Below are 70,190 nucleotides of genomic sequence, written 5' to 3' on the forward strand. Positions count from 1 at the left end.
TGCCAAAAAGAGTAGGGCGGGTAGGGGGGTATACGGCGCAAGTCCCTCCTTCGGAGGCTCGCTTCGCGAGGGGCGCTCCGCGCCAGCCAGGCTGCACCAGGCCCTCCGAAGAGGGTCTTGTGTTAAGTTAGTCTCGAGCCCAAGTAAGGAAAATGAAATTGTGAGTTCGCAATCAACCCGGCCACGAAAAAGTTCTGATTGACCAGTATTGGACGGACCGCATCCCGCGACGCGCCGCACACAGTAATTACCACATCTTGAACATGAATCTACCTGCCGCATCAACTTTATTGGGAGTTACTGGCGCGCAGCAGAAGGGGCTAAGGTCCATGTTAGGCGCCCCTCCCACTCCACAGCTAGACGGACGCTCATACAAGCCCATGAAACCGGACACCTAGCTGAACCGCAACCCACGATACGCGCACGTACGACAAAGCGGAGTTACGCGAGACAAACTCGGACCGAGTACCGCGGAGAAACCAGCAAGCGGACTGGAGGACCAACCACAGCAACGCACGAGGACGCTCCAAGGTCCTCCAGGATGGACTGGTGAGTATTTAGGCCACTGGTACACTCAGCGGCTTCCACCACACCAGTCTCACTCAGTCCTTCATTCTTGACTCAGAGCGCGTATCACTCATCGCCAGTTTCCTTTTTTCGCTTTTTCACTAGAAGTCGACCACATTCCTTCGAAATCACACAAACCCAGTTATCCCACTCTTTCAACCTCTCAGAAACTCGACCTCCTCATCCTATCCCCTTTCTTTCAAATTCTCCAATTCTTCAGACCAGACTTCACCCGATCCACCAAATCCATTCGACCACTAAAGCCATGTCAGACTCACTCACCAAGAACTTGTTCCCCAGAGCTTTGGGAGACAAGAACCCAGACCTCCCTACCCTTGCCGGAGGGACGGCGAATTCAGCGACTACTGCCACGCCCCAGCCCTTGGCCCTCAGTGAAGACTTACCTCTCACGTCCCTTGGCGAAGCCTCCCAAGTAGAGGCACAGAGCATTGAGGAGTCCCTGATTCCACAAGGTAAGCCATCTAATGACTTGAAACCGTTCCCTTACCGGTGTGGAACTACTCAAAGGGGAGAATAGAGCTTGGAAGGGAAATGGATAGCAACAATAATACTAATGTAAGCTATGCAAGGGTGCTGATGAGGCTGCCTTCCTGACTAATGCTGAGGGGATGAGAGTAACACTAAGAAAAAGAAGAAAAGGTGTGGCTGATTTCTGCTTGATCTTAGGAGCTAGTACTATGAGCTTAACTACTGACTACTGAGGGTAAGAGAGTTGGAGGAGTGATGAGAGTGGGGAATGCAATGGCAAGGTTCAATAGCAATGGGTTCAGGAGCAACTGCACTGATATCAATGGGTGATGAGTAATTTCTAACTTATAATTTCTGTATATAGAATTCTGCATAAGGTACAAGTGAGGGGGGGAAAGACAGTTCTTATATGAAGGAAGGATGAGCACAGACAAATGAAGAGTTCTGGCTATGGGAAGAAAGGTTGTACAAATAGGGAAAAGTGATGTGAACATAGTAACAACTTGTAATGATGAGCACTCCTGGAAAGGGTAAGCACAAATCCAAATGATGTAATGTATACAATAGCCATAGTACATAATGAGAAATGTATGTAAAGGGTTTAGTATGTGAAAGTAATTATGTAAAAGGAATGTACTGTAATGATTCAAGTAAGTTACTAATGAATTGAGTATTGTAACTAATGCAGACTGTAGGTTGTCTGTAAGTCTTATATCCTCTATAACTACTGAACCATTGAAGATAAGGGGGTACTATGTAGGAGTGACTATATGTGAAATTTGGCGTAGAATCTGAATATGTAATAATAATGAGGTATTTGTGAAGGTTGAAGGGGAGATGGGCTATGTAATGATGAATATATTTAAAAAGAAGCAATAAAATACTACTTATGGTTTGGAATGGAGCACCACACCGTTTGGATAGTCACTGATATAGTATTACTGGTCAGATATCCCAGCAGCTGAACCTGTCACCGGTCCTGCTAAGAATACTCGGGCCAAAGCGAATCCCGCGGCCAAGCAGAAGAAGACGACTAAGAAACAACCGGATCAGTCCAAGAAGCAGTCAGCCCCCAGAGCTCCCAGACTCTCTGCCGAAGACCAAGTGGAGGATCCAGACCAGGATATCATGGAGCTATTAGGCGACAGAGATTGTCAATTCGCCGCGGTTCCCCCTCCCACGGTAGAAGCCCCTCCAGCTGAGAGATTGAACGCACCCAGTGACAACAGGGAGGCGATATGGTTGAAGGCCGTTGAGGCTGATAACGATGGTGATACAAAACGGTCCAATTTCTTCTACAAAATGTTTGCATCCATCGTCAACAACAGCAAGACCCCAATCCAGCCAGCTGCTATTAACGGTACAAGCATCAGGCCATCACTTTTATCTAACCTGCTTGCAACAGACTCGCCCCCTGTCTTAGCCCCCCCACCAACCACTTCCAACCTCGTCTCAACAGACCAGCCCTCAGAAGTAAAGTTGAAGCAGAAGGGACTTTCATTCAAGATGGGATGTTCGAACCACCACGTCAGCGTTGGGTTCACCCCATTTTTCGACAAGAATCTCAAGGAGCTCAAGGCTCCGATCCCACTCACCATCTTTAATCAAAAGTGGCAAACGGATGCAATGTCCTACCATGCGGTCAATCGTTCTCGATCGGACAACAACAGCTCCGACAAAGGATTAAGATATTTCGGCTTTCCTTACCCTAGTGAATGGTCGCTATCACTAGGCGCTTGGACAGTCGCTCACAGGGAGTTTCACGTCTGCATCCAAGACGTCTATGGCTTCAAGGTCTTCGCCGACTGGCTTCTGGCTCACAAAGCCAACTGCGACAAGATTCATTCGAACGTTTGTTTTCTCGCAGCTCTTTGGTATGACATCCGAATGCGAGCGAACACCTTCGCTCATCACATCACCGTTGGAGAAGAAACGTTTGTTCCCGACATCTCAGTCTTCTGTCAAGATGTCGCTGATCAATGCTACAAAGACGCAAGAAAGAAGAACGAACTTGAGTTTGAGGATAATCCATATCGTGCGGGTGGCGAACGCGGCGGCTGGGACCCGGAAACGGGTGCTCCAAAGGGCCGTCCGGACTTCACCCAGGCTAGTTCGGTTCAAGGATCATCCCGCAATGGTCAATCAAGATCGAGGGGCGGCCGCTCCAGGGGCTACTTTGGAGGGGATTGCGCGTTCTACAACCCTTCTGGAGGAAGATCCAACCCCCCTGCAAATTTCAGAGGCCGACGAGGCGCTCCGCCTCAGAGCAACCCACCCCCATTGTAGGCTCAATATGTCTTTGACTCTTGTCTTCACTTCCCATCAATCGCTACTATTCATTGTTGTCGTCGTACTCCTTCTTGTCATGTAACCCCCCCCCCCCCCCTTTTTTACTTTCTTAAAATCTCCCTTTGACCAAACCTAATAATTCCTTTCAAATGTTTTCCCAAATCGCTTACAAGTGTCTCTCGTTCCTGTTTGTATGTCATCTTGTGATACAATGCATTTAATTGTCCTGAACAGGCCCGTTTCTTTGAGCGAGGAGTGCGAACCTCAGTGCAATAACACTGCCCTTGAGAGTAAGAAGGTAGACCGGAAGGTCATTGAGCATAAGAAGGTAGCAAGCCTTGGTAAGTCCAAAAAAAAAAAAAAAAAAAAAAAAAAGAGAAGGAGGCACAATCAAACTCAGGCTGTTTGATACTTAGGCTGATATAGGCCAAACACATCTTAGAACCACTATGGCCTACAGGTGTTAAATGTGAAATGAATGTCCCGGAACGGGAGTTGGCTCTGGGCAACGCAGGTCTTCTACCCGAGTTCGAAGACGTCTTAATAGGTTTTGAAAACGGTTTCAATCAAGGTATTCCCCCTCACCGCCTAGAAGATGACCTACGGTGGTATACACCACCGAACCACTCGTCCTCCCTACTGGCCCGAGAAAAGATAGAGAAGTCCTTTAAACTTGAAATTGAGTGCGGCTGAATGCACGGACCCTTTACCCATCAACAGGTTGCGGAGCGGTTCCCATTCTTCAGGACTAGCCCGTTGGGAGCGGTCGTCAACAGCGATGGATCGGTCAGGCCTATCAACGACTTGTCCTTCCCAAGGAATGACCCAAGAGTTCCCTCCGTGAACTCATTTGTCGACAAATCCGACTTCACCACGACATGGGACGATTTCAGGGTAGTATCGGCGTTCCTCCGCGCACGGGACAAGCCTTGCCAGTTAGCCCTCTTTGATTGGGAGAAGGCGTACCGACAGATCCCGACGAACCCGGCGCAATGGCCCTATCTTTTGACCCTGACGTTTGACGACAGGCTTCTCCTGGATACCAGGATTACTTTTGGAGGGGTTGCCGGTTGCGGATCCTTTGGCCGGCCAGCCGATGGTTGGAAACGCATCATGTTACACGAGTTCGACCTAACCACGATTTTTCGGTGGGTTGACGACAACCTCTTCGTGAAAGAGTTGCAGTCCTTGGTTTGCATGGACAACGTGGCGGCAAGATCAGCAACACTCGGGGTCCTCACAAACAAATCTAAGTACTCACCATTTGCTGACAAGCAGAAATTCCTCGGGTTCATCTGGAACGGAAAGGACAAAACCGTCCGCTTACCCAACGCTAAAGTTGAACTCCGCCTTTCCCAGATGAAAGCCTTCCTCAACAAATCTCGGCCGTTCACGTATGACGAGGCCGAAATCATGGCGGGGCGGCTCGGACACGCAGCTCATATCTTCCCGCAAATGTGGTGCTATATTAACGGTTTTTACCAGTGGATGAATAATTGGATTTTTTGTCACCACCCCCGATGCCCACCTCCATACGTAGTCGAAGACATAGAACGCTGGATACACACCCTAACCACCCAGCGGCTGACCAGGCTTATCGCCAGTCCCCACCCGACAGACGTAGGTTAGGTAGGCGATGCCTCTACGTCTTTCGGAATAGGTGTCATCGTGTCAGGACGGTGGGCTCAGTTTAGAGTCACTCCAGGTTGGAACCAAGACCCCGAAATGCCAAGGGACATCTCCTGGTTGGAGACGGTGGCGGTACGTCTGGGCCTGATCATCCTCCTGTCAATGAAAGCAAGACCAGGGAAGGTTTTTCTGGTAGAGACAGATAACTCGTCCACGAAATCAGTCATTCAGAAGCGCCGCGCAGGAAACGTTGCCGTCAACGAAGAATGGAAAATCATTCAAGACCTCCTGATATCCCAGGACATCGACCTGTTGGCACGGACGGTTACTTCGGCGAACAACCGTGCAGACGGGTTGTCACGTGGAGACCGCGCAGGAATGCAGGTGAAACACCAAATCAGGGTGTCGGTTCCTTCGGACTTGTCCCCATTCGTAACAGAGGTTGTGTAGGTGTGGCGCCATAATTTGTATTTAGGTCGAAGACTTGAAACCTCTGCCGCGCATCATCCTGCTACCTGTTGTACTGCTTCCCTCCCTTATTTAATTTTCTGCACAATTAATCCATCCGTACTCCTTGTAGCTGCTAGAACCATGCCTGCCCAATACCACCTCCCCGCCATTGCGGCCTTCCTCTCCGATGGAATCAGGGCAAAGACCCCCTTGGCCTTGGACTTGCACACCCTTTTTGGGTGGAAATGGAATACGCTACTTCTGTACAACGCCGGTGTGAAGAAGTATATCCGCTTCAAGAGAGAAACTTCCCCTGCCCAGACATTGTTACCCGCCTCGCCGCACGACATTTATCTCTTCTGCTGGTGGGCAGGTCGAGCCATTGGGAAGCAAGCATCAAAGGAGGTAACATCACAAACCATCTCGCGATACCTCTTCGGCCTGAAAGCCTGGCACATATACCACGACGTGTGGTACCCATACGAGTCAGCCGCTAAGGTAGTCGTGATCCTCCGATCCTCTGCCTGGCTGGATGCCGCCTCTCCCGCCCGACCACCTAAAACTGTAGAGACTGTAAAATGAAGATGTGTCTGGTGAGAGTCGAACTCACGACCTCAGCTATGCTGAGACACATACTAGAGTGCTGCCTTTACCAACTAGGCTACAGACGCTTGTGGCTGCCAGCTGGGTGGTTGGTTGGTAGTGCTCATGGGTCGATCCGACAGCCCTCCATACTGTGGTGATACATCATGGTAGCAGACTAACAGACAACTCAACAAAAACGGCGGTACAACTCCACCACCTGCTGTACCTGGCCAGTCGCTTGAGGGGAAGCTCCCCTTTCAACTCAACGCTTTTTGACTTGGGGGTGGTGGCGTTCTGGGGGATGGCCAGGCTAGCCGAGCTAACCTACACAATAGGCAAAGGACAACCCCCCGAGGCAGCCTCCCTTTTGGTACGGGACACCAGGCTCCACCCGTCGCCGACATCCGACCACCCAACCCGGGTGACCCTCATCCTGCGGACAGCAAAAACTGCCAAACCAGGGGAAGTCCAACTAATCCATCTGAAACGCATGGGCGGGCCACTGTGCCCGGTGGCAGCGGTCACAAGACGGTTGGCAGACTCGCAGTCCCCCAACGACGCGCTGTTCAGCTACTTCAACGGTGCAAGCCGCCTCAACTTGACTCGCCCCGCCACGGTACAGGCGTTCCAGGCCCTCTTGCAAGCCGGAGGTTTCCACGGCCTCTCGGGCCACTTGTTTCGGGTCGGAGGCGCATCTCTCCGCCATGCTCTAGGAGTCCCTGTACCTCAGATTTGCCAACTAGGCAGATGGACGTCGAGCTGCTACGAGTTGTATATCCGCCACTACTCTCCGGCGGAGAAGGCCTCCGCCTTGTCCATTTTAACCAACTCTGTCCTTTAAGTAATTTGTGTGTGGTCGAATTAATCCTGTCTCCTCTACCCATGAGGAATCAATTCGGTTAGTCACCTTCTTAGAGTAATGGGCCTACCTAATGTCTCAGGCTCTCAGAAGCCGAGGTTTGGGGCTTACATTAGGCCCTCCTCAAAGAAGCCTTTGGCTAAGCGCTCAAGCTGTCTCGCGGAGGACTGGCCACTCGCCGCCTGACGCGCAATGTGCGCGCAGACGCGCTGGGCAGAAAGCTATGGTAATCCCACGCCTTGCCCAGCCGTGAGGGGCCGCCTCACGCAGTCGACCCACACATTGGGCGGCCTGGAGCCGCTCACAGTAAAAGTGACGCTCGGGTTGCCCTAGGAGGTCAAGCATAGGGGAACCCCCCATGGCTTGACACTCCAAACAATGTACAGCTAAGAGCATCTCCAACGGTCCGGGGGGCAGTTGGCCTGTGTTCCCCGGCCCGCAGACACATTTCACAGCAATCGCGGCTCAGCTCCAATTATGGACTGGCAGTTCAAGCTGCAATCCGACTGAAACCTCACTACTCCAGCGCCACCCATCACCCTCTGCAAGCCTGATTCCGGTCATCGGGATGCACACATATCAATGACTGGAATGTTCTGGTCACGTTCTGGTCGTCGGGACGCATGTATCTCGATGACCGGAGCAAACCCGGTCATCAGGTGGAGGAAACACTGCTCTTGATGACCAGAACGGACCCGGTCATCGAGGGGAGTGTTTACTACTCTCGATGACCGGAACGGACCCAGTCATTGAGGGGAGTGTTTACTCCTCTCTGGAGAGAACCGGTCATCGAGGGGAGTTTACTCCTCTCGATGACCGGAACGGACCCAGTCATCGAGGGGAGTAAACACTCCCCTCGATCATCAGAGAGAACCGGTCAATGAGGGGAGTGTTTCCTTGTTTACTCCCCTCAATGATCAGAGAGAACCGGTCACCAAGGGGAGTGTTTACTTCTCTCAATGACCGGAAAAGACCTCGTTATCAAGACGAGGCTCGTTGATTCAATTGATGAATTTTTTTTTCTTGCTTGGTGAGCTGCAAGACTGTGTTGTCCATCTTTGCGAGGTATGAAGAGGAGCGGATGCAGGTGTGTGTGGTCAATTGCGGCCGGGAGGCGACCCGCAGAAGTCAGCAGGTGATCGCGGGTTGGACTGCCCCCGGCAATGTTCCCAGGGTCGTTCCGCGGGTCTGTTAGCGCGCAAAACAGGATCCCGGGCGGCCAAAGTTCGCCCCCGAACGCCCAGTCGCGGCTCCGTTAGAGATGCTCTAAGGCGCCGCTCTCAGACCATCCGCACCGGGCGCTAAGTTAGCCCGGATTAGGGCACTTAGTTTGACCCCGCAACCGCATCGGGTTGGATTAACCGGGGATCAACTTGACCCGGAGCTTGGTTTGGAGCTAGTGGGGTATAAATCTAGCCCCCACTAGTCCTCGGACTAACCTATAAAATGAATATGCATCATGCTCAATGGCATGAACTCTGTGTGTTTAGGTGCCAAACACATACCATACAGGCACCTAATCACATAATCTCCGATAGCCTCGGACCTCCCAATCTACGTCGATGCGGTCGGCCACTCGGATTAGCTTAGTCCGACCGTAATCCGAGCTAGTTAGTCCAGACTAACTTAGCAACGGATGCGGATGCTCTCATGGATTGGGAGTTACTGGCGCGCAGCAGAAGGGGCTAAGGTCCATGTTAGGCGCCCCTCCCACTCCACAGCTAGATGGACGCTCATACAAGCCCATGAAACCGGACACCTAGCTGAACCGCAACCCACGATACGCGCACGTACGACAAAGCGGAGTTACGCGAGACGAACTCGGACCGAGTACCGCGGAGAAACCAGCAAGCGGACTGGAGGACCAACCACAGCAACGCACGAGGACGCTCCAAGGTCCTCCAGGATGGACTGGTGAGTATTTAGGCCACTGGTACACTCAGCGGCTTCCACCACACCAGTCTCACTCAGTCCTTCATTCTCGACTCAGAGCGCGTATCACTCATCGCCAGTTTCCTTTTTTTGGCCTCCCACCCGCCCTTCAAGCAGGGGAAGAAGATGCTATGACCCCCTGCCCGGGGGGAGGAGCATCACACATTCTAGGGGCCTAGGGGGGCTTACATTAGGCCCTCCTCAAAGAAGCCTTCGGCTAATCGCTCAAGCTGTCTCGCGGAGGACTGGCCACTCGCCGCCTGACGCGCAACGTGCGCGCAGACGCGCTGGGCAGAAAGCTATGGTAATCCCACGCCTTGCCCAGCCGCGAGGGGCCGCCTCACGCAGTAGACCCACACATTGGGCGGCCTGGAGCCGCTCACAGTAAAAGTGACGCTCGGGTCGCCCTAGGAGGTCAAGCATAGGGGAACCCCCCATGGCTTAACACTCCGAACAATGTACAGCTAAGGCGCCGCTCTCATGGATCGAGGCACAGCGCGGTCATCCTCGAACTTAACTTAGTCTCTCCTGGGCGCGAAGCGCCCGTCTCCAAATCAGGCCCGGCTGCAAATCCCGCCGGGCAGAGTCTGACCAAAGGCTGTACCAGCTGAGCCCTCCGATTTGAGCGGCTTGCGCTAATGTCGCTAGCTGTTAATACAAATATTTATGTGATTTGCTGGAGTGGCCCAGTCGGAGTCCCAACCACCCGCGCTATGAGCGTTGGTGCCTGCGGCCTGGCTGAACTCTGGATTCTGGACATGTAATATTGCTAGTTGTATATGTTTGATACATCTGTTATGCTCAGTGGGGAAGGTGCGGCTCAAGCCGTCAAAGTGAGAATTCTGTTGATCAGATTCAAGGGTGCCATGTGGATGGAGTCACGGACTGTCACGGACAAGCCGGTTTGCAATGTACAATCTCGAAGGAAGAGGATTTGTACTGTATCGAAAAAGTCATGACTGTACATGCATCAGGGGTACAATCGAGCAATTCCTCCTCAGCAGGAGCCTAGCCCGTCTCTCTCTGGATCCCATGCGAGCCATTCAATCGGACGACTCAACAGGTGCCTTCTCTGCGATTCTATCGATTAGTTTGCCGTTATGGCGTTACATTCTGAATATTTCAATCAGATGAGCCACAGACCAGGCTTGACTCGTGTTGTCTATTTGTGTTAAGCCTCATTACCGCTTTAATTCCATCAATTGTGTGGTGGTACTATTTATCAGCATCTTGAGTCCAACCCTTCAATAAGCGAAATTCCTCCCAAGATTTGAGCACACTATGTACCTCATCTAAAACGTTGTGCTTTATTACGAAGATATTTTACAACCGTACCGCAAGTACACCAAACACATACACAAGATCTTCCTTTTCCCTCAGCAACATCCAGACCCTGCTTTCTCTTCGCTTGGCGATTTTCCTTTCAGTTCTTTCTCTCAATCTCCGCACTGCAGGTGCAAGTCCTCAACTGCGGATTCAAAATCGTTCTTTCTTTATTGAGCTCACAGATCGTCATATCTGGCTTTCCACTGCCAGTTTCCTGGTGCTGTTGTTGTACCGTACATATCCCGTCAATTGTTGACTAGCCCGTCGCAGTTTCATTGGCTTTAACCTTTCGTCGACCTAACCTATTCAGTGTCCTCAGATTACAGACAATTCGGACCTTTTAGTGCTGTAAACTCCAACTTGGTCAATTCCCTTTGTTTTGTTTCTCTATAACAACATAAACACCATGGCTGTTATGTCGGACCGCACGCAGACCTTTTTTCTCTCCAATTCCTCTACATCTCTTGCGGCACGCAAACTTTCCGCCCCGGTAGGCCCATATCAACCACCGATAACTAGTTCAACTCATGATCATTCGTATGGTCGGGGCTCACTTCTTCCTATGCCACCGAACTACAACGAAGGATCATGTTGGACCTTGGCATCAGTGAGGTGCCTCAACCCGAGCCCCCCCGAAAGTCGACCTCGAACAATTTCGGTTCAAGTGACCAAAGTTAGCCTCAGAATGGATGGTCGTTGGGCGGAGGAGAAACCCTACATTCTGGAGAAAACTTGGGAGGAATGGGTAGATCTTAGGGAGCAGTGAGTCTCATCCGTCTGAAGTGACGTTGCATACGTGATTCCTTTGGATTAATGATCCGCTTTTTGCTTTACAGGCTCATTTCCCGATATCCAGAAACTGAGTCCGTATTACCCAAGTTGTCTAAAGGCCAAGGCTTCCTGGAGTCAATTTTTAACAACTCGAAGCGCAGCCAAAACATCCAAACGTCGAACATGAAGGAATTGAACACTTTCCTCAACTGCCTAGTCGGAAAGTGTGCCAAGAAAGTCCTTAATTCGGACACTTTGCACGTTTTTCTTCAAACCGAACAAATGAGAGTAGGAGCTCATCAAGTGGAGTACACCGATGATGAAATCCCCTTGCGCAGAGGTCCTCAAGCTAAAGATCTACCGAGCCGCGAAGATTACACCTCTATTTCTTCTCACTTGCAAGCCTTCCGTTTCCCTGAGCCCAAGCAAGTTCTATCCCTTGCTCCACCCCATCTGAAAACGAAAACCTCTCAGTCAAACCTACACATGAATCTTGGCTCCGACGCTGAAAAACCTATCCCGAATGACAGTCTTCCCCCTCACGATCGACGTAGACCTACACTCGATACCATGACTATGATTGCCGAGCGTCCGCCACCACCCGGTTCAATACCGGATCTACAAACCGGGCAGGTTCTCCGTTCAGGCACTTTGAACCGCACCCCAGCTGCACCCAGCGCACGGCTTCCGAACAAATCCCGGAATACGCTGAGACCTACCACTGGCGTAGCTCGACCGCCTCCTCTGGCACCTCCTAAACGGCCCACCACATCCGATTCCAGGTTACCCCATGAAGCCATGCTAAAACTGCCGACGAACAAAGCCGTCTACAGTCCCAACGCCCCCACACCCGCGAGAAGGCCTTCCGAGCTCCTACTCGGTTTTACACGTGAGGCAGAAGCGTCGCAGCCTGCCAGGCCACGCTTGAGAGAATTCAAGTCGATGCAAGATATCAGGGCTTCAGCCGCTAACGTCAAAGCTGTAGGACGATCTGGAAAGACCGGTCTACCTGACGCTGGCCGTAACAATAGCGTTCCCGCTGTTGGGGAGTCTCCTCAAAGGGTTTTGCAAGTGCGATCTCCAACCAACCCTTGGCATAGACATCGGCAAACCCCTTCAGATTCTAGCTCCAGCTTCGGATCGTCGCAACTTTCTCCTATTTCTTCTGTCTTAAGTTCACCAACTGTTACACCATCTACTTCAAACACCTCAATCACTCAACCCACCCCTAATCAGCAAATCCAGCTCAAGTCAGCCTGCCGTCATAGTGTTGATAGTCTTGACCCCCATACGATGAACATTGATAGCTCGAGTACGCTGACAGTGGTCCCGGAGCGCGAACCGAGTAAAACTGTTGTCCGCCCTCACGTGCCGCCCGCCCCCTTTTACCCTATCCCTCCCCGCACTACCAATCATCCTGCAAATCCTCTCAAGATCAACAAAACCGTTGCGCCCTTCCCTCAATCTCAAAAACGTCCGCACACCTCCGCAGGCAATGCCAACGGTCTCAAGCCAAGCTCCATTACCCTGAAAGTGGTTCATTTGGAATCTAAAACAAACATCATGTTAGCCGTCCAGAAAGGCTTGTTCTCTCTACCACAAGTCAAGTCCAAGATTCAGAACAAGCTCAAGATGGCCGCTGATATTGAACTCCAGCCTGATTGGAGGATCAGGTTGACGATGGTTGATCAAGAAGAATTCGCGAGGGGTGGTGAAGTTGGAGAGGGCAAAGGCGTCGACCAAACCGAAGACGATGGCTCAAAGTTATTGGAATTAATCAACGGGAAACCCGCCGATTCGGAAATTAAAAAGATCACCCTTAGAATCTACTAACTCCAGATTCTCTCTTCACTTTTTCTGAATATAAATGTAGTTTAGTGTTAGAAGTCAAATATTCTTGTGGCTAAACCGAATCTTCAATTCAATGTTTTATTTTCTCTTATTGTGGGCTGTTTTCGCGTGGATTTGTTGAAATGTTTTGTATTTGTAAACTTTGTCGTTAAGTTCACAGTTTTTTTGGAAGTTCCCAAGCAGTAAAAAACAACTTCTTGCTAAAATTCTGCGCAAAGGACGTGTCCTCCCCTTTTTCCGACAAGCAAAGGGTTGACCACAACTCGTTCAAATCTTGACTGTTCTACACCATATCCCAGAAAGCTTCTGGGACGGCTCACATTTGCGAGCTTTTTTTCACTCCCATCATACTTTCTGTGTTTAGTATTGGTTTCAGTGTTGCTCCCGCTTGCCCCTTGTGGGGGGGGGGGGAGGGGGGACTTGCTCGGCACGCAAGCTCTACAAATTTACACACTCTTATCCAGAAACTCAACTCAAGCTATGGTGGGATAGAGCATGGCCCCTCCTCCAGACATAACACTTCTTCTAATGGGTAAGGGCAAAACCAATTCCCTTTTCTATGATCATGTTATCTCCCCTCTTCAGCCCCTTTTCTTTATTTCCTCATGGTCATCTTTCCTCTGTCTGGGATCCAATTGCCTTTCATTTTCTCTCATCTCTTTCTCTTCCTCATTTCTCTTCTCTATATCTTTTTCTCTACTTTTTCCTTATGCCATCCAGATTGCCGACATCCTCATGACATGTTGTACCGCCGTTAGGACAACAACACCACAAAACAAGAGACATACAGTTGTAATTACTCCGCTATTAGTTGTACAGTGTGATATGTGAAATCAAAAACACTATAAAAAAAAAGCTCCCGCTTCCAAGGAGGAATCCTCATTGTTGAATTGGTACCCTACAAGGCCTTGGCACATAACGCCAAGAAAAAAGGGCAGATGGCAAGACACCAGTCTCCCTCGCACATTCATCACCCAGCTTTTTTTTTTTAGATTGGGATCCGCTAACGCATGAAAAATTTGGCGTGTTAGTGGTCAATGAACACAGTAGTCAATTGCAGTTCTCTTGGGTAAACAAAAACTATGACGAATTTATACAAAGACATTGATGATAAGAAATCAAAAAAAAAAAAAAAACTTGCTTCCTGGTGCTATCTAACCAAGTCTAAGAAGTTTTCCCCCTCTAATCGATCATCAACTCTTTTTTAAGCTTAACGACCAGAGCCCATTCGTCTTTGGAAACCTCTGCCCGAAATACGTTTTTGAGAACGTCAATAGATTGTCGGCTAATTTGACTGATCAGCTCATCTTTATCGTCGAATTGACGACCGTAAGTCATGGCGGATTGGTAAGAGGCGTGTTCAATTTTGACCGCTACACCGGCCCCGGCTTGCTCTCGTTTAAGACTCTGGACCGATTTATGATTAATTTCTAGGGATGTACTGTAATCAAATAGTGAAGTGATCACATTTTTCAGCTTTTGCAATCTCCAATCCCACTACTGCCTTTTATCACAAGATTTAAAAATAACTTACACTTTTCCTAGTGGAATTGTCGTACGTGCCTTCGTAGTCGGATCGACTTTCACGACACACAGTGGGGTGCCAACTTTCAAAGTACCTTCCAGGATATCGCAGCCAACAATAATGGCTGGAGATGAGAATGCGAATGAGTATTGCTAAAGCAAACTCATGAAACTCATCTTCATTAAGACTCACGATCACGCTTTGTAAAAGCTTGAATAATCTTCAGTCGACATGGCCAGACCGCGATCGGCGCAGAATCGATTCTCTTGGCCTCCATAATATCAGCATTGTAAGCCGTGAAGGCGTCAAACAAATGATAAATGATATCGGCTAGAAGGTCACCAGGAATTGTGCTTGTCAGCACGCAAGTAGCAAGCACATATCAAAAAGGATATTTGTACCTTTGAAAATTTTGACACCTGTTTCCTCAGCCAATTTTTCGGCATCCTTGTCAATCGGTACATCGAACGCCAGTAACACCGCCAACTCCTTAGCCTTCTCCAACATCGTACCGGCCCGCATCACATCACGTTTATATACCGGGCCAATGTTGATCCCAGAAACCTAGCCAGTTTTTCCAATTAGTGCGCATAAAGAAACGTTATGTATCAGCCCATCATGTGTTAAAAATCAAATTCAAGGTTTGAAGCGGCAGACTGACCGGAATTTTACTTGTCCTCAAGAACTCTAGCAGTGCTTCCAAGGAGCCCAAAGTCGAAGCCTGTACGCAAACACCTCGACCAGATTTATCGACATTGCTCATCAAATTTGTCAAATCGCCCATCACCTCCTCCTTCAAATCTTCCTCGTCATCGTCTTCGGTTAGCAACAGTAGACGAGAGCCTGCAATAGCCTTTTCAAGATCAGGGGCAACGATTTTGATTCCGAGTGAAGCCTTGACTTCCTTGTGATGGACGTATTGGCCCTAGATGAATGTGAGCGTTGTAAATTTACCAGAAAAAAAGTTGTCGTGTCAGAAAAGCTGGCGACAGGCGGAGGAAGAAAAAAAGTGGTGAACCGACTTTGATTCTTAGTTCCTTCATAGGCTGTGGTGTAAGAAGCGCCCGGACTTGTGTCACGATTGGGCCATTAAGTCCACAAACAACGATTTTATCACCCTCTCGGAGGACACCATTTGACAGCACAACATCGATCGTTGTCCCTAGTCCCTCGATTACTTTAACCTCCAGAACAGTACACTCGAGTTCAGAGAGGTACATCAATCTTTCCGACATCCTCTCCTGAGTTAATTTGATTAGCAACATCAGCAGGTCAGGTACACCTTCCCCGGTGACGGCTGAAGTGGGAACCAGTGAGACGTTTTTTGAGTAATTCGTATTTTCGTAGTAAGGTACTGCATTAAGTCCTTGTTCCGCGAACGCGAGGACGATAGATTCGAGACGAGTCTCAAACTCCCGTTGAACAGGTCGGACTTGTTTAGAAAGCGAATCTCGGAATGCATTGTCTCTGATGGCCGTCCAACCATATAGACGATCGATCTTGTTGAGGGCGACAATGAACGGGGTTTTCTTATCACGAAGAAGCTTCAAAGATTCGAGAGTCTGCTGTTCTAGACCGTGCATGATATCGACAACCAAGATTGAAATATTACAAAGTGAACTTCCTCGACTACGCAGGTTCGTGAATGACTCGTGTCCGGGTGTGTCAATCATCAGCAGCCCGGGAAGCTTGTATTGCTTGAGGTCGTTTTCAGCCAAGACGGCAGTTTTCCGCTTGATCGCTTCCATAGGGAAAAATGTGGCACCGATTTGTTGAGTAATTCCTCCTGCTTCACCTTCTTGAACGTTAGTTTGCCGAACCTAATCATCAAACATAACATAAGCCGTCAATCAAGATGTATCAAGGGGGAGGATGGATCTCAGATGATGACTTGAAAAACTTGCCTTGTCTAGAAGTTTTGTTTTCCCAGTATCGACATGTCCTAAAATACAACATATAGGACTGCGCATATCTTCAGGTTTCCGAGCAGCCATCGCCTCTTCATGACGCTTGATTCTTCTTGCAGCAGCGTCAGCCTTTTTCTGTGCAGCCATCTGGCGAGCAGTCGACATTTTTCGGCCTTCCTCGTCCGAATCATCATCTGAATCCGAATCCGAATCGGAATCTGAACCAGAACCGGAGTCTGAATCTGAATCATCCGAATCTGAATCCGACTCCTCGTCAGATTCTTCCGATTTGCTGGCTTCTTTCGTAACCTCTACTTTGGCAGTGGTGCCTGTAGTTTTAGAGCCACTTGGCTTAGCTTTTGACTCGCTTACGAGTTTATCCTTTGGTCGTGCGTCAGGTTTATTTGACTTGGAAGGTGCCTGAGATTGCTTTCCAGAAGCTTTAGCGCTAGCTGAGGATTTGTTTTCGCTGGCGGTGTTGGGTTTCGATGAACTCGAAGCTTCTTGAGGTTTTCCCAATTTCTTGCTAGTTTGCTTTGCCAGGGTAGGTTTCGCCTTTTCGTCATCTTCACTTCCTGCATCCCAATCATCCTTAATATCATCACTTTCGGCCTCCCAATCATCCTTTACGTCTGGTGCTTCGGGAACGGGAGGCTCAGGGGGAGGTGGTGGGGGGGATTGAATGGCTGAAGGCGAGGAAGTGTCGGCAATTTCAAGCTTGCTGACATCAGGAACAGATTCCGGTTTAGATTCGGGCTTCATAACGTCATTCGTGGCCTCCTTCTTCGGATTTTTTTTTCGGTTTCCATATGTAACCTTTTTCGCACCAGATGACGGGGCGGTTTCATTGCGTTCTTGTATTCCCACTACCACGGCGCCCGACTCGACGAGGGCCTTTAGTCGAAGCTCAGCGGCAGCTTTCTCTGCTTTCTGCTTGGGAGTTAACAGTTTGCCTGCTTTCCGTAATTCCTCTTTTTTAGCCTGTTTGGTAGATGGAGGATGAAATCATCAGTTCTTATTCTCGGGAAGCAGGGAATCAGGGAATCGTCAACTGGATAAGATGGGAGTATCGGACCTTTTCCCTTTCTTTTTTCCGTGCCTTTTCTTCTTCTTTGCGCTTTTCTTCAGCTTCGATTTTCTCCTCTTCCTCTCGCCTCAAGCGCTCCTCCTCCTCGGCTTGTGCCCTCGCTGCAGCTTCCAATCTTTGACGCTCTTCCATCGCTGCCTACAACGAAGAAAAAAAAAAAAAACATGGAACTTCAGTGCATAGTGAGGGGATTGAGGCGGATACCCCTTCTATGCTGCAGGACCGAGACTACTCACTCGAAGTGCCGACAGTTTACCCCCGACTTTCTTTTTGGGCTCTTCCTTTGCAGGTTCGGCCTTTTCGCCAGCCTTTTTCTCTAGAATTTGTGAGCCAAGTTTTGTTAGCTCACACGCTGGCAGTCTGATACCGAAGAAAAAATCAGACTTACTCTTCTTTTTATTTTTAGATGTTGTGCCTGCAGGCTGGCCTTCATCATCCATGCCACCATCCTCGTTGTCAGCAGTTGGAGCAGCCGGGACATTTTTGGGTGCTGGAAGGCTTGGATCACTCTCAGGAGGACCCGACGTGGTTTTGGGATCAGGATCGGCAGTTACAGCTTTTTTTGATGCGGCTTGAGCTTTCTTTTTGGCCTTCTCCTTCTCTTTCTTCAGCTTTTCCTTCTCTTTCTTAGACAAAACACCTTTGGTTTCCGGGGTTGTACCGTTTTCAGTGTCCAAAGGCGGCGATGGAGGTTGTTCACTTATAATTTTCGCTTCAGCCTGTTGACGAGCTTCTCGGGCCTTCTCCAACAGTTCGTCGTCATCCAGATCCTCCGCAAGCGCCTTGGTCGCCTTCTTTTTGTTCTTTTTAGCTTTCTTCCCTTTGTCAGGCTCCGGATAAAGCTCGTCCATGTCAGGTTCGTCTAGCATCGGGTCTGCCATGATTTATCTGGTTCAAGTGCGTTCAAGTTGGTGGGGTTGTGTGTATCTCGCGTTCCGCTTTTGTTGAATCAAGTGAAATGAAACGTTTGGTCTCTGGTGGCTCGGATTCCCTCTGAGACAAAAGGAACCCCCCCCCCCCCCCCCGTGCGCAAACGTAAGCCCCCTCGTACCTCATTGAGCCGCTGTCACCCTTGTGACACCCAGGTGACTCGAAGCCGAGGCACACTTTGAGTTTCATGTTTCCCCAGCTTTCCCCACACTATGTACATACGGTGCCGGGTATGCATGTAACCGGCAGCCGGTCGGCTTGGAAGCCCAGCGGATGCGAGTGGTTACGTCATGGGTGCTGGTCCCACGACCTGCCCGGCTCGGTTCGGTTCACCTCCATCCGGCGTAAACCAAGAGAATCCATTGCACCACTCTGTCTGACTTGGAAAGTTACATCCTAAAGCGAACCATCTGCTCGTAAGTTTCCACAACATCCGTAAATACTTCAAGTCTTCACCTTTTGGCTTGATAAGTACTTACATAGAGAACCATCAGCGGTTTATAAGAGGAACTATCTGATCGACATTGCATTCTTTAGGTCCAAATGGCAGCCAATCAAAAGTCTAATGATTATTATATTGGCGTGGACGTAGGGACCGGCTCTGCTCGAGCAGCCCTCGTAGCGTGTGATGGTGAAATCGTAGCTGAATCAACTTACCCCACGACAACCTATAGGGACGATCAAAATCATGATATATTTGAGCAATCAACAGCTGAGAGTGAGTCCCACGTCAGTTTGACGTAATCACCGAAAATTCCATACAATCCGATCGTTGACTTGAATCCTATTGCGGTGTGCATCCGTGACTGCTTGGGTATATAGTCTGGAACTCAATCGCCAAGGCCTGTAAAGATTGCCTAAGGGACGCTCAAGTCGGCCCAGAACAAGTCAAAGGGATCGGGTTCGATGCGACCTGCTCATTGGCAGTTTCCACCTTCGAAGGTGAACCGATGTCGATCACTCAAGATGAGTGGGGGCCCGGAGAATCGAAGAGGAACATCATCCTCTGGGCAGACCATCGTGCACGCGATGAAGCTAATCTAATCAATTCAAGCGGCAGTCCAGTCTTGCAATATGTCGGAGGAACGATGAGCCTAGAGATGGAAATACCTAAGGTGCTTTGGTTGAAAAGACATATGCCTGAACATCTCTTCAAGCAATCTATGTTTTTCGACTTGCCCGATTTCTTAACTTATCGGGCAACTGGTAATCTAGCCCGATCCAACTGCTCATTAGCTTGTAAGTCCATTTCCATGACTCTAATGGATTCCTTCAATCTTCTGATCAACCTAATTGAAGACCGTGATTTCTCATTTAATTACAATCCAGGCAAGTGCTCTTACGTTCCTCCCGAGGTCGAGGGCCATAAAGGTTGGAACGACGATTTTTTTAGGAAGATCGGACTACCCGAATTTGTGTGTTCATATCAAGCTCTCTTACAAAAATGAATTCCTGCTTCAGACAGATTTCTCATTCTTTTACCTATTTCTATGTGACTTTGCCAGGTCGAATCCGATTTCAAACAAGTTGGCGGTTCCCCGGGCAAGCTGGGATTAATTCTGACTGCCGGACAACCAGTTGGTTCAGGACTTACGGCGAAAGCAGCCAACGAGCTCGGTTTGTTACCAAATACGCCAGTTGGATCGGGTGTGATCGATGCCTATGCTGGATGGATTGGTGTTGTCGCTGCCAAGATGGAAGGTGAAAAAGATAGCGATCTTGGGACCAGTCAGCATCGACTATGCGTGAGCGCTGGTACTAGCAGCTGTCATATTGTCCAGAGCCCAAATCCGGTTTTCGTCCCCGGTGTTTGGGGACCTTACTTGCACGCCGTCTTCCCTGGATGTGAGTGAATAACTCCCCAAATCGGTAACGTGATCCGGTGTTTACCGTCACATTTGTTACACATCAGATTGGATGAATGAGGGCGGGCAATCTTCGACTGGACAATTGTTGGATTTCATTATTGATGTGCGTTTACCTTAAGTTTTTTGGTATCACGGCTCTTGAAATGGCTAATCTTTCTTCCCCTGTGGTAAATGTCAATCATTTAGACCCATCCCGCGGTCAACAAGGTCAAGGAGTTGGCGCATGCAAAGGGCGTGAATCATTTTGTATTTCTCAATGACACTTTGAAGCAAGCCCAACAAGACAAAAAAGCGCCTTTCTTGACTTACCTAACCAAAGATTATTACTTGTAAGCCGAAATCCCTTTTCCTCGACCCAACGGAATTTCAACATTTACACCTCCGCTTGCAGATATCCGGATCTACATGGCAATCGATCTCCCTTGGCTGACAACGCTATGAAGGGCATGCTCATCGGCATGTCCCTCGATAAGGGAGTGATGGATCTAGCATTGCGGTACTTTATCACATGCGAAGCAATCGCATTACAGACTCGCCAAATAGTTGACAAAATGAACGACAAAGGTCACAAGATCACCGCAATCTTCATGTCGGGCGGATTGGTCAAAAATGCGGTCTTGATGCAATTGATAGGTAAGACGTGTTGATTGCTCTGTTTTTAATTGCGTATGCCCGAGTCTCAGTCTGACCCTTTATTTCGTGCCAAAACCAATGACCTATCAGCGAACATATGTAATGTACCGATTCAACTCCCAGCATCACATTCAGCTTCAGTTGTTTTGGGCTCAGCCATGCTTGGAAAGGCCGCTTATGTGTCCACTCAACTACACCAATCCCAAGCAATTTCCAAACAGGAGATCGCTGAGGAAAGAGCTCATCAAATGAAAGATAAATTGTGGGAGATCATGGTAAGCTATTCAATCTCTTCCTTTGCACTGGAAGATCTGGGTCGACCTGCATGCTTTGCTTGATCCAAGGGTCCTGACTGACTTCGAAAACCACCCTGGCAACGAACTCGTAGGTTGGAATGTCCAGGCCAGGTACAACGATCAAACCGGATTTGACCGAAAAAGAAAAGAAATTGCTAGACGTCAAATTCAAGATATTCAATGAATGCATCGATCTCCAACGAAAATGGAGAAAGGACGTTCAAGATGCTTTAAGTTAAACCAATGACTTCTATTGCCTTGTAATAGTTTTTTTCTCGATATGACCCAACAAGATCTCAATTTAGACCTAGCGGCTATCGACCTATAGAGTTCCCCCTCTCACACCTCCCAAAGTTGGTGCGCAAACCGACTCAAGTTGGAGCTGTCGCTTTCATCAAGCATACAACCTGCGCTATCAAACTTATTGCTTGAATTATCATCAGGCTAATCTTTTCCTACCTTGCCGCGTTCAATTTTCACGATGGTTGTTCCATATAACCGGTGCGCTATTCAGCAGAAAGGAATATACGTACAACATTAACGCAATGAGAATTCAACGACACCCAAGCGTTTTTGGAAGTGCCACCGCTGCCCAGTCAACTGGTGTTGTCATTCGGACAGTGGTTAAACCCTTCCTAGGCGGAATTGGATGGCGATCCGGGTCTTCATGTTTGTAGTCCGGGTCCTCATATTGTAGTCCGGGTTCTCATGTCTGTAGTCCGGGTCCTCATGTTTGTAATAGGGGGTTTCAAAATTGATCCAGGAAGCGTTCCAGGTCGGAGTTTCCAGGAAAAATGAGCGACTTGGAACGCTTCCTGCGGACCTGATCTCCTTCTTCCTATGCCCTTCCAGGACATCCAGGAAATCAGGAAATCAGGAAATTAAAAGAGGACAAAAGAGGATAAATCCCACCTTTCTTCTCAAACCCCGGACCCCCGCCTTTTTTTTCGACACCCCTACATCATCTTTCCCACCACCTCACACTAACTTCGAGCGAATTTTTGTACACCGCCCGCCATGCTAGAAAATACCTCCCGCTCAACAGTAATATCAAGCAGTCAAGACTCAACCCAGAGGAGTCCCTCCCGGTCGACAGCCATATAAGGCAGTTGGCCGGGAGCAGTACCTCCCGGTCGACAACCACATACATACAAGAGCCGACCGGGAGGAGTCCCTCCCAGTCAACAGCCATATAAGGCAGTTGACCGGGAGCAGTACCTCCCGGTCGACAACAACATACATACAAGAGTTGACCGGGAGGAACCGGGAGGAGTCCCTCCCGGTTGACAGCCATATCGAGCAGTCATCCGGGAGGGACTGGAGCAGTAGTACAGTACCTCCCGGTCGACAGCCATATAAGGCAGTCGACCGGGAGCAGTACCTCAAGGTTGACAGCCATATAAGGCAGTCGACCAGGAGCAGTACCTCCCGGTCGACAACCACATACATACAAGAGTTGACCAGGAGGAGTCCCTCCCGGCCGACAGCCATATCAAGCAGTCATCCGGGAGGGACTTCTCCCGGTCGACTGCCTTATATGGCTGTCGACAGGGAAAGTCCCTCCCGGTCGACAGCAATTAGAGTAGTCGGAATTGTTGCAGTTTGAGCTAATTTGAAACTGCTGATGAAAAAAAAAAATGTACAAGAAAGTCCGATGAGGTCAGATCAACTTGTGGTTGCGTGGGGGGGAAGGAGCTGGTCCTTCGGGGACCCCAAAGGCATGGGACAAAACATGTTAAAACTGATAATCATTTCCAGGTCTTGTTCTCCTGGGTTCAAATGCAGGAAGTTCCTCTTTCTGGGGGTCTCAATGTAGAACCTCCAGGAATTATTTTTTGGCTGTGTTTTGGTTTTCCTGGAGTTTGGACCTGGAACGCTTCCTGGATCAATTTTGAAGCCCCCTAATGTAGTCACGCTGCCCTTTACCGTCAGGGTACAGCCTGCACGGCTGGTAAGGCGCGCCAACTTTTTTTCTTCGACTGCTTGCATTCAACCATCTCTCTACAAAATCCCACTGGTTATCTGCCAAGTTTAACTGCCTATTCCCATCCTCCCAACCTTTCATCATTCCCAACACTACTGAGATCGCTTTTCTATCCAGATTTACTTAACGGTGTCTACTGCTTCACCAAAAACCATTTGGTCCCTTGCTCCGTTGTATATCTTACACATCAGTCCTCGCCCGTCACATCCTCGCTACACATCATGATGTGGGTTTACTGTCCAATGGCACTCATGTTTCTCACATACGTCTGGGGTTGCAACTCAGACGCGGCACTTGTCTGCTTTTCGCCGAATGCCTACAACGACGCTTCTCAAAAACCGATTTTAGGTATGCATTTCCTCCTCACTGGTGTAAAAATTTATACTCCACGCGAGTGACCTAACCTGGAACTTGTATGAACTGTTTGTTCAACCTTTGTTCTAAAATTAAAGTGCAGTTTCCACCGAAAAATGCGGACTGCTACGTTAATTACCCCACTGTGGAGGCGAACATAGGGTTTGGAGACATGGGTAAAAATGCTCCATGGCGCGCACGATGCTGTTTGACAGCTCAGTTGGCTAAACTGAAGGTGAGCATGTGTGGTGGCCGGTAGCAGCACCAAAATCTATTTTCAATTAATCGTGGGACTAACCAAAGCTTTCAATCATGCCATCACCTCCAATTTAGCATCTCCCTTCATACGATTCAACCAAACCCTTCTATATCCCTAAGCACTGGCTCACTTATGGCCGGACGCTTTTAGATCCGCCAAGCCAGGGTGTGGGCTCCCCACCACCAGTCTGTTTTTAAACTTCTTCGTTTGGAAATCACTGTACACGTGGTTGATTCCTTATTCCAACGGTAAAATTTGAAAAACTGTTCGTTCAATTGGGGGGCTTCAAAAACTTGCCGGCTCCTTCACCTTTTGTGCATAGTGTAAACCCCTTCTGTTCAAATCAAGTTCGACTTGCCATGTATCCTCATGTACTCATGCCTCTCAGTTTTCCTCATGTGAATCATTCTTGCAGCATTTTTGATGTCTCACATTGGATACCTGTAGAATTTTAGAGCCCGCACATTTGGATAATGAGCCAAAACCGGCATGTTGGCGGTCATCAGCATGGAGAGATCTGGATCTCTCCTCCAGCTCTGGTTGTGAAACAGATGGGGCTGGACTCTTGGCTTGTCAAGAAATATCGATCTGGCATGGTTATGATGAGACGTAGCCCACGTAGCTGACTGGCCAGGGAGGAACTGGAGCTTTATGTTCGTCGTAACATCCAACAATTTGGTTGCCCGTGGGCGGTGAGATAGCCCTTCCATTGGAAGTTCCAACCATTTGCGACTTGCACATTCGACTCGGTTCGACTTCGAGGCTGAGCCGTATCATGCATGCCACTTCAACAATTTGTCGAGGGTGGATGGGCGGTTTGTACTGGCAAGACTTCTGATCTGCCGGAGATGTGGTAAAAAGTATTAGGGGGCTTCAAAATTGATCCAGTTGAAGTGTGGATTAGGAATCAGCATAGACGCGGTTATTCGAGAAACACTCAGCTCCCTAAGTGCCGACGGCGGCTGGGCTTTGGCCGGTCTAGCGGAAGTGGGCGGCTCGGGTGTTCGTTGCGCTCACCATGAATTGATCCGTATTAAGCCCGCTTGCCTTGAACCCATCCCCTGTTGGTCTATGGTATCTGGACACTCCTACTTCCAACCCCCTGCCGGAACTATCTGTGTGTGGTTTAGACAGACCAGGCTCGCAGTAGAAGTTCTGTCCGGGGAATGAACCTTGGAGAACCTCGAACTCCTGCCGGTGTCCTTCATGATCGCGCCCATCGTTGGACTGGGGAACTCGAAGTCATTTCCTGCTTCTGCGTTCGAATCGATCGAGGACGATTGAGCTGATCGGACGCCCGTCCTCCGACGTACTCTTCAATCTGATTTCCTCTCCGGAGGCCAAAGTGTGACGGCCAACACAGTCTGAGACCTCCGACGAGATGAACATATCGGAGCTCTGGAGGGCGCGTTGATTGGCGGGATGGAGGGAGTTGCAACAGCAAGGCTAAAAAATTATGTACACAAAATACTGATCGTCGCCAGGTAGTTCTTGTTCCTCTGGACGTTTCTTTGCGTGTCACTGTCAGCCTGCTGTCTCTGTGAGGCTTCAGCTGCAATTTCCGGATAAAAGTAGGTTTCAGTTCGTTTGTTAGTAGTTGTTTGTGCTTTTGTTGTGGATGTGTTTGTATGCACTGGTCGTTTGGAGTATGCGCAGTTGGGGATCCCTTTTCCGATGGAGCATCGGATATGACGGGCTGGAGCTTTCCAGCTGCAACCACCTGCAAACTGAAAATTGCCAGAACCGGTCAACAGCATCCTCCGCCGAGCTTCCCATGTTCTCGACCGAGACGCCCCCTCAGGCAAGAAGGAAATCGTTCAAGGCATTCACCACCCAGCTCGTCAATCCCCTCCACAGGGTCCAGCAGCAGCACCACCCCCTCCAGCCACCACTACCACCCTCCATGCCAGACCGCACCGACCATCGCCAACCAGACAGCAGCACCGCCCCGCAACAGCCTCAGCCCCAGCAGCATCTGCCCCCATCCGCCTCCCTCATCTTGGGCCAAACCTCAAAGGTCAACCCCCGCCTGCCCCGGCCCAGCTCGTCCGCCATCACCCTCAGCTCGGTGCCCTACAGCTACGCCTACGGTGCAGCCGGCTCCCCTCCCCAGCTTGCTTCCAAGAAAACCTCCAACTCGGCCCAAACCGTCGACACAACCGACTCAATCAGCCCCCGCAGTCGTAGCTCGCGTGGCCGCCAACCGGCCCTTCATCCAGACGACATGTCCATCGCTAGCGTGTCCTCCGATAAGAACGGTCCCGAACCCGCACAGATACGCTACGCCCGGCTCAACCAACGCCTCCAGAATACCGGCTCGGCCCACGCGCCCTCCCAACCGCCACCCCCCAAGGTCATCGTACCCAAACCCAAATCAACCCATCTCAACGATACCTCCGTCAACATCGCATCCGCCTTTGAACGCGCCCAGATGGCCTCGCGCTCAAACGCCCCCCAGAGCTCTAATACTCAAGATCGAAACCCCCTCCAACAGAACAGTCATCATTTTACCCGCCCCGAAAACCTCCAGCCCTCCTACAACCGCCCAATCCCGAGCACCTCAAACCAGCAAGATGATCAATATACCACTAGTGAACTCAACCAAAGCCAGCAAGCAAACAAGAAGCGCAAGAAGCCCAGGCGGTCCATCGATCCCAGCTACAAGTATCGACCGGGCGACTCGGCCTCAAGCGACAGCGAGGCTGGCGAAGGAATAGCCGACAAGCGTCTCCGACGTGAGAAGAAGGCTCGTCTCGAACAAGAGAAACAGGAACATCAGTCTGGTACTGCCAAGAAGCGGACAGTCTCCAAACGAAGAAGAACAAACTCCCGTCGATCGAATGGCTCGGATGATCTGACGGATAGTGACGAAGATACCGGCCCAGGTATTGCTGCAACACGTGGCCGGAGAATACCCAAAGAGAATCAACCAGGCAGTAAGCCCGTTTTTTTTTTTTTTTTTTTTTTTTTTGCTTGATATGTTGCATTAGTAACAATTTTTCTTTCCACTTCTGGTACATTCAGATGCTTCAGCAGGAGAAAATGTCAACCGCAGGCACAAAGACGGGTCCCGCAAGAAGGACACCAACCAGAGGACCGACAGTCGATCGGACATGAACGACGACGATGGCTCTGAAGTAGAACCTACCCGCCCCAAAAGACAAGCTGTCCAGAGTCTAGACAACGATGCCACCCCTCATGCCAGAAAGCAACAACCATCAGCTACCTACTTTCTCTCCGATCCCGAAGCCTCTATGCCCCCCGAGGAGTCTGCGCGCAATCAGTCGTACGACCAAGAGCATACGGTAGGTACCACCGAGAGTAGTCGCTCGGCATTGAGGCTCAGTGGCGATAGCTACGACTTTGCTGAGGAGGAACGGATTGTCAAAGCGCTTGGGAAGCAACAAACCCGACAACAGCATCCCCTAGCCACCGAAACTTCGATTGGCGACGGCTCAACTTCTGACCATCATCGACAGGAATCATCTCCCAATTTCGGCTGGGCTGGCTCGAGTCGTGAACGGATCCGATCCGATGATCATGCTTGTCGGAGCGATTCCGGGATGAGAGAGATCGAAGAAATCATCGCCTCAAGTCGCCAGACTGCCCATTCAAAGCCCGAAAAACCTCGGGTCCTTCCACTGCCGATCCCTCATCAAAAGACCTCCATCCCGACAATCATCGAAGAGAGCGAACATGAATTGCGCAAACAGCCAGATACCTTGTTATTCAACTCGATCCCAGAAAGTCTGGGTACGAAGTGGGGTAAACAGTTAATATCACTCCTATCCCACCTCTTCAGAGCTGAGTTTTGGAACCGTTTTACCTGGCTCGTCTTAATGGGTTCTGTTGCATTGGCTCTTCTAATCAGTTAAGCTTCACCCACCTTTCAATTCTACGCCGTGACTGCACGTCTTTCTCAGATTACTGACTGATCCTCACTTCCTCATCATTTGTAGACTCTCTTAAGACAGGCGATATCAGTTTTCCGTTACTCTCCCTATTTTCATCAAAGCGAGCCTCATCGACCTTTTCTGCGCCCACAGCAGAAATTCAGAACCTAGCTGAACTGATAGAAAGATTAAAGAGTCTCGAATCTGCCGTCACTACGATCTCTGTAGAACAACGACAAGATTCGAAAAATCTCCAACAGAGTCTAGTTCGAGACAAGATAGAGTTGGATTACAAAGTCGGAAAATTGGAGTTGAAGCTGGAAGAGGAAGAGAAAGTACGAGGCAGTTTGGAAGATAAGGTGCAGAGGAAGGTTGACCAAGGCGTCAAGGGTTTGAGGACCGATTTGGAGAGCGTGATAATCGGGCATCGACATGATCATGGGCAACTCGAGAAGATCAAACAGACCGTTGAAGGACTCGGCGGACGACTTGAGTCGTTGGATAATTCGAACGCCAACTCAGTCACCAGAGACGAGGCCCGCGTGATGATCGAACAGGTGTGGTCAGTCAAGGGACGGGACGGCTCATCGGTCGATCTAGAGAAATTGAAACAGTCAGTTTTGAAGTCCATCGACCAGGAGGGATACGTGACCAAGGCACAGATTGGTAAGCTCTTGGAGAGCGAACTTCAAGTGATGGGGACGGGCTTCGAGCACCAACTGGACTCGAAACTAGAGAAGATCCGCCAAGAACTTCAAGCCCCCCGTTCACGGACGCGGAACCTGGACGGCTCCGTTAGTGGGGAAGTGATGGAGAGCGTGCAGGGAATGATCGAGGAAGCGATCGAGCGATACTCGCAGGACGAGATCGGCAAGCGAGACTTTGCGCTGTACAGCGGCGGGGCGCGAGTGATCCCGCAACTGACCTCGAACACATACGAGATCTCGGTCAAGAGCTGGAGTCAAAAATTCATCGGGCTGGTCACGGGTGCCGACTCGGTGATCCGAGGCCGGGGACCGATCACTGCCCTGAGTCCGGAGGTCGAGCTGGGCAAGTGCTGGCCGATCGCCGGGCCCCAGGGCCATCTCGCCGTCTACCTCTCCCGCAAGATCCTCGTGACGGAGGTGTCGATCGAGCACGTCTCGAAATCGTTGGCTTACGAGCTCGACTCGGCCCCTAGAGAGATCGAGGTCTGGTCGATCGAGGACTCGACTAAGCTACTCGATGTCGTCTACGATCCCAACCTCCCCGCCAGGATCCAGACCTTCAAGGTCCCCGCTCACCTCAACTACGTCTCCGCTCCTTCGGAGAACCAGCTCGATACTGGTGCTTCGGAAAACGGGGCCCCAACCGATGCGGCCAGCACCGCCCAAACTCCCGTCCTCAGACAAGGCATCCTATTCAAAATCAAATCCAACCATGGCAATCCTTACTATACTTGCGTTTACAGGTTCAGAGTCCACGGCTTGATGGAATCCGAATTGAATCTCAAATAACCTCAAGCCACCCTTCTCCTTTCCTTCCCCAATCCCCCCCCCCCCCCCCCCCCCCTCCCCTCCCCAGTTCCTCTGATCCCTCTATCGTTGCTTCAAATTCTTTTTGGCGGAACGGAGTCTCAACTCGACTAGAAACATATATTGATAGTCGCGACTTTTCTGCACCATCTATCTATCTCATCCCTTCTTGCATACGAGTGTGTGGGTGTGTGTATGTAAGTGCACGTCCATCCACTCCGGCCTACTCCGGCCTTGATCATCGATATCCTCTCATCTTCATCATTCCTCACCTTCCTCTTAGTTTTTTCCTTTGGTTTGAAGTCAGTCAGTCACACTCCCTCAGTTTGAGCCTTTTTTTAGTTGTTTGCTTGTTTCCGGTTTTACCTGGTATCTTTTGTTTCGACATATATACATACACTCTCTTTCTTTGTTTCCTGTTGCTTGTCAATACAAACATGTGTTTCTCTTGTCGCTCTCTGCCTATATACTCAAGAGTCCTTGGCTCTCCAGATCCTGGTATTTTGTTTTGTTGCCTTTGCTTGTGTTCTCATTTCTTCTCAAACACACCATCATTGCCCCACCTCCGGATCCTCTCTTGTCTGTTTTTTTGTGTCTTTTGGTCCTCTTGTACCGCTACATGGTTACTTATCTCGGGATCCTTCACCTTGGGCTACTGATCTCGCGGTCCTCCACCTATTGGTTACTCTTTCATTACCAATGTGGGAAAAAATTAAAACAAGAAGCATAAACAGGGGGAAAACCAACATCTCCGCGCTCAAAGTTTCCTCTTCTTGTTTCTCTCACATTACGTATCTGCTTTTCCTCCACACTGGTCTGTCAATCTTTGGATTCCCAATCCCATGACATACATTACCCTATAAAAACATACTAAAAAAACCCGTCTTGTTAATTAGGATGTGTTGAAACTATTACTAAAAAAAATACAATTTTTGTCTATGGTGTTCAAAGTTGGTTTGCATAATTTTATGCATGCATAAATCATAAAATCATAAAAATATTTTGGTGAGGAAATTTTGTATTACATAATCAGACAGTCATATCCCCTGCAAAAAAGATTTTATGATTTTATGATTTATGCATGCATAAAATTATGCAAACCAACTTTGAACACCATAATCTTGTGTACTTGTATGTGTGTGTTCAGAGTAAAACATCCGTATGTTTAAATATTCAGAGGGCTGCAAGTTTCTTTGTGCCTCCACCAGGGGAGATATGTTCCCACTCCCCAGGGAGTGCCAGAGCTGAATTTGATGTGAGTTTTGGTCGGATGTGAGCCTGATGTGCATCAGTAACTCATCCCTAGATGAATTGAAGTGGATGCAGAAGTGAGTCAAAAGGCGGTCAGAATTGATTTGGGAGTCAACACAATGTTGTGTAGAATTCTTTTGTTTTCTAGGTACAACTAGAGGAAAAAATATGATGAAATGATATTTCACCCAAGTCCAACTCATCAATTGCTCCTGTTTGATGATGTCAAAGGATAGGAAAGCAAAATTGCCATTCTTGAATGTAATTCCTGTAAAAAAAAATGAGTTTCTTGTAATTCACATTATATGCCCTCATGTACAAAATTAAAGTAAAAGTCAACTTGGTATTATTGGGTTTAGAATTCCAGAATGTGGTAATGTTGCAGTAAAATTAGTGAAACCCATTTTCTTGGAAATGCTGTAATTAATTTGAATTTGGCTAAAAAAATGGTGATAAACTATTGTATTGGGGTGAAAGTCTGAGGTAAGTCAAGGTTGGATTGCAGTGCCGTCCCAGTTTGGCCACATATCCTGGCCTCTTCACAAAAATGATTGTGTGATTTTTTGTTTTTTTTTTGCTTTTCAAAATCCACATGTGCACATGCAAGTGAACTTTTTTGAACTTTGCTAATAGTCACCCTAATGTACGCGCGTACATTGAGGTGGAAATATCACAGGATGTGCCTTTAACAGCCACATGAAAAGTAAAAACTTTGTGTTGAGACACCAATTGTCCCCCTGATGTACGCGAGTGCATGATGATGAGGGGGACAATATGACATACTGCGCCTTTCACATCCCCATGAAAAGGACACACTGGTCATGGAGCCAAGAAAGGCCTATATTTTGGATGAGTTCTGGATGAATTCCAGATGAGTTCTGGATTATTCCTTGGCAAGTTATGGTTTATTTCAGGATGATTTCCAACTGATTTCAAGCTGACTTCCAGTCTTGTTCATACCTATTCAATATTTCTTTACCAAAGGCCTCCAGCACAGTTATGGAAAAAAGTTACGGTAAGGCACTCCTTGGGGAGTGGGAACATATCTCCCCTGGTGCTTGTGCCAATCTTCCATGCACTGGGGTCCGATGATCTTTGAAGCAGTGATTTTACAGTTGTTGCCAACTGGAATGAGACTGCCCTGCCTCCTCCCAACATGCTTCAGCTGAGCACGACTGACACATAACTTTGTGGAATATCTTCAAAAGTATTTCTGAAGCTTAACCAAACATAACACTGTTTTACAATGGTGATTTTTTTCCTGGCAGTCCTATTCAATTTTGGAACAATTGTATGTAATATACACCTGGCCAGGTATGTCTATGTATCACACATGAATATCATTACTTCCCTTGCATCTATCTTATCTTGTCAGAAGTCTCTCTGGGTTCAAAACACCCCCTCCTGGGGGGATATGCTTGGGTGTAAACACAAGGTTCAAGGGGTGGCAGAAAGTACTTCTTTTCAGGAAGCTTTCTTATTGTTTTTTTTTTTTTTTTTCTTTTGGAAGCTTATCCTTCATCTTCTGAAACTCCCAAGACCTACCTCATAGATATAGCATAATTTTTTGTTGGATCTTCAAAATTGGATGTATGCTACATTTTACATGGCCAATCATAATTTTCATAAATAGGGTTTTTTTAGAAAAGTAAAATTTCATTTTGAAAACATTGAATGTAGATTCATGTTTAAGCCAGTTTGACAAGCTTTAGCATTTCAGTTTATTCAATTTAAGCCTAACTATAAACCCTGATAAAACAATACACAATCCTCTCCAAGGGTGGCAAACATTGCATTTTTTGTGGGTCAAGTCATCCCAAACTTCCTGTCCTCATTGAAATTGATGTAGCCTGGCCCTCATAAAAAACTTTATAGTATAGTATAAAGGACTGTGTTGAGTGGCACTGAGAAAGATGAAATAAACCACACCATTCATAAGCAACTGAGTTCTTGCAAGCAAATATTGGGCAGAGGGGCAATGGTGATTAGAGAAGTTGGGGAAGTTATTTCTTCTACAAGCCTAGAGGCTGAGCAGCATGGAATAAATTGATGAGAAGAGGTGGCAAGTGATTTGAAGCTACCTTAAGCCATTATCCCAGCCACTTTACAAAAAGTGGTGGAACTTCCTGATGACTGTAAAGGGGCCATTGTTATTCAAGGGGAGCATTTCAAGATTCCTACTTGGGTTTAAGATGTTACTTAAGGTCACCTCATTTCTTTCATGATGGAATGGGCTTCCCTACCAATCTACTTACTGGAAAACCTGCCACAAATCCTCTTTTGCTAGAGCTGGCACTTCACACCCAGGAACCCGTGGCGGGTGCAGGTAGTGGTACCAGCCTGAATTTCCACCCATACTGGACACCTGCACCTGCACCTGCACCCACCTGTAGGTACCTATTACCTGCCAATATGTCCTAGGGGCCAGCTACATTCATTAAAGTTGGTATTCACACACGGGTATCTGTGGCGGGTCCGGGTACCTTCCTGAATTTGTGCCCAGAGTGGACACCCACACCCGCCACCAGCGGGTACCTGCGCACTCCCACGGGTACCTGCGCACTCCCAAGGGTACCTGTGCACTCCCACGGGTACCCGGTATCTGAACACGAGTACTAGGGGCCTGCTCTATATTTTTATTTAGAGACCCACATTTGAACCTTGGAAGCCACACAACACAAGAGCTGAGGGGAAAGTGAAAAATTCAATTTATAAATAGTGGGCCGGCTAATGAATTGCTAGCAACCAACAAATCTTAGGCCCAGGACCATCTACTGTGCCATATCTATTTTTTTTTGTGTAATCTGATGATTCTTACTTCAATAATTGAGTTCTCACCAATATATGCACCACTCCAATTTACAAAATTTATCACACTCATTTATTATGACAAGCAAACCCTGTTCCTGAAAACATGAAACTCTGAAGATTTTTCACACAGCTTTTTTGGTTGTTACAGCTTCACTTGCACAGATAGAAAAAATTTAACTCATACAGAAAGAAAATATGCTGCAGCTCAGCTTCAGAAAAATATTTTTTCTACCAAAGCAAATTTTTGAATTGTAAGAGCACTATAAATTAAGTGGGCTATGTGGCAAGGTGTTTGTTCCATAGTGCCAGATCCAATTTCCTCAAATATATACTTCCTTGACCAAATATGCTTTTCTGTCAACTATTCAATTCAGCTCTAGCATGGCATATTCTATATTTCATCAACTCTTTGGTTCTTCTCAGTGTGACCAATGTCACATCAATAGAATTTCCTGTTACATCAAGAAAGGCTGTAAATTTTCCTGAAAAGTCTATTCCACCAAACACAGTTGGAAGATTCTCAAAATCCACTACAGCAGAAAGCAATGACTCTGTTGAACCTAAGTTGAAAGAAATCAACAACCCCAACAAGATACAAATTCACACCAATCCTGTGGACAAAGGAGAAAAACCCTCTGGAAATATACAAATACAAAGCCTCTCTGGAAAATCTCGTGAGGATAAAATGATTGGACTGGAAGATATCTTTGGTAAAAAGTTACCAAAGAAACTTCGCAACCCTGGCAACTATAAAATGATGGAAAAGAAATACATGTTAAAGCCATTTGAAATTGAACAACTTTCCAGTTGGAACACTTCAGGTCTGAATATTTGGTGGATTGCTGCTGTTTCTAACAGTATATGTATAGAAGACAAAAGGCCACATAAAGATATTTTATATGAGCCTGATGAATATACTTACAATTCTTTGGAAGAGATTTGGAGAAATTCTGTGTCAACAATGATTCAAGAAGAAAATGTAATCCGGGGAATGATAGGGGAGTTTGAAGGTACCAGGAGGATAAATACATTCCGCAATCAGCTTTATTTATCATACAATTGCTAAAAGATTCACAGAGCTCAAGCCAAAATTCTGCAATGAAGGTCCACTGGAAGAATACAAAAAAAAGCTTGATTTCAAATTATTTAAAAAACAATTTTCCCTTTCAGATGATCCCAGAAAGATTGGTGGCCAAGTTATGTCAAAGAGAAGAATGGACACCCAAGGATGGACTGATAAGGATCAGAGCCCATACAATAAGTTTGCATTGGAAAAGATTTACACTAACTCCGAGAGGAAGAAACACTTGGAATTATATACTTACTTGGCACATGCCAAATATTTTGCACATTGGTGGCCCTCAAATTTTGATGAAGATGCCAGAGTCTTTGGGCTAGATCGGTTAACAATTGTAAAAGTTGGAGATGCACTGCAAGTGGGTGCATATGATCTGGTACCAAATGCTCCATGGGGTTTGTCAGTTGATCAATCATTTTCTCAACTCCTCACTGTCATGACAACAGAAAGGCTTTTACCTTGGCATGAATCAGCAGAGCGTGCTTGGTTTTGTCAGCAGTACAAGGATGGTGCTTACCTTAGAAGGTTGAGGAAGCTTTCAAAATCAGCACTGCTTTCAGATGAAGATAAACTCCCTATCTCAATAAATTTGGTGAAAGAAATCAGGAGGAAAAAGAAATTGTCCTGCACCTACCAACCCTACCGACTGGGCTATGAATTGCTTTGGTGTGACATGGGGTGGGATCTGAAGGTATACATGCAACTCATGGATCTCAGGAACTCATCAAAAGCCACAAAATATGAAGACCTGGCCAAGGCTATGTCCAGGTTTACCAAAGACCAATTACGTGTGCTGAAGCTCTGGCACAAAGAATCAATCTTTATGTTGCCCAAAAAAACATGATTCCTTCCAAAAGGTTGGGATACTGGGAACATGTTAAAATAAACTATATAGATTGTTTTCCAAAAAAGCCTCCTCAATAGTGTGACTTCAAAGGGCACCTCTCACATGGGATAAGAGCCAAACAAGATAAACATACCCAAAATAGTCAAATAGAACAAGTTTCATCTTCTAATCTAATCAGATTTGTTTTATCAGCTGATTTATGCCTTGATATTTGAACCATCCATCTCATGCTTATACAATTTCCCTTATATTCAATACTGAATCTTTATTTATTTATTTTCCAAACCTTCTATCTTTTCTACATAGTTGTTCAATAGAAAATTTTGGCAGAAATTAGACGCCCAAATTGATTCCACAAGGAATGAAGTGTCTTCAATTTTATCATGATGTTTGCTCATTTCAAATGATTATTAGATCACTCTTTTCTCTTTTAATTCATAATCAAAATAGGTCAGTCTTCACACACTTCTAAAAATTACCACATGCACTCCAAAAAAAGTAGTGCACTTAATTTCTGGAGTGCACAGTGCTCCACTCCAAAGAAATTGGAGTGGCTTGTTGGCCACTGCAAACTCTTTTTTTCTTGGATTGGCCAATCAGACACTCCAATTTATGTTTAGTGGAGCCCTGTGCACTGAAATGTTTTTGGAGTGCACAGAAATACACCACTTTTTGAAGTGCATGTGGTAACTTTTGGTAGTGCGTAAAGACTGCCCCAATCAAAATATGCTTCTCCTAAATGGATGTTTTGCCCTCTTTGGGCTGTTGACACAGGCCTGCTTGTACATGGAAAGGGTAGGTAAGCCACTGGGAACATCAACTGACTTAACACAATTCCCTCCAGTGTGTCCCAGGGAGGGGCTGGTGTCTATTGCTGCATTTTGCTTGATATCTGAATGAGCACCTCAGTTCTTTCTTTTCTAAAACTTGATTTTGTTCTTTGCTTGTACCATACTGATGTGTATGATTCCTCTCCAGAAAGCAGCATGTCTTGCTCTGGGTTGAAAATTGTTATCTCACTTATGGTATTCAAAGTTGACTTGCATCAAATCATAAACTTCCAAGCTGAAAAAATATGTACCACCCAAATACTCAAGTCAGAGCAAGATTTCTGGAATGCTACATGAGAAATTGGAAGACTGGAAGACTTCCTGTAGCCCAGAAAGAATAAAACTTCACAGATTTGTTGCCAACAGATCTACCAGGCCCTGCTAAATTGGCAACAGATCTGTGGAATTTTAGTCTGTCTGGGGGGCGTAGATCCTGGGGGAAGTCATCCACTTCCTGCCCTCACAGACTAAAGGTTTACAGATCTGTCTTTCATGATTTCAACTTTGAAGACCATAACCAAGAGACACTGAATCCTTATGATGAAATTTTTATATTAGCTTGCCACTGGTCCTCATTCTTGTCATTAATTTTCAATCTTGGTGGCTTTTGGGAACTATGATTCCTATCTACTCTTTCATGTGGTTCATCTTGAATAGAAGGGATTAATTTATAACCCCATTGGTTTTGATCCATCTCCCCTATCTGAACAAGAGCAAACACCTGAGGGCCTCTCTAGAGTTGGGCATAAACATAGCCAGACAATCTGGGGGTTTCCGAAGCCATTTTTGGTGCGCACCCTCGTGTGCGTAACCCTTGCGCTGCGCTCGCGGCTCGCCTACCACAGGGCGGCCAATTCATACAGCTCTATGCTCACAATTCTTCTTGAAACTTCTTTTTTCAGAAACTTACAGAAGCATGGCCAGCGCACGTTGACGGGACGGCTTGTTCCCCCGAATTCCACCGCCGGCCCGGACTTTGCCTCTCGAGCGAAAGTTATACGTCGACTTGGTCCAATCAACACTACACATTTCGGATCCAAGATGTCAGACCAAGTGATCGGTGTTTTAGGTCAGATTTCAACCTTCGATTTCAAAAACACTCGAGCCAGGAGGGTATCCAGACGACTGATCTCATTTTTAAATGAATACGTGGTCGGATTCCAGGCGGTGGACAGTTGGGTAGGATGATGGTCCAGGCAGCCGTCCGACTCGGGGTTCCGATCATAACCCTGGACAATGAGCATTCGCCGGCCTCACAAGTCTCGAACCCAAGGTCCATCGACAGCCAACATTCAGCCGATCTGAACCACCAGGTCGGAAGCTTCAATTCGATGGAGGATATCGAGAGACTGAGCAAGCTGGTCGACATCCTGACGATCGAGATCGAGCATGTCAACGTATCCATCCTCAAACGTCTCTTGAAGAATCAACAGCTGGGTCGCTCCAAGACGAATCCGATCAAGATTTATCCTCATCCAGAAGTGATCGAGATCATTCAAGATAAATTCAAACAAAAGCAGTTCTTGGGTCAAGCTGGGATCCCGGTCTCCGACTATGAAGAGATACCACAATGTTCCTCGGCCTCCGAAATCGAGGAGCAAGTCCAGCAAGTCGCCGCAAGATTGTCCTTTCCCTTCATGTTGAAGAGTCGATTGTTAGCCTACGATGGACGGGGCAATTTTCTCGTCGAGAGTCCCGACGATATACCCCGGGCGATCCGAGCATTAACTCCAGCCTCCTTCGACTCGAAGGCCGATCTATCTGAGTTAAAGCTCTATGCCGAATGCTACGTCCCCTTCACCTGCGAGATTGCCGTCATGGTCGTCAAAGGAATCCCTTCACCTGGTTCCTCGGACTCCAACATTCGCGTCTACCCGCCCGTCCAAACAATTCATCAGGACAACATCTGTCACATCGTGCACAGTCCCTTGCGTATTGGCGGTCCCTCGACCTCAAAAACTGCTCTAGCCGTCGCCCAACGATCTATCACCGCCTTAGGTTCTGGTGCAGTTGGTGTCTTTGCAGTTGAAATGTTTCTTTTGCGCGATAGTAAGAGCACCTTAGTTCTCTCTTTATGGACCAAATAGAATGTCTGACGCCCTATCACATTACTTTTAATCACCAGACACCGTCCTGGTTAATGAGATAGCACCTCGACCTCATAATTCTTACCACCATACGCTCTCTTCAACGGCTGTCTCACAATTTACTGCGCATATCTTAGCCATCACGTCCAGGCCCTTGCCACCGATGGAATCATTCGAACTGGCGGTACCTTCGGCGGCGATGGTCAATGTGTTGGGTGATCAGAGCGGCGAGAAGGGCCAGAAACAAGTCAAGAGATGTCTCGAGCTGGTGAGCGGTCTTAAAGGGGTCAGCGTTGAATGTTACGGGAAATTCGGCTGCCAGCGGGGGAGAAAGATGGGGCACATCAATGTGATTGGCGAAGGTGATGCAGATGTCCGAGAGATCGTGTCTAAGGTGGTCCGATGTCTACCCAACAACCAAACAGATGAGCTAGATCTGGAAAGCCTAATCAGGAGTCCGCCGACGACGGGACGACCGGTTGGATTCTCGGACCCGAACCCGCTAGTCTCGATCATCATGGGATCTGATTCCGACCTTCCAACGATGATCGAAGCATCCCGAATTCTCTCGCATCCGCTCTTCCAAATACCTCACGAGCTGACCATAGTTTCGGCGCACCGGACGCCGGAGAGGATGGTAGACTTTTCCCGGTCCGCAGTCAGTCGCGGGGTCAAGGTGATCATTGCGGGGGCTGGCGGGGCGGCGCATCTGCCCGGGATGGTGAGCGCCTTGACGCCCTTGCCGGTGATCGGTGTGCCCGTCAAGGGGAAGACTCTCGACGGGGTCGACTCCTTGCATTCGATCGTCCAGATGCCCCGAGGCATCCCCGTCGCCACCGTCGCCATCGGCAACTCCACCAACGCTGCCCTCCTCGCCATCCGGATCCTATCCACCGGAACACCCAGACTGGTCGATGCGATGAGCGCCTACATGGCTCAGATGGAATCGGAAGTCTTGGCCAAAGTCGACAAACTCGACCAAGTAGGCTGGGAGTTGTACTGACCCGCCCAACGGACTCCCTGATCCCCATTTTTGTCTACATTCGATTCTCCAGTCGGCCTCAACATCATTATACCTCCTTTTTTTTTCTCTTGTTCGATGCGATCTTTTTCGTTTATTCATCTGAATTACTTACTGGAAATTGCAATTTTTGGGGGAACTTCTTGCAGGCAATGGCTCCTAACAATACCAAGCTCATTCCTCCATTTCGCTTTGTCTTCCTGGAATATTCTTGTGTTCGGCCTTGACAACTACATACACAGTCCACTTTTTCCCTCTTATGGCCCAGTGTTTTTTTTTTTTTTTTTGGAAACAAAAAAAACTTATTTGTGTGGACTGCCGGAAGATCAGCAACCCAGGGGATGCCCTGCTGCCACAAAAAATGAAATGCCCAGGGCTTTTGATCCTTTTGCTCTTGCATCACAAGCTTCTCATGAACTCTTTGTTAATACCAGTAATGCGCAGAAAATCTCTAATTTGAATCAAACATAATATGCATTGACCCGTGGTGAGTACGGCCCTTTTTCTGGAAATAGGAAGCGAGAAAACAAGCTTTATCAAGACTCTTACGACACATGTAGACTCTAGAGGAAGGAGAGGTGTTTTCCCCATGTCGAAAACAAAGTCGATGACTGTCTCGAGCCTTACATAGCTGTTTCAGCAAAGACTCACCTCTGACACCACGCTCTCATGTTTAACAGGTCTTTCGCGCTATGAGCAACTGTGGACGACTGGCACGACTGCGTGTGGCAACATAACACTCATTTCATGCCACAGGGGCGTGGCAGAACAATCCGACCCGCACGGTGGAGCTGATGTTGTCGCATCATTCGTGTCTCGATCGGTGTCCGCGGCTCTTGACTCCACCGCTGGCACGCTTCCGCCGCTTGTCCTCTCCGGGCTCCCATGTGGGCTCGAAGCCTGTGGTGATGAAGAGTGGGAGCCCCGCTCAACACTCCCAAGGACACACCCTGACCTTGGGTGCGCAACATCGTCCAACAACGAGGGCCCCCTGTACCGACTCAGACATGTGGTTCTGGCCTCAAACTGGAAGGAACTTCTTACGGATATGGACCACACACAAATAGAAGGCATATCATTTTGACCATACTTGCAGAGAGCAGAAAAAAAATGCGCATTCACAGTCCGTTAAAACTTTTTAAGAGTTGAGAGCAAAATATTGAGAGAGAGAGAAAGAACATATTGACGGTGTTATAGAGCGGGGATGTCAAAAGCGTTGCCTAGACTACTTTGTGGGGATCTTTTAATTTTTCTGGTGCGGGAAACTATGGACGTGATTAGAGCCAATGGTGTTTTTTTGTTTGTGTGAGACGACGGAAGAAGAAGGCCGCTCAGGAGTATAAGTTGGGAGTCGTTAATGCAGGTGACTATGTATTATGATTATGTGGAAGATTTTTCGGGCGCTAGCGTTCGGAGAATAGTGTAGTACACGCCCAGCGATGCTTCTGCACGAGCTTCCAGTGTTTGTTTTTTTTTTGTGTTCGTTATATCTGGACAAGTGATCGATCGGCCTCCGTCGAGGTAGGATCGGGAGACGGGGAGAAGAAACAGCAGGGGGGGCCGACCTAGGACGAGGGGTGTCAAGCGAGGATGCCGTTTGGTTGGACGGCCATCTTGTTGACTGGGTGGTTGGGTTCGGGGGACCTGGCCTCGCTTCCCTCGTCGTCCTCGCCCTCGTCCATATCGGAGTCGGAGTGAGGCTCCATCTGTGGAGAGACTTGGGGGGCGGCGTTCATCTGTGCCTGTGCCATGGAAGAAGGCTGGCCAGCTGCTTGTGGGGCACGGTAGGGGTGGGAAGGCTCCTCCTCCTCCTCTTCCTCCTCGACTTCTTCCTCCTCCTCCTCCTCGCCTTCCTCGGAGTATTCTTCCTCGTGATGCTGCAGAGACAAGGCCAGGGTTGTTGGGTGAGTGCTTGGCGCCGATCGGTCAAGTTAGAGGAGGGCGTGCTTACCTGGGGTTGAGGGACGTGTGGGGCAAGGGCCATCTGGGGCTTGGGAGCGGGGGGCATGTGGTGTGCGTTGATGGTTTGGAGGGACATGGCACCGGCAGGCGGCTTCGACTGTTGGGGGACATGATGAGGAGGATGCATGGGATGGTCGACGGGGCCATCCTTCTCAGCCTTGCTCGGCCTGCCTCGCTTCTTGGGCAAGGGGTTCCCTTGCGCGTCGACTTCGGCCGCCCGAGACCTCCTCTTGCGTGGCGCGGGGGCTGAGTGCACAGCAGTTTGGTTGTGCGGGGAGGTGATCTCGGGGTGGGAGGTCTTGTACTCCTTATTCTGGATGTTCCAGGAAGTCATCGCCAGTTTTCCTGCTTCCGACCAGGGCTAAGGGGTGGGGAGACAAGCGATGAGTGGGCTAGGTACTTTCGAGCTTGAGGGTGATCAGGAGACTGACCCGCTTGGCCTCTTCGCTCAGGTTTTTCCATCGGTCGCCGATTTGCCTGGCCAGTTCCTTGTAGTCCGCAGTAGGGTTTGCGGCACGCATCTCCTGTCTGACGGCGTTCTGAAACAGAATACTACGAGGGCGCCCAGGTGACGGTCAGCAGGGTGGGTGGTCATCAGCGGGTGTGGGGCGGGACTCAACTAGGCAGACGCTGGTCGCTTGGGGGCATTTGGGTCACGCTCGCGCTTGACTCTCTTCTTCTTCCCGCCAGGGATTGAGCCCGGCGGAGTGGGGATGGTGGTTGGCTGGCGGGGAGGGTTGTTGTTGTAGAAGGGAGCCGCGCCATTGTGGTGTTCCTCCTCACTGACGGGCTCCTCGGGCTCCTCCTCCTCCTCCTCCTCGTCGTCCGTCTCGAGTGGCTGGGCGGCGTAGGACTGGTTGGCTGGCGGAAGGTGGGGCTTGCGCTGGCGGGTCTTGGAGGCCTGCACGGCCTGCTGGCGGGGGGCGCCGGGGGTGACGGTCATGAAGCACGGGCCGGGCGGGGCGGAGGTGCGGGGGTTGGAGGCGGATTGTGGCTGGGGAGGGGCGGCATAGTGCGGGTGGGAGTGGGCACTGTAGCCCTGGGATTCGGCGTATTGTGCAGGGCGCGAGCCGTAGGCGGCAGAGCCCCGAGGATAGAGCTCCTGCGGGGGGGACTGGGCATGATGCTGGTCGTACTCGGAGCCGAGGGCATCAGCCACCGCGCGTGGCTCGGAGCTGTGGATGAGATTGATCAATCTCCCGAGCGAACTGTGGACGGTGCTGTAGGCTGCCAACAGCTGTCGGGGGAGAGAAGGAAGCGTCGGGAGGGGTGAGCAGGATGGCCGGAGAGGACGGCAGAGAGGGAGAGGAAGACTGACGTCTTGTTTGGCAGCAATGAGGGCTTCCTTAGGGGAATGAGCCATTGGTGATGGTCGGGGGAGGGTTTTGGAGGGCAGTATGTACTGGGCAGCAACAGTCAAGCAGACAAATGGGGCGAGGGAGGTGTGTGGGGAGGGACGAGACGAGGGCAGGGTGGTTTTTAAGAGCCCGATAAGGGGGGATGTATGCTTGGCTGGGGTGTTGCTAGACGAGGCGAGCAAGGCAGGCGACGCGGAGGGAGGGGGAGAAGGACTCGGAGGAGGGAGACAATGGATGACAATAGAGCCAGTCGCGAGACGGAAATAGACAACAAGAGACGGGGGCAGAGTACCGAGAAGGAAGACCAGCCGAAGGGCGGGGGCTGGAGAGGCTGAGACGAGGCAGACGAGGATGGGGGGGCGGAGAGGAGAGCAAGGCACGCCAAAAGAAAATAAATATCTGTTTGTCGTGTTGAGCTGTTTGACGGGGCGGGCGAGGGGGGAGGGATGGGGTAGAGTCTATGTAGCGCTTTCCGCCAGAAGGGGCACCATGCAAATAAATAAGTAAAGGCTGTTACACCTTACGCTCGAGTCAGCTCGAAGTGGGGGTGGGTTTCTCGTGTAAGGATTTGAATTTGAAGCGTTGTTACGCTGAAAAAAGGAAAAAAAAAAAAAGAAAAAAGAAAAAAAAGGGAGCGATAGACTGGTACAACATACACATATATTTAATATTTATTTATTTACATATTACAACAAATAAAGTGTTACTAATACACGGCTGTATATATACCGCTACTGCAAAAAACATGTATTCATTTGAGGGTTTTTATTGATGGGTGTGTATTAAAGTATTTAAAATACTTTAACAGGATGGTCATAATGAGGTACATGAACTGTAAAGGGACAGTTCTCGGTGGTCGATTGGGATGGGAAAAAACCCGACAGTGAAAAAAATAAATAAATATGTAGAATGAAAATCGACAGAGTGTAACCTTACACACCATTAATTATACATACTGTTATAGCGCTGCAGGACGAGATCGAAATCTAAAGTCCGGAGATGATAGAAGAACTAGAGAATCATTGATTAACGAACATTCGAATGTTCATCTCTTTTCATCATCCTTTCGCCCTTCCTCGACACACAAACAATCCGAAGCGCACACATCAACATATCCCTGCCTCTCCCCTGTTGAGATGCTTAAGGAAAAAAGAAAGAGAGAGAGAAACTGCAGCAGCTGGTTACCAAGGAGGTTTATGTGGTACAGTACATAAAAAAGTATTATCCTTCTGTAAAAAGCACTCTCGGGCATCGCCCAGTTTATAAGTCCATAGAGATTTGTTTGTATAAAGGAACACAGTTTATCTGACGCCCACACGCTCACCGTCCTCTTTTCAGAGTGACCCTACCACCAAAATGCTTTGTACATAGCGACTGCAACAGCCCAAAACATGTCAAATGTATTTACAACATGCCGAGTAGCAACTTACAGCAACCGAACCATCCTGCAAATCGTCGCGAATTCCGGACAAAAGGGGGAGGGAGGGAATGCCCCTATCTTGTCTTGATCAGGAATCGACGAATTCAGAAGTCTCTTTTCAAAGGGTCTTGTCTTCCTCTTGTACGCCTTTTCACAACCCACAACTTGCTGACACCCTAAAATATAAAGTCTGCAATCATCAACAATCGTCACACCCCAACTCGGATCGCGTAAGAGCCTTTCCCCTTTCTGAATTCGTACATATTTATGTATACAGACAAGCATAGATACCCATAAGGGTAGATTGTGACGAGGGAACGCTTGAGTTCGGTCCAAAGGAGAAATGATAATGCAAGCCTATACCCTACACATATTACACCGTTGAATGTGTACAATCTACACTGTCCCATCCACACACGCACACACACAACACATGATGATGTCTGGTACAGCAATCGTCATCGTTATAAAGAAAGGGTTCTCAATGTTCAAAGACTCAATTTTATTGCAAACGATCAGACTGCGCAGAAGACGTTTTGGATGGCTGACAGTGGACTTCCCATGGGAGAAGGACACACAGGAGGGCACTCGTGCTGATTCTATGTATACATTTTGTAACATAACATAATGATACATATATCCATCGTCGCCTACTGAACCACTATAGAACAAGCAAGGCTCGAGCCAGCGGGTCTGGGAGTCGGCATTTGCCACAAGAGGCTTTCAACCACAGCACAGCATCATCTGCCCCGCGGGTCGGCGCGGCCGGAGTGAGCGCCCAAGACAGCCATGAGTCACTTCAATCAAACTAAATAAATAATGGATGACTACACAGTTTCTCACCAGGACAATATTTTTCATGGCGATGACGACGAGGACCGTCGCTAAGAATGCTGGGCAATTGTTGGCTGGAATATGCCTTACCTTTTCTAAACATAAATATGTATTGTATCGCGCCAAGCTCTCCAGTTGGGACATCACAGCTGCCCATGATCTGTTTTTCGCTCTTGGCGACGGCCGGGGCACGCGCCGAAAGCCATGAATGCCAGGAGAACAAGCAACTACACAAGTTCGAATTCACTTGACCTTCAATCTCTGTGCTTCCTAGAATGGCCAGTTGGGATAATTGGGGGCCGTCTATTTATGGACACCAAGCCACACCAGATAGTTGGATGGTTCATGGGGAGGAGTAAGATGGCTCTATTAGCCCAGAAAAAGTGAAAGCAATGATCTGACTGTCAGAATAGCTTGGGAAACCCGCACATCCAGTTGGAAAACCAGGATTGGATCTCAGCATGGCATTATCTGGGATCTGATTAGGAGCCAGGCTCAATCAGAACTGGCGATATCAATTATCTGGTCCAATGAATGGTTTCCTTGAAACATTTATGCTTCACCAAGAGTGAACTATGTGAGGAAGATAGTGCATGAACAATGAGAAATGTATAAAGGGAGGAGCAAAACACATGGGGACACATTCAGGCAGTACTTGCCAGAATATTCTGTTCAAGCTGAGGGAAAAGATAAGTATAGCACACAGACATAGCCTAGGAAGGGCCTTCAAGGGTGAGTTACATGTGATTTGGAATCAGATGGCAACTGCACTAGTTTCAAATTAAAATAGATGTATAGTCTTCATGTTTTATTGCTGATTAATTCATCTTTGTGATGGCAAGTGGGCAAACTCCACATTCAGAGCATGGAGAGCTCAAGAGGCAGGCAGGGAGGAGCATGACAATACCACTCATTTTCAACTCTCAGCTACAACCCGAATGCACCACTGGAATTTCAAGCAAAAATTCTGGATTGTATATCTTGATCCTGCAGAAAATCTCATCACTGTAAGAGCATCTCAGCATGGAACCAGTTGATATGAAAGAAACTAGGCACAATCTGCTTTTGTCTAGGTTTCAACTTCAATGCCCATTCAATGTTCAATTGATATCCCCCTCCTCACCCCAAGTCCAGGGTGGTATTAACCTTTTTCAGTTGAAGTTTCAGTTTAGACTTATGCATGTACAATGGTGCCAGTTTGCAAACTTTTTCTATCTATGGCAAAATGGTTTTCTTGAATCACTTGATAGGGTTTGAAAAACCTATACAATTCAAAAAACAGGGTCAACTGCTCACTGTTGGCATGAAGGATGCTCCACCCAATCTGCCATTGAAACTCCAACCGTCCCAATAATGTTTTTTGGAGCTTGTTTGGGCGAACCTTTGAGAAAGTTTGGAGTAACACCATGAAAGCTTCTTTGTAGATTTTCTGCATATCAGCTGATTACAGAACTTATCAAATGTTAAGGTAATTGTTCATAAACACCTTTCCTGAAGTTTTTCAAACTTTGAATTGTGAACACCACTCATGCACCTTGATAATCAAGATGGGATTAACCATATAACCTCATGCTGCAGCTGGCTTCATCAATGAAGTAGATGCCAGAATGGAGAAAAATTAGATTACACATTTCCAATGAAACATTTTCAGTGATACATGGCAAGCATAATAATGGAAATTTTGAAATATTAATTGCCTTTTAGGCACATTCACCATGCAATGTGCGCAGTAACTGGGCATTGAAGCTTGATTGAACAACACCTTTGAGAAAGCTTAATGGAGTGACACCAAAAACCCCCCTCAAGTACCTGTATTTCAACTGCTCACAGTTGACTCAATTACATTTTGCAGTGATAGATTCTTGTGACACTTGATGAAGCTTTGGTGGAATTGATCAGGTGTCACACAGCATTTCATGCAAAAAATTAAATTAATACACTTACAACAATGTTGTAAGGTTGTAACAACGTATCACTCACAAACAGGACCTACCAATGGTGACTGGAAAACTATTTTGTTTGTTTTATGTTTTGGATAATACATTTATCTTCACATTTCCAGTCGCCAAACTTTTCAGGACTGAAAGAAATCATAAAATGGAGTATAATAGGGGGATTCAAAGTTGACCGTGCATGACTTGCATGTACTTTTTCAAGTTGGTGTTCAAGGCTTTTCTTGAACACCAAAATTCAAAAAAACATTCAAGCAGGGTTGGGGGGTGTAGTAAAATGTGACTTGCATGCACTTTTGCAACTCAGTGTTCAAGAATTAACTTGAACACCAGCTTGCAAAAGTGCATGCAATTCACATCTGGCCAACTTTGAAACCCCCTATTAACTTAGAGCATGCACAATAGGGAATGAAAATTTAAATTTTCCAAATTTAATCCACTTCCAAATATCATAGGATTAAGCCCCAAGCCCATTCATGAGCCCAAATGTGAGGAATTTTTAAAGCTGAACCCTCCTCTACTAGAGAAGGGTTCATTTTAGAAATCCAAAAGAACTGAAAACTAGAGGCTTGAGTTTTCACTTCTTTTGTAGAGGAAAGAAATAGTTGCCAATTATTTTCATAATTGAAACCAATGGTACATCCCCTTGATTTGTTATCCCAAAATTATTGCTTCAAACCCAAACAAGCTTCATGATTGCAATTGAATTGAATTATATATGTGTTGAGATTCATTTGATTACAGGCTTACATTGCACATGCAATGTTCAGACCCAATGATGTCAAATTTTATTTTGGCCAATGGACTGGTTTCTAAGGGCCTGTACCATAGAGCATGAAAATTGAAATTTTCCAAATTTATTTGTCTCAAAATTTCTTGGGACAAAAACTGAGCCTGGCCAAAATGTAGACTTGAGCCCAAATGTGAAAAATTTCAACATTTTAACCCTCCACTAGTTTTCAATTTTTTGTGTACAGGGCAAAAAAAGTTGAAATTTTTCAAAATTGAGGCCCGTGGTACAGGCCCTCACTGCAAAAAAACTGTGTCAACTGTGAGCAGTTGACATGCGGTAACTCTGAGGAAGCTTGTGGTGTTACACCAGCCTTACTCAAGGTTTGACTCAACCCAAGCTTCAATGCACAGTCACTGTGCACCTTGCACAGTGACTGTGCCAACAAAGACACTTGTGCATTCAGGTGGAGTTACAATGGCAGCTTGGCTTGAGTATCCTGCATGTCAACTGCAAGCAGTTGACCAAGTTTTTTTTGCAGTGCTAATTGTGGATTTCTTATATTTGATACCCCCTATTGATATGTGTAATTGTGGGGGGAGCATCTAAAAGCTCTCCTGAACTCTGAAAAATATTTTTCTTCCTCTCACATTTTGGTTTTGTTCACCATCAAGGTTCTGGTTGTTTGTCAATTCAACCACTCAATACTCAAGAAGGACATTGTAAAGCAGAAAAATTGTTTCAGATAATTAAATAGTTTCAAATAGTTCAAGAAGTAGAGTACCACATTGTTTCAGGAGGAGTTGAATTATCAGTTTACAATAGGATTCTCATTTTTATTGTTGTTCTAGTTTGTTTGATTGTTCTCAAAATTTTGTCAATATTGTGTTCAGTTAACCAGTATAGATAGTGTCTTTATCCCCTTGGTTGAATTTTTCTGATTGTTGATATGGCTTATCATTTGTTGATCTTAATTTTATCTATTCTATCAACTACTACGACTGGCTCAAATAAATACAGATTTACATCAAGGAGTGTTTGATTCATCACCACTCTGTATTGAATTTTCTTTAGAAGACACTAAACCCTGTTCTTCAGTGATAATAATACATGGTCAGTGTAATAATGCCAATTCTTGTGACATGGCCTGATCAAGTTTTGGTGGAATTGATTTGGTGTATGATTTCATGTAAAATTTAAGTTAAAACAGCCGGGATATATTGCTGAAAGATGGTGCATCACTCATCCAAATTAACACGGATTGTTTAAGGAACACTTATTTTCCAGTATTTTAAATCTTGAACAAGATTTGATGAGGGGTAGCTGAATTTAAGTTTGGTAGATTCTCCAGATCTGTTGAGCTCAAGTAGGCATAATCAACAAAGGCTCTGAAAAGATGATGTAGGCCCTGTTTGTTGGTGGCATAAGCAAGCGTGATACATATCCCAATGGCAGGTGAAATACTAATGAAACCCTCTTTTTTGCAGTACAGATTTCCACATTTCACAAAGACAAATTGACAAAACAATCAGGACTGTCTTCATACACAAAAACCATGTTTGTGGAGTGGAATACTACAAAAAATTTAGATATGTGGTTGAGCAAAACAAAAGTATAACCATATGCTACTATGAACATACATAGCACATCAAAGCGCCATTGAGAAGGCCCATAAATAGAATGAGAAGAAAATTACAGATTAAAAATGGTTTGAAAAGGCATCATTCAGCTGTAGTGGAAAATGGAAACATGCGGCATCTCAGATTGTGATAGAGGGAGAAAAGATTATCATAGATTAGAAATGATAGATAAACTGAAAATGTAAATTGGTTCAGTAAGAGTAAAGGATGATAAGATGAACTAGGCCTGAGAGCAACAGGCACGAGGTGAAGTGAGTGAGCGTGGAGTGTGGAAGGATGATTCATTACACACAAGCAGAAGAGAAAAGAGAAACAAAGGAAAAAATGATAAGTGAGAGAAAGAAACTACTGTACCTGAGAGCAACGGGCACGGAGCGTGGAGTATTGAAGGATGAGGAAAGGAGCCTTCCACGCCTGCAGTCTCAGGTACACTACATACATCAGGTGAAATGTGTGTGAAATGAAAGAAACATGTGTGTAGCACAGAAAAGAAAAAAAGAGAGACTAAGCCTAGACTATCTTAACAAAGGATGAGAGCAATATGAAAAATGTGAGTGGAAATAATAGGGGTGTTCACCATTGACTTGAAAAATTGGAGGTAAATCCAAGGCCTTGATGAACACAATTTGTAAATGCTGGTAAGATGAATAGGAGCATTCTGACAAACCAGTGTAACTTATTGATTTTTTTAGAATCATCATAAACACCTTAAAATGTATCCTGAGATTTCACAAATTTATGTTGTGAAAACCTCTAATGGAATATATAATGAAATCATTGAACATATGTATCAGGTTGTATTTGGGCAATCAGGATATTTTCAAAATAGGGGAAATACACATCCAATATACGAATATATTGGATTGCTTAAACTAGTGTTGGTGCGGCTACATTAATAGATGTTTTGAGATAAAAAATGAACACCTGAGTGTCATACTGACTCTCTCTCACCCAATTTTGACAAGATTTTCTGAACTGTGACCAAGCCAAAAAAGGTCAAGATACTTATAGCACTTGGATCAAATTTCTTCAAAATGTGATTTCTTGACTGAAACCAATCTTCCTAATCATTGTAAAATAAGAATTTCCCAACAAGCTGGTTTGATAAAAACTCAACTTCATGACAATCTGTACTAACATCGGAATTCATCTATTGGGGAGTTTCCAGACTGAAAAAAATCATGGGGGTTCTTCCAAAGCTTTTCCAATCTAAAATCCAGATCATGTGTCTTGTAATGCAGCATTTTTTGGCATGTGATGAGTCTGATTGCATCTGAATGTCTCATTTGTATGGCTTTGGGGCAGTGTCCCATCCGTCTCGTTTGGCGTTGCCCCCTTTCTTTGGTTGCTGCGCGCTCGCGGCAGCTGGGCGCGCTGCGCGCAAGGAAGCCCGAGTGTCCGTGCGCAGGACGATTGCCTTGCAGCCAGGGCCGCTTGCGTCGACCCACCTGCACTTCGCCCTCGACTTGGGACTCGACCTTTTCCCTTGCTCGCTGAAGTCCAAGTCCGTCTTGATATACACACTTCCATACACATCCCAAACCAAGAGCGACGACATTGTTGGGACTCTTTGGACATCCTTTTGCATATTACTTGTTCGTCAAACAGCTCCGCTTAGGTCGCTCGCTCAGACGAACCGACGAGATCACATTCATCTCTCCTCGGCTCTTCTACCTAGCAAATCTAATCCCGCACTGGAAGGATCAGCTTGTTGACACTCCCACTCGCGGATTGCTCTCATCCTCCGCATCTCGACTTGGATCTCATCGAAGAAGTAGGCCTCTCATCTCATTGTCTTTTAAAAGAACTGTTTATCGGGTCCCCACCTCCGTACATCGGGGAACACACCACCGCACACGTCTATTGTATCTGGTATGGGGGAAGGTCATTGGTGATCACCAGCTGTTGAGGTTATCATTGACGAGGACGTACAATCGTCAAGCTTTTAAACCGTCGAGCGTCGTAAAATTTCTCCCCCAGACACATCTACTGTTGACAACAGGGGACGGCTCACCTCGAACCCTTTTACATTCTGTAAGTCTCCTTCTGGAGTACATATCACCAATTCCGACCTACCATGAGATGCTTTTGCCCACAATTCCCCATGGGATAACTCGTGGTCTTTATTTTGCTATTCAATGTGATTTTAACCGGTCGGTACGAGTTGGCTGACCGCAATCTATTTTATCTGCGTCATTTCGGCTCAATATCTATCTGGCTGGCAACTTTCAGGAAATTCCGAATCGGTTCACTCCAGAGCTCCTCTCACACTGCGAATCGCTGAGTTAGACTCACACTCGAACCTTCAAGATCCACCCAATAACATTTTCTGAAGCCTCCAACAGCTCCTCAGAGGCTCAGATCAATCACTTAACTAATAACCGCTCGGCCGTTACGACATGCTAGTGTCATCGAATCCACCAGTTCAAACGGTTCAACTACCACCGCCTGCTGAGTTAGATCCAGCTGATCCGTCAGTATTGCCATATCCTCCTTATGATCTTGTTCTTTTCCCCATTTCTATTTTCCCCTGATGCGTCGCACAAGATCCAACCACCCGGCCAGACCCGGGGTAGGTGAGCGGTGACCCACCGGTTGCCTGTCTCGCCGGATTAGGGATAATATGACACTCGCGACCCAAATGCATACAATAGTTGTGCTAAGTCCATAGCCTATTCACTTCATATACTTAAACTATGTACATATGCACATGCTCGCATGTGGTCATGGCGACCGGTTGCACGTTCCCGTCACGAATTCGTCCGCCCTGCTGCGCAGCGCACAGCAAACTCGGAAACTGACTTGTGTTACTGCTGTGACACCCCCTACACCCTAAACAGCATTTGGCGACATGTCAAAACCGAATGGGTGAGCACGCCATCCCTCTCTGCATCTCCATCAGTGACCGTACGATGCGGTCAGCTTTGAAAGGCGACGCATGCTGAGCGTCCTTCCTTTCGTTCATCTCCCCCGAACAGGACCAACAATTTATCAAACGAGGCAATTTCCTTCCATGGCTGCGTGCTCAACTCCAGATTGATCCGATAGATGAAACTGGCCCAGCCCCCGAACCGCTTCTCTGCTACGTTAAACGGCGCCTGGCTCTCGCGCAACATGAACAAAGACTTCGGGAAGCGGCGAATCATGGGCAGCCCGCCCCGGCTCAAGGCAACCAAGCTGCCCATCCTAATAGCGCATCCAACATGAACGGTACTTTCCTCGAGCCTACTCAAGCATCATCACTCGCTGCGCAAGACGTTTACCCCGGTAATTCGTCGAGGTCTGGTCCCTTTGTGAGCCCGCAATCTGATGGAGCCGCTGCGGCAAGTCCGGCCGGTCAACAGTTTGACCATAGCGCGTCTGATGCTTCCCGTACTTCAAGCAATCAATTTTTAAATCACGCTCATGGCGAGTACCTTTTTCTGGTCAATTGTGGATTCTCTACCTGCCAGCCTCATACTCATTTGCTTGATTTGACCCTACTACAGTCCCGCCACCTGCCATGTCCTTCTCCAGTCAACCACCCTCATCGACTGGCAATGCTTTCAGTAGCCAGCTTGGCGCCATAGCCGATGCCCACATGGGCAATTCCTCTCACATCACACCAACTTCATTATCTTCTAACTCCAACTCTCACACCAATGATTTAAATTACAATCCAAACGACTTAGGCACACCCCTCCCCTACCTTCAAGCTGGTACCCAAGCTCCCAAATTCCCACAGTCTCAAGTTCTACTCATGAGTCAAGAGAACGTCGAAACTGCCCCGCAGCAGTCATCTCAGCTCGGTTCATTTCCGACCACCATTGCTTCGTCCACATACGTCAATCACCCCGCTCAGTCTAATCCAGCTCTTACATTTGTCGCCACGCATTCCCATCCGTTACAACCTCAAAATGTGAATCAATACTCGCATCCACTACAGCCGACGAAGGCTACGCAGTATCAGCAATCTCTAGATACGCAGAAAAAAAATTTCGAGCCCCAGGCGGATTCATTTGTTCATCACAATCAGTCCTTAGATTTCAGTGGTCCTGCTCCCAACTCCGATTCTGGTAATTGGAATGCAAGACCACTTGTACAGATAGACCCCTCTCTTATGGCAGGCTATGAGATGAGCTGTAACTTGACCTCACAAGTCTACGCTCAGTCGATTCCTCCTATCTCACCCGCAATCGACGTGGCGCCCCAGCCAACTACATCACAGCCCGTTGATACTCCGAGCCCCCGCAGAACTAGAAGCGCCGCTGCCTTGACGAAAAAAAATGGCACTGCTGCTACTCTATCTCGCACACCTGTCATTGAGAAAGCGCCACATACGAAAGGGGCGCCTCGCACTGCGAGCTCATCGACCGAAGATACCTCGGTCGGAACCATCCCTAGCCTCTCGGCAAATATCTCCCCTGCAAATAAGGAAGCCAATCCCAAAGCAACTTCAACCGCGTCACCCAATCCCACCTCCAGCACCCCAGCCGACCAATACGACCGAAAGGTTTGGAAGAGTCGCCTTTCGACTATCCGAACCGAATTGGATCACATCCCCAAAGCGCCCGCTCGATCGGCAATCAAATTAGTCAAAATCTTGAGTATGTACAGCATCTCTCCCACTCCCAGCACTGGTGATTGGTCTACTGTGCCCCCCGAGGGCCGGATAGAAGTCCTATCAGCTATGAAAGCATCCGTGCCTCAAGATTTCTTCAATTCTTGGGCCTCCGAAAGCAAAGGCTTGTCCATGCTTGAGGCGTGGCTTAAGGGCTCTGTCCATGCACAGGAGAGAGCCAAACCCAGGAAAACGTCTGGCGGGAATGGCGCAGATGAAGAAACTTTACAACGCGAGACGCTTTTGACCCATCTCCTGCAGGTTTGTAAAAAGTTTCTTCACGTATTCAGTTGTTTCCCCTCGTCATCATCCTCTTGCATGGGTGGATTGAATGATCCATCAATCCCTCCCGTTGCATGGATCAACGAGGTTTGGATATTGGTCGTGCGGACTTGAAGTCCGCGGTGGCCAGTGACGAAGTGATTAAATGCTTATGACTGGTCAGGGCGTTCAACTCTGTGAACAAGATGATGGAGTTGACATTGAAGCCCCGCAAAATGGCCATAAAACATGCATTCCTGTCAACATAAACTACGTACCGCTTGGCCACAGCGTTCATCCTTTTTCCCAGGCGATCATGGAGTCAAGACAATTGTTGATGACGATCTGATTCTGTTTTATAGACATTAGGCAAACTTCCATTAACGGTGGAAAATCTCAAGAGTCACACATTTCCGAAGCAGGTCATGAGAATCAATAAAGAACAGAACGCGAACAAATTTTCAGATGGTTGAGTTTCTCCTTCACAGCACCGGCATCAGGCAATTACTTTGGAAGCTGATTTGCAACTCTTTCATCGTTTTACTGGGCGTGCTCATAGCTATCAAACGTTTGTCAGTCGGATTAGAACAAAAATGGCGCGCGATTTGCCGGGGTGCACCAGCTCCGTTGCAAAGAAACGGGAGCATTGATAGCGTTTCTAACTCTGCCGCTTCAGCCTCTGATACCAAAAAGCGGCCCGAAGCGGCTTCTGATTCAAGTTGGTCCATGATCATTTAATCACTACTGATAAACACATCCGATATTGATTACCGATTTGTATGTCTTTTCAACTAGATCAAAGCAAGAAGCGCAAAGTTGAAACAACCAGGATCCCGATCACTGCAACGTCTTCCACCAGTAAAAGTACCAACGACCTTTTTGGAAGACCAGACAAAGCCAAGCTCCCAGCATTTACGAAGAAAGCCCTTGAGCCGAGTGCTCCCCCGCCAGTTGTGGTGCCCGATAGCTTCGCCGAAGCCATGGGGCTGCTGAAAGGTAGAAATGCTACCGGCACGTCTGCGGAACTAGCGCCCTCCACTTCTACCACATCAAGCAACGCAGGCGGCAAGCTGGCTAAGCGAGTCCGATTTGTGGCCGACAGCGAATTATGTCAAATCAAAATCGTCGAACGCTTGGTTTATGAGGGTGAGGAATATGAGGTAAGCGGGATTCGATAAATAACAATTCAAACAAGATGGCTGATCAAAGACGCGTCGACTTTTTTCAGACGCATCCCGTTGGCGATGCCAGGAAAATGGATGCTGTGGAGGGTAGATATTTGCATCAGTCGGATAGCTTCCTGGAAGAAGAAGTTGAATGGGAGGCTCCATCTGAGGTTGTATTGACTAGTGAGACAGTCACCAACTTGGAAACCTCACCTTTGGTGTCTGCTGAGCTCGCAGCCCAAGAAGAGAGAGAGAAAGCTGTGCCTGCAGTAACATATGAGGATGAATCTCAGATCCCGCATACACCGCATGAACCAGGCGAATCAGAGTTATCGACTGTTGGTGACGCCGGATCTGCAGGTCTTCCTAAGGTTATGAAGCTAGGCGGCAATCTTCTGCTGGACCCAGAAGTGTCGCACTTGATTGCTAAAGCCCAGGCCGATAACTCAGTGGACGCGCCGGTTGCCCCGGATCACACCGTGTCAAATCTGCTAGCCCGTCTTGGTGGAGGTGCTGGCGCGCTAGCCGAACTGTCTAATCAATCCTCTCAGGCGCCTATGCCTTTTCCTTCGGGGTTCGACACGGGTTTGCCTCCAGGACTCGACTTGAATCTGTTAAATTCGATCTCCCAAAGTGGCTCGCTGCAGGCAATCTTGGCTGGTACAAGCGGCATCAACATGGTGAGGAGCAGATTCTTTAAGGGGTAGCATACAGACAATCTGACATAAACTCAATTTGCTTTAACGAACCCCTGTAGCCCACGCAGCTCGTCTCAACCACCCACGTCGCTGATACATTTCTTCCCGCGGTCAGGGACAATGGATGGGGTGCTGCAGCCGGCTCGGCCTCCCGTGGACGTGACAAGATGGACGCACCTGCACCACCTGCACCATATATTCCGACCGGACCGAGCGCAGGCGTTTCTCGCAACAAACGCCGGAAGAAGGGCAAAGATGGTGGCCAGCCCCGCAGTGAGTCCAGCATAAGATAAGAATTTCGACCGTGTTTTCTTGTTCGTTACTGATCTAGGGTTAACATTTTGTACAGTGTCAGCTCATGATGCTTTGGGCCGACATATCAAATGTAAATGGTGGCCCGATTGTCCTCATGGCAATAAATGTTTCTACGTACGTCTTAATTTTCGTGGCTTCAAAAAAACAATCGACTTCGTGCGCCCGGTCTGTGCTTCGTATGCTCTGACACGTTTTTCCTACTTGTTTTTCTCCAGAAACACGGTTAAAACGACCCCTGTGAAAAACCATCAAATCATTTTTTTGGGGTTTTTAATATTTGATTGCGGACTCGTTTCCTAATAGTGTGATCTCCACACTGCTATAAATTCAAGAGATCTTGGATATCCCGAACGTTGACTACCTCCGAACCTCAATTCCAAGAACACTCCAATCCGTCGCTAACGAACGGGCATTCTCAGCAGGGACGTTTTACATCATTGTCTGCTTCCCCCATACTTTCGAATTTATTATATTTATCATATTATGACACTCGCCCACATATCTGACCCATGTTTAGATATACATAGCTTTCCTCCTTTTTCTCTTCTCCTTGATTCCTCATTTCCTCATCCCCATTTCCTATTGCTTCCCCACTCATCCTTTTGCCTTTTCTCTTTTTCACCTTTCGGTTTTTAATTATCACTCTGTATTTCGCCTGACTGATCCGTGAGGTTGTTAGAAAAGCACTGTGATTATTATCGGCGAATTATACAAGTGATGTCCAGAAAAAACTAAATGAACTTTTCCGCTTGCCGACACTACTCAGTGAGATGTCCATATGTTGATACATATGTCTTTCCTGCTGAGTGCGCTTGGTCTCAACTCGCGTTTGTCTCCAGAAGATCACAGCCCCAGTGGCAGAAAGATAAGCTTGGGGAGCAGCGGCTTGTGTATGATTTGGCAGAATGGACAGAAAATATGACATTAAACTAGTATTAAACTAGTCTATAGAAGATGCTAGGCTGTCCCTAAGATTAAGAGTCCTTCGAGACATGGCACATCTTGCAAGCCAAAGAAATCGGATAGGGCTCTGGAGTGTTGTTTTGACAGCTCCGAGAGAAGAGTTGAGGTTCATGTTTGGGTTAGTTTATAAATGAATTTAGACGTCCGATTTCAGAGAACAAAAATGACGAAAGTAAAGAGGGATCAGTATCAGTCTGTATTGGTGTATGTATACAATGGTAGCAGTACTCAAACACATGTCAGTGTCAGGATTGGTTATAAATCCTGTAATAGTACAAGTACCTCACCAGGCAGGAGAGCAGCCTGGTTCCTATATATACTGCTTCTGTTTTCACCGGCTCCAACCCCCCCATCATTCTCGGCAACTTCTTTATCACTCAACAGGGGGTTGGTTAGGTGCCCTGAAGAGTTGGTCAAGCTGTTTACATGCTGCCTTTTGTGCTCTCTCTATCATGCTCCTCTCTGACTTGATTGGGGGTCAGTTAGGTGCCCAGGAGAGTCAGAACAGCATTTCAGAGCATATAAGCTGAGGAATTGAGACCACGTCTTCCTTTTATTCCAGCAAAAAAATCATTATTGACTGGATCAGAAGAAAAATGGTTGTCAAGTGATTTGCCAACTTACACCAGACTCTCTTTGGAGGGCCTGGTGCAGCCTGGCTGACGCGAAGTACCCCTTGCGAAGGGAGCCTCTGCAAATCACTCTAAATTAACTGAGTTGACAGGCCTTGTCCCGCTGTGGTGCTCCATTCCAAACCATAAGTAGTATTTTATTGCTTCCTTTTACATATATTCATCATTACATTGCCCATCTCCCCTTCACCCTTCACAAATACCTCATTATTATTACATATTCAGGTTCTACATCAAATTTCACATATAGTCACTCATACATAGTACCCCCTTATCTTCAATGGTTCAGTAGTTATAGAGGATATAAGACATACAGAAAACCTACAGTCTTCATTAGTTACAATACTCATTTCATTAGTAACTTACTTGAATCATTACATTACATTCCTTTTACATATATATTCTCACATACTAAACCCTTTACATACATTACTCATTATGTACTATACCTATTGTAGATATTACATCATTGGATCTGTGCTTACCCCTTTCAGTAGTGCTCATCATTACAAGTTGTTACTATGTTCACATCACTTTCCCCATTTGTACAATCTTTTATTCCCATAGCCAGCACCTTTCCCCATTTGTACAACCCTCATTCCCATAGCCAGAATTCCTCATTGTCTGTGCTCATCCTTCCTTCTTATAAGAACTGTCCTTCCCCCCCTCACTTGTACCCCAGCAAATGGAAGATTTATGCAGAGATTATATACAGCAATTGTAGTAGAAATCACTCATCAACTATTGCTCATTGATACCATTGCAGTTGCTCCTGAACCCATTGCTATTGAACCATTGCCATTGCTTTCCTCTCTTCCATCACTGCTCCAACCCTCTCACCCTCAGTAGTCAGTAGTCAGCTCATAGTACTAGCTCCTAAGATCAAGTAGAAATCAGCCACACCTTTTCTTTCTTTTTCTTAGTGTTACTCTCATCCCCTCAGCATTAGTCAGGAAGGCAGCCTCATCAGCACCCTTGCATAGCTTACATTAGTACTAGTGTTGCTATCCATTTCCCTTCCAAGCTCTATTCTCCCCTTTGAGTAGTTCCACACCGCAGGGACCCAAGTCCACTCAACAAGCCGTTAACCTCTGCAAGGACATCCAGCAAGCTTTACAACTCGTAGGACATCCTCAGATGGCCTTAAAGGCATTGCTTTTGTACCCATGCGGTGCAGAAAGTAGGTAGAGTTGCCACAATAGCCCTTATGTACATATTTATATACATATTGGTCTGTATATGTGGTTGTGGCACAGTGGAAACCAATAATCCAATAGCTTCTGGCCATCTTGGAGAATGAATTTGTATACAAAAAAATGCCAATGCAAAAAAATTCAAGACACTGCAAAAACAAAAAGCTGTCCAACATGTTGGTCCAGCGCCTCCATAAATTAGGGTGTTCAAAGTTGACTTGCATAAAATCATAAAATTCCAAGCTGAAAAAAATATGTTGCACCCAAGCACTCAAATTAGAGCAACATTTCTAGAATGATACATATGAAATCATCACTTGAAAGTTTTACGGACCTACTTCGCGCAGCAGCAAAAAACTCTTCGCGCACAGAATGGACCGTCCCCCGACGTCAAGCCCGCTGTGCGCGCAAGCCAAAAAATACTTTGCGCACAGCGACTTCCCCCAAAAGAAGGAGGGAGTTTTTCTGGATTTCTTTTTGATGGATCAAAAGAGGGGGTCTTGCTTGCCCCCCCCCCCCAAAAAATCTTGGATTTTTTGGAGGTGTCCTCCATCATGTAATTTTTTTATAATATTAATCCAAAAAATAAGCTCTCCCTGCCCCGATAACCTACCCTGGGGAATTTTGACCTGCCAAAACTCAAGCGGTTGGGTATGCAGCCCCTCAAAAAGAAAGTTTGAGGGGCAGCAGCTCCGGCTAACTCCCAGCCGCCGTGCCGTGCCGATGGCCGGCACAGGCCATTGAGCGGAGTTACACGCTCCCCGATGACCGGCCAGCACAGACTACCGGTCATTGAGGGGATCATGTACTCCTCTCAATGGCCACTCTGTTTTGGTCATTGACAGGAGTACAAACTTCCCTCGATGACGTTCCAGTCACAAGGGGAGTGTTCACTCCTCTCAACAACCGGAGCAACTGGGCCGTCAAGGGGAGTACGTACACACATACTCCTCTCTTGATGACCGGAACATTCCGGTCATCGAGAGGAATAAATCCTTCCCTCAATGACCAAGTCCGTTCCGGTCATTGAGAGGCACACTTCCCTCAATGACCGGGTACGTTCCTGTCATCAAGGGAAGTGTTCACTTCTCTTGATGACCAGAGAAATTGGGTCATTGAGGGGAGTATGTAATCCTCTCAATGACCGGGCCCGTTCCGGTCATCAAGGGGAATGTTCACTCCTCTCGACGACTGGAGCAATCGGGTCATCAAGGGTGTACTCCTCTCAATGACCGGAACGTCCGGGGCATTCTAGGAGGAGTATGTACTCCTCTTGGTGACCTGGTTGCTCCGGTTGTTGAGAGGAGTGAACACTCCCCTCAATGACCGGAACGGGCCCGGTCATTGAGGGGGTGTTCACTCCTCTCAATCAAGGTGAACCAGAACGGACCCGGTCACCAAGGGAAGTATGTACTCCTCTCAATGACCGGGTCCGTTCCGGTCATCGAGGGGGTGTTCACTCCTCTCAATGACTGGGTCCGTGCCGGTCATCAAGAGGAGCACATACTTCCCTCAATGACCGGGTCCAAGTGAACACCCCCTCAATGACCGGCAATTTGTGCCACATGCACACAGGTGCTGGCCGGTCATCGGGGGAGTGTGTAACTCCGCTTGATGGCCTGTGCCGGCCATTGGCACGGCACGGCGGCTGGGAGTTAGCCGGAGCTGCTGCCCCTTGAACTTTCTTTTTGAGGGGCTGTGTACCCAACCGCTGAAGTCCCCGGGGTGGGCTATCGGGGTAGCAGGTGCCTTTTTTGGATTAATATTATGTTTTTTTTTTTACATGACAAGGACACCTCCAAAAAATCTAATATTTTTTGGAGAGGGCAGTTAAGACCCCCTCTTTTGATCCATCAAATTTTTTTTGGGAAAAATACCCTCCTTCTTTCGGGGGAAGTCGCTGTGCGCAAAGTATTTCTCCGCTTGCGCGCACAGCGGGATTGACGTCGGGGGACGGTCGATTCTGTGCGCAAAGAGCTTTTTGCTGCTGCGCGAAGTAGGTCCAAAGTTTTATGATTTTATGCATTGAAAATTTTATGATTTCAACTTTGAACACCTTAGGCCCTGTTTGGCAGCAGTGATGTTATGTAATAACCACTGCTTTTCTATAACTGGGCCTCACCGAGACCCATATCGTATCACTCGCATGTTTGGCAGATTTGAGGAGTTATGAGGGTCATCACGAGTTTCCTCATCATCCCCGCCATTTCCGATATAGTACCCCTGGGGGTGTATTTGGGGTGATATTGGCACCCTTACACGACACACCCCCAACTCCACCTCTGTTACTCACCTCAATGGCCGGTACAGACTTTGTACCAGTCACCGAGCGGAGTACACACTCCAATTGATGGAAACGGTCATCAAGATTGATGACCGATCCAACACAATCAGCCACCAATGACCATTGGTCATCGAAGGGACTATGTATTCTCCTCAATGACCATTGGTCATTGAAGGGACTGTGTACATATTCTCCTCAATGACCATTGGTCATCCAAGGGACCATGTATTCCCATCAATGACCAATGGTCATCAATGGGACTATGTGTTCCCCAAAAGGGACTCTGTATTCCCTTTGATGACCGTGTACCGGCCATTGTCAAGAGGAGTTAAACAATCGATTGGCCTTGCCGGTATGTATGCTTGATGGCCGGTATTTACCGGCCATGGAGCTTGTTATGTAGGCAAGCTGTATGACGCGAGTGGCAGCCAAACACTCGTGTTATGTTGAAAGATATTGGGTTTTGATGAAAACTTGGACAAATGAGGCACTCAATGGCATAGAGTTATGTGCTTACGCTGCACAGCAGTCTATTTTTGCCTTTGGTTTTCGCCATGCACAGCGGCAATTGATACAATCACATGCCCCGCTGGCAAGCGTCCCACCCCATCCGATCACCACCACAACGACCGACACTGCAGCCTACGGTCGGCCTCTCTCAACCACGGTAGCCTGCAATCCGAATATTGCAATGGTTTTCTTGTCATACGCCCCGGACACCAAAGTTCACGCTGTTTGAATGGCCCTCGAGGGCCTGTCGTTTCCAGACATCCGACGCCTTCTCGGATGTTCGATTTTGCGGCAGTCATTTGCTCGGTGGCTCGGCCTTTACCAAGAAACTCGTTGTGTGATCCGGGACCCGGATACTTACAAAAACTGTGGTCAACCGGCAGAGCTCTCAAGAGACGATTGCACCTTTATGATTGAGCTCGTGCAACTCAAACCCGGCTTGTTTCTGCACAAGATTTGTGAGAAGCTGTACGACTCGACCAAAGTCCTGCTCAGCACCGCAGGCGTTCACTGGAACCTCGTCGAACGGTTGTCGATCACGCTCAAAAAACCCAAAACCAAGAACATTCGGAAATGTCTGGTCGCCAAATACTCCTTCATGGAGCGGATGGAGTTCTATCCAGCCAAGTTCTTGGTCTTCACAGGTGTGTATCTCTGATTTTTTTTTTTTTTTGGTCCCAAAGCTAACCCTTTTTGATTTTTTCTAGATGAAAGTTCATTCTGCGACAAGGATCTACTCCGATCACTTGCCAGGTCGCCACAAGGCACCCCCTCGGAGCAATTCCTCGTCAATCAGAACGCAGCCCGGCTCAGCCTTCTGCCAGCGATCTCGATTGAAGGACTAGTGACCCTCACCACAACATTTGAGACATTCACCGGTCGCCGATTCGAGCACTTTTTGGAATTTGACTTGGTGAGTCATGCTGCTGTCAGTGTCAACAGGGTGTCCACTGATATTCTACACATTTCAAGCTCCCTCGAATGAATTGCTACCCAGACGTGAACTCGGTCCTCATATGCGATAATGCTTCTTACCATTGAGGTGACCGAGTTCAAGCCTTGTGCGATACCGCCGGAGTTTGACTGATGTATCTGCCAACGTATTGCCCGGAACTGAACCCCATCAAGCTTGGATTCGGAGCAATCAAGCAAGAGTTGCAAGCCTCGCAAGTATTGACTCGCTCGGACGACCCTGAGTGGGACATCGTTCAAGTTGTTACTCAAGAACTGACTGCACCACATTGCTATAAGTGGTACAAACATTGTGGATATTGTGTCCCATCCCTCTAATGTCATCAATTACTTGTATCAAGGTTGTTGACCCACAAAAAAATTTCATGTTATTTTTCTAACATCACTCAATCCAAAGTTAGTCTGCAGCCTCTAACCCTACCAGACCTGTACCTCATCCTTAAATGTATTGAAATGAAAAGCTCTTTGGACCCTTTGCTCCTATCAAGTCTCACACCAGGCCAAAATAATCAACAACTTGATCTGAGAAATTGAATTCAAGCTTGTCTTGGCGTAGATTCGACGCGCCCGAGGTTTCCGCTTGAGGGCGAGACAGTGCACCAACACAGTTGACAGAAAGTGGTCCGACAATACAAAGAACCAGACAAGCTTGAAGGTGAGAATGCCGCCAAAGAAAACAAAGGAGCTCCAACGAGCCAAGACGGCACGAGTTTTGCAGAAGAAGGAGTATTTGGTCACACAAGCTGGCCGCAAGAAACCAACACAGCCAAGCAAAGCACCGAGGGAGGACGTGCAAGCATTGACAACCGCACCAGTGCCGCCGGTTATTGATCCATGGGACCAGGCGCGAAAGATACTCCACGTGAGCTTGACACCCTTGTGGCTCCCATGCAGGGAGGAGGAGTTTGCGGAACTGGAGGGGGCCTTGGCAGAGTCAATCTCGGAATCAAGCGGATGCTGCTTATACATCTCTGCCATACCCGGAACCGGGAAAACGGCAACGGTCCACAGTGTTGTCAGCTCTTTGCAAGAGAAAGTACGCAATGGCCAGCTCAATCCGTTCAAGTTCTTTGAAATCAACGGGATGAAAGTCACCAAACCAAGCCAGACTTTCATCTTATTCTGGGAATTCATCTCGCAACATCTCCTCGCAGATGATTCCAATTCGCCTAGTGTTGTGTTAAGATGTGCATAAGAAATGGGCACTACAACTGCTGCAAACCAGCATTGAATAATTCAGCCAAGTGGCGGAGTCTAAAAGGAAAGATTTTACAAGCACTGGGTATGGTAATGATAAACTATTATAAGTGATAAATTTGGATAATAACATGAGAGGAGGATGATAAGATTATACAACAGTCACAAGTTGGGCTAAAGCTTTGGATATTATGCACAAAGGAATAATTGAGTGAAAAAAGGGGCTAGATTGACTATCGAGGACTTAAGTGGTGTCTAGATTTACTATTGAGAATTTAAGTGGTGTCTAGATTTACTATCAAGAATTTAAGTGGTGTTGAAATTTTGATACATTGTCGCGAAGCTGAGCAACAATGCCATCACTCAAGCCCCACTGAGTCATCTTGTCCGCGCTGATGCTCTTTGAAAGGAACATTTTCGGATGAGTGATATCTTTCTCATCAAGCACGGAAAGGACCTGATCTTGCTTATTTGGATGAATCTTGACAAAATCGACGTATTCACAAATCAGTTGTTTGTTGGGTTCAATGACCAAAGCAGTAGAATCTGCTGATGGGCTGCGGTGGCGACGACCATTATTGACATCGGATTTGTTTAGCTTTCTTTTTTTACTGGAAGATAGTTTCTCGAATTTGATGTCGCCCGGGGGTGCACAAACATTCACCCCCTCGGTTTTTGCGATCTAAAAACAATGGAACCAATATTAGTTTGAGAATTTGAGAATGGGATCATTCAAAGCCACTCACTATGGCTTGAGCCCACTTTGTGACCACCCCGCCGGTCAATGGAATGTAACAAGTAGGATCCTTTGGATCGATGTAGACCGGCATTCAATCCTTGTACTTTTTATTGGGCGGGTGGTTGGCATAGATTTGGTTCATGACCACATTTAGGGCTTGAAAATCGCCAGGGAAGAGATCTTGGACCGGAGGGACGTCATTCGATCCTTGTGAGCTGGATCCACTTGCCTCAATCACAGCTCGCTGAGTCAACATGTGATTTTGGAACACAGCAGCGACCTTACGTTGCTTGGCTTTCGTGGCTGGGTTCTGCATTGCGATCTCCAAAGCTGCGGAGGTGTGGTCCATGCCAAGGTCCACGACGTACCTCATCCATCTGATGAATTTTTTGTTGTTGTTCAGATTCTGTTTTGCAGATTTTTTGTATTTGGGGGTGGTCTTCAGACCCATCAATATGTTCCAGTCAATGTCCAATTCAGAAAATCCCGAGGCGCCAGGGTTAAGAATCAGCTCTCCAGCCCCATTGTAGATCTTGTTGCATTCAGCTGCAACAATCGTCCGGAACTCTTGACGGTTCATCGAGCCCGCTGAAATCGAGACATCAAAACACTTCTCGGGTTGGATCATGTTGTATGCCTCTTTATTACCTGGCTTACAAAAGAAAAGCTTGAACATCGTCTTGCAGTGGATGACCTGCGCCTACATGCAGCAAAAAAAGAGAAAAAAAATCAGCACCCGTTGGAAAGGATAAAATGCTCAACTCACATTGAGTCGAGCTGGTTCTGGGCCAATCTGACGAATGCGCCAGAGCTCGCTAGCGGAGAAGTATCCCGGCGGAGGGGTTTCCCTACCCAAAAGATCAATCCCAAATCTCAACATTTGACGGTGGTGGGGGGAGAAATGCTGCTGTGGTGGGGCCCGGGTGCACTGGACTACTTGCTGCTGTGGCCAACATGATCATTGATGACGACATCATGGCCTTTGAGGAGTAAAAATATGAGTCAAAAGATACCTGAACAGCCTTGAACCTTGGGCGAAAATCCAGGAAAATCCTGCAGATCCGTCCAAGGATTGTTCAAAACACAATATGAAATTCAAGAGTGATGTGCATCACATTAGGTAAGTGCACAACATCACATGTAACATGATTGCTGCCAAACGGGGCCTTAAATTTTGGCTGGGAGATGTCACTTTAAGTATTATGCAAGCTGACATCTCCCAGCCAAAATTGGTTTTATGATTTTATGTATTGTGTTTTGAAATAAGCTTGGTCTCAAAAACACAAGAAAGTGAATTTCTAAATGAAATTTCATCTTAGATTATGGCTTTGAAAAAACCATGATGTAATCACCAATCATATGATAATGATGACATCACATCATCAGTGATCATAACTCGCTCCAAACTCCGCCAGACCAAGCTCCGCTCCAAACCCCGCCAGCCCAAGCTTCATCAAGGATCACCTTTATTATAAACCCTACAGCATGTCACAATTGCGGATTGACCTCTTCGCATGGGACCATCCTCCACGGTCTATGGGATACCTTTCAAATTCTGAGTACGCTTGCATCCATGGCAATGGCTTAGACGGGGAACCAGCAGCTCACGTCAACGTGAGTATTTTCCTTTCAAGGTTGGTTTGGTTCAAAGTTAAGTTGAACTTAAACCTTTTTGCTTCTGACAGCCGCAGACAGTGCATTGCAGCACATCCTTTAAGCTCTACTGCCCGAAGCAGGGCAGCAAAACAGGGTCAAACCTTGTTAAATCCAAGAAGGTTTTTGCTATTGCCTTCAAGATAGGATCATTAAGCCTTGGAGCCTTTCAAAACCTTATTGCTGTCGAGGCCAGGAAGGTTGTGGACGGTGCCGATGGACTCATGAATAACGCAATAGCCTCAGGATCTCCGCCTCTTTCCTGGCAGGTCTCCTTGGCTTTCAAGTCAACCCCCGAATTCCACAAAAAGCTGAACTACACCGTTAACAATGAAGCAACCTATGCTCATTGGATCCAAACCATGAAGGATCTCAATGCGGATCACATTCAGGCCAGCCTCCATGTTGATATGGTGGATCCGGTGGCCATAGCAAAACAAGCTAGGATCACCGTTGATATCAAAACCCATGTTTTGACTCAGATGGCGGCTCAGAACGCGGCTGTTGGCTCATCTTCATCAGCGGCTTCCAATCCGGTTTCAGCCAGTGATTTCAAAGGAATCAACGTGATCATGAACCAGATTTACGCCAAGCGTCCCCCCAACGTCAAGTATCTGGCAAAATGGCCAGTGTTCATTGATCTGACTGACCCCACCCGATACATCCCTTTGACCACGCAGAATGCCCAACTTTGGGCGCATGACATAGTGAGTTTTTTTTTTGTCATCTTGCCTGAGTCTGATGACTGACTTGCCTGACTGTAGTTAAAAGAGGTCAAAGGGGTCAACTACCATTCTCCCCCGTCAGCGCTTCATTTTGAAAAGCTCTCGGCCTACAAGAAGAGGAAGCTCTCTCACGTCATCAAGGAAGCCCGCCCGCAACCAAATCTACCTTCTTCCCCAGCTGAAGCCTTGGACGCCTCCTTGGCAGTTGCGCCTGATGAGGCCCTTATGTCCCAGTACATTGACTTTATCAAAATCAAGCCTAGTAAGAAAGCCGACGTCCTCAGCATTCTCGAGGAGAAAGACATTACCCATCCAAAGATGTTCCGATCCGCAAACATTACCCGAGAGGATATGGTTGGTTGGGGCTTGTCTCCTGGAATTATTGCCCAATTGCAAGACAACACCAAGAAATTTGACAGGCGCGCTCAATAGCTGTATTCATCTCGTTATCATCCTTCTTTTTTCACGGTCTCTTTTCGCTGTTGGATCTCGTTCTTTTTGGTCTCTTTTCCCTGTTGGATATTGTTCTTTTTTCTCAGTCTTTATCTTCTCCCACCCGTAGATCTGGACATGTATCCTTGTATTGTGAATTAAATGAACATGTATTTCTTTTTTCTTGCTTCTCTTTATCTTTTCCCTCTTAGAACACCTTATCTTCTCCCACCCGTAGATCTGGACATGAATCCTTGTATTGTGAATCAAATGAACATGTGCGCTTGTATTGCCAATTTACAAAGTGACAGGAGAAGACACATAGAGACTCAGACAGGTTAAGTAGACTCGGAGAAGACATGTAGAGACTTGGACAGGTTTTTTATTGCCAACTTACAGGATAAGACGGGTAGAGACTTGGACAGTAGACAGTAGAATCGGACAGGTTAAAGACACATAGAGACTCGGACAGGTTAAGTAGACATGGATAAGACATGTAGAGACTCGGACAGTGGACTCGGACAGGTGGTCAAGTGACAGGATAAGACGTGTAGAGACTTGGACAGGTTAAGCAGACTCGGACAGAGAGGACAATGAAGTTCATTTGAGAATCGGACAGGTTAAGACGTATAGAGAAGACTCGGATCGGCTATTGGCTAAGAGAGGACGTTGAAGTTCATTCGAGACTCGGACAGGTTAAGACATATAGAGAAGACTCAGATCGGCTATTGGCTAAGAGAGGACGTTGAAGTTCATTGGTTTGGAACGAAGTAGCCACAATGGTGGTAGACTTTAAGGCACAGCTCCTCCGTCATGATTTTGGCGGCTGCTTGTTGGATTTCCCATTCTGGGTCATTTTTTCTGTTCAGAATTTGGCTAGCCCTTAAGTCTTGCTTGATTGAAGCAAAACAGAGTTCGATGGGGTTCAACTCTGGGCAGTAGGGTGGCAGGAAAAGTACTTGGATCCCAGCCGCGTTGCAAAGTTCTCTGACATGTTTGCCTCGGTGGATCACAGCATTGTCACACACCAGGACCGAGTTCACATCGGGGTACCTGTTCATTTGGGGGAGCTAGAAAAGAAGAGGTTGTCAGCTTGATTGAAAAGGAGACGGATGAGTGATTTGGACTCACCAAGTTGAATTCTAAGAAGTGCTTGAACTTTTGACCAGTAAAAGTGTCAAACGTGGTGGTGAGGGCCAACAATCCATCAATCGAGATGGCTGGGAGTAAACTGAGTCGATCTGGGTTCTGGTTGACAAGATACTTTGCCAAGGGGGTTCCTTTTTCCAACCTTGCATAAGTTCGGAGGAGGTCCTTGTCAGCAAAGGAGCATTCATCTGAACACAAACAAATACAACAACAACATTAAAGTAATCAGCTGATAGTGTTGACCAAGGGAATATAGGGATAGAGGACTGACCGGTGAATACTAAGAAATCAGCAGGGAAGAACTCCATGCGCTCAACGTACGCATACTTCGAAACAAGGGACTTGCGGATGTTCTTTGTGTCCGGCTTCTTTAAGGTAATCGACAGCTTTTTGACAAGAGCCCTGTGAACGCCTGAGGTGCTGAGGAGGACACCAGAATTTTCGTACAACTTCTCTCGTATTTTGTCCAGGAAGAGGCCAGGTTCAGAACGGACGAGCTTGATCATGAAGGCGCACTCGTCTCGGGTGAGTCTCGCAGGGCGACCACGTCTCTTGTAGTCAATTGGATCCTTGATGACGCATCGAGTTTCTTCAAAGAGGCACTTCCATCGGCGGAATGACTGGGGTGAGAACTGAATACTGAGTAATTGCTGGATTGACTGGATAGAGAGGCCTTGCTGGGACATTCGGATTATGGCGATTTTTGTTTCGGGGGGGGTGGGTGCGGTAGGCCATCGAGGGTAGTGTTGGTAGAACCGAGAGGGTTGGCGAGGTTAGTGTTGATGGGAAAGGGGCCTGTTGGTGAGGGTTGGCTGGAGGATATTCCAACTGCCCGGATCGGATGTGATGATATCACTGCTGTGTTGGGCAGAAACACTGGGATTAAACCTGTGATATGCTTACTAAGCGCATACCTCAGAAATCCGAAAATATGAAAAAGACCAAGCATAGTGACATATGCAATTTTGAATACCACAATTGGTCTGTTTCGGCATGTGCTCTGTGACATCTCTCCGGCCGGCCTGCTCCACCTCCGGGCCGTTGTCAATCACCCCGGCCTACCCCGGCACTAATAATTCCAGACGCGCGCCTTGCCCTCGAGCACCTCCAATAGATGCATCCAACCCCTGATCTTTCTCACCTGACGCAAGAGGACTTCAAACATGTGTATGACCCAGCAGGTTTGTCCGATTCCACTTACTGTCAGTCCAATAGTAGACCTCAACTGATTACCATTATTGATGTTTGATAGAAGACACGTTCATCCTGCTCGACGCGTTAGAAGCTGATGCTCCGCGTCTGGTCAATTTCCGACCGTTCATCTGCCTTGAGATTGGGAGAGTACGTCTGAGGTCATTCCGTCCCATGGCCCGTCCTTACCAGATTACTGCTTCGTGTGATGGCATCAAACAGATCCGGTAGCGGCTGCGTTTCGGTGTTCATTCAACAACTCCTTCGCTCGATCACAACCCGTCAGTGTTCTCCCTTCTTCCAAGACTGGAGGATCTGTGCGCTTCGCTGATTATTGCACATACCATGGGTTAGCTCTGGTATAACAGTTCATTTTTGCACGGACATTAATCCACTCGCGTTGAAGGCGACAGCTTCGACGTTTACTCAGAACACACTACCGCAGCCAAATTTGATTCAAACTTCACTTGTAGAATGCCTGCGACTGGATCGAACGATCGAGCTTTTAATATTCAATCCACCTTATGTTGAGACTGAAGATGAGGAATACGATGACGCTCGAGTGAATCATGCGATCTCAGCGAGTTGGGCAGGGGGAAGTGATGGCATGAAGCTGACGAACAGACTCTTAGACAACCTCGACCGCATCTTACATCCCCAACGCGGAGTCTTTTATCTTGTAGCCGTCAAG

General features: G+C 47.4%; 10 protein-coding genes across 10 annotated transcripts in view; 7 read left to right on the plus strand and 3 right to left on the minus strand.

Moving 5' to 3' along the window:
• Positions 1–10,532: 10,532 nt before the first annotated feature.
• On the plus strand, positions 10,533–12,730 carry PtA15_15A413 (uncharacterized protein; the record flags this gene model as incomplete). Its single annotated transcript, XM_053163617.1, has 2 exons — positions 10,533–10,888; positions 10,963–12,730. 2 exons carry the CDS (start codon positions 10,533–10,535, stop codon positions 12,728–12,730), a joined length of 2,124 nt encoding a protein of 707 aa, XP_053027574.1.
• A 1,200-nt stretch (positions 12,731–13,930) lies between these two features.
• Positions 13,931–18,148, minus strand: PtA15_15A414 (uncharacterized protein; the record flags this gene model as incomplete). The annotated part of the gene is made up of 11 exons (XM_053163618.1): positions 13,931–14,189; positions 14,283–14,397; positions 14,466–14,603; positions 14,675–14,837; positions 14,935–15,198; positions 15,296–16,093; positions 16,178–17,161; positions 17,256–17,405; positions 17,504–17,583; positions 17,656–17,838; positions 17,908–18,148. The coding sequence occupies 11 exons, from the start codon at positions 18,146–18,148 to the stop codon at positions 13,931–13,933; spliced, it is 3,375 nt and encodes a 1,124-aa protein (XP_053027575.1).
• A 592-nt stretch (positions 18,149–18,740) lies between these two features.
• On the plus strand, positions 18,741–21,233 carry PtA15_15A415 (uncharacterized protein; the record flags this gene model as incomplete). The annotated part of the gene is made up of 9 exons (XM_053163619.1): positions 18,741–18,915; positions 19,020–19,436; positions 19,527–19,612; positions 19,703–20,042; positions 20,110–20,168; positions 20,252–20,394; positions 20,457–20,698; positions 20,789–20,973; positions 21,087–21,233. The coding sequence occupies 9 exons, from the start codon at positions 18,741–18,743 to the stop codon at positions 21,231–21,233; spliced, it is 1,794 nt and encodes a 597-aa protein (XP_053027576.1).
• Positions 21,234–23,199: 1,966 nt separating this feature from the next.
• PtA15_15A416 (uncharacterized protein) lies at positions 23,200–23,788 on the plus strand (the record flags this gene model as incomplete). Its single annotated transcript, XM_053163620.1, has 3 exons — positions 23,200–23,326; positions 23,431–23,567; positions 23,666–23,788. The coding sequence occupies 3 exons, from the start codon at positions 23,200–23,202 to the stop codon at positions 23,786–23,788; spliced, it is 387 nt and encodes a 128-aa protein (XP_053027577.1).
• Positions 23,789–24,188: 400 nt separating this feature from the next.
• Positions 24,189–25,274, minus strand: PtA15_15A417 (uncharacterized protein; the record flags this gene model as incomplete). The annotated part of the gene is made up of 5 exons (XM_053163621.1): positions 24,189–24,425; positions 24,728–24,876; positions 24,951–24,989; positions 25,063–25,143; positions 25,226–25,274. The coding sequence occupies 5 exons, from the start codon at positions 25,272–25,274 to the stop codon at positions 24,189–24,191; spliced, it is 555 nt and encodes a 184-aa protein (XP_053027578.1).
• Positions 25,275–25,365: 91 nt separating this feature from the next.
• Positions 25,366–28,980, plus strand: PtA15_15A418 (uncharacterized protein; the record flags this gene model as incomplete). The annotated part of the gene is made up of 6 exons (XM_053163622.1): positions 25,366–25,431; positions 25,549–26,159; positions 26,232–26,527; positions 26,616–27,461; positions 27,551–27,780; positions 27,874–28,980. The coding sequence occupies 6 exons, from the start codon at positions 25,366–25,368 to the stop codon at positions 28,978–28,980; spliced, it is 3,156 nt and encodes a 1,051-aa protein (XP_053027579.1).
• A 7,876-nt stretch (positions 28,981–36,856) lies between these two features.
• Positions 36,857–38,905, plus strand: PtA15_15A419 (uncharacterized protein; the record flags this gene model as incomplete). Its single annotated transcript, XM_053163623.1, has 3 exons — positions 36,857–36,884; positions 36,980–37,864; positions 37,941–38,905. 3 exons carry the CDS (start codon positions 36,857–36,859, stop codon positions 38,903–38,905), a joined length of 1,878 nt encoding a protein of 625 aa, XP_053027580.1.
• Positions 38,906–40,503: 1,598 nt separating this feature from the next.
• Positions 40,504–42,248, minus strand: PtA15_15A420 (uncharacterized protein; the record flags this gene model as incomplete). Its single annotated transcript, XM_053163625.1, has 6 exons — positions 40,504–40,691; positions 40,967–41,246; positions 41,317–41,437; positions 41,506–41,667; positions 42,022–42,122; positions 42,204–42,248. 6 exons carry the CDS (start codon positions 42,246–42,248, stop codon positions 40,504–40,506), a joined length of 897 nt encoding a protein of 298 aa, XP_053027581.1.
• Positions 42,249–51,218: 8,970 nt separating this feature from the next.
• Positions 51,219–56,086, plus strand: PtA15_15A421 (uncharacterized protein; the record flags this gene model as incomplete). Its single annotated transcript, XM_053163626.1, has 11 exons — positions 51,219–51,292; positions 51,660–51,687; positions 51,798–52,227; positions 52,308–53,680; positions 54,043–54,148; positions 54,240–54,398; positions 54,476–54,840; positions 54,909–55,526; positions 55,604–55,817; positions 55,894–55,973; positions 56,075–56,086. 11 exons carry the CDS (start codon positions 51,219–51,221, stop codon positions 56,084–56,086), a joined length of 3,459 nt encoding a protein of 1,152 aa, XP_053027582.1.
• A 13,336-nt stretch (positions 56,087–69,422) lies between these two features.
• PtA15_15A423 (uncharacterized protein) overlaps positions 69,423–70,190 on the plus strand; it is a gene marked incomplete at both ends in the record, with an annotated part of 973 nt that continues 205 nt past the window's right edge. The window contains 4 exons of the mRNA XM_053163627.1: positions 69,423–69,489; positions 69,561–69,660; positions 69,722–69,780; positions 69,868–70,190. The exon at positions 69,868–70,190 is cut by the window's right edge and continues 57 nt beyond it. Of these exons, the coding sequence (XP_053027583.1) occupies positions 69,423–69,489; positions 69,561–69,660; positions 69,722–69,780; positions 69,868–70,190 (549 nt within the window). The remainder of the gene's footprint in view (positions 69,490–69,560; positions 69,661–69,721; positions 69,781–69,867) is intronic.

Source organism: Puccinia triticina, chromosome 15A, assembly GCF_026914185.1.
Source record: "Puccinia triticina chromosome 15A, complete sequence".
In the NCBI taxonomy this organism is placed as follows: domain Eukaryota; kingdom Fungi; phylum Basidiomycota; class Pucciniomycetes; order Pucciniales; family Pucciniaceae; genus Puccinia; species Puccinia triticina.